General features: G+C 58.6%; 5 protein-coding genes across 5 annotated transcripts in view; 2 read left to right on the top strand and 3 right to left on the bottom strand.

The window, feature by feature from the left end:
• Slit3 (slit guidance ligand 3) overlaps positions 1-832 on the top strand; it is a 218,741-nt gene extending 217,909 nt beyond the window's left edge. The window contains 1 exon segment of the mRNA XM_048334159.1: positions 341-832. Within this exon segment, the coding sequence (XP_048190116.1) occupies positions 341-576 (236 nt within the window). The 3' untranslated portion in view covers positions 577-832.
• A 7,796-nt stretch (positions 833-8,628) lies between these two features.
• Positions 8,629-25,843, top strand: Pank3 (pantothenate kinase 3). Its single transcript, XM_048334024.1, has 7 exons — positions 8,629-8,739; positions 13,070-13,422; positions 16,442-16,695; positions 19,331-19,507; positions 21,678-21,801; positions 23,033-23,158; positions 24,845-25,843. Exons 1-7 carry the CDS (start codon positions 8,712-8,714, stop codon positions 24,893-24,895), a joined length of 1,113 nt encoding a protein of 370 aa, XP_048189981.1. The 5' UTR covers positions 8,629-8,711; the 3' UTR covers positions 24,896-25,843.
• Positions 25,844-27,444: 1,601 nt separating this feature from the next.
• On the bottom strand, positions 27,445-28,284 carry Fbll1 (fibrillarin like 1). Its single transcript, XM_048334158.1, has one exon. The coding sequence runs from the start codon at positions 28,282-28,284 to the stop codon at positions 27,445-27,447; it is 840 nt and encodes a 279-aa protein (XP_048190115.1).
• Positions 28,285-33,779: 5,495 nt separating this feature from the next.
• Rars1 (arginyl-tRNA synthetase 1) lies at positions 33,780-49,914 on the bottom strand. Its single transcript, XM_048334227.1, is given in 18 exon segments — positions 33,780-33,904; positions 33,907-33,924; positions 34,070-34,317; positions 34,602-34,774; positions 35,076-35,181; positions 35,451-35,480; positions 35,482-35,558; positions 36,228-36,406; positions 36,731-36,835; positions 38,978-39,107; positions 40,451-40,571; positions 41,525-41,646; positions 41,896-41,996; positions 43,278-43,386; positions 44,067-44,159; positions 44,161-44,256; positions 47,466-47,600; positions 49,785-49,914. Coding segments are annotated over 18 exon segments (1,977 nt in total). The 5' UTR covers positions 49,830-49,914; the 3' UTR covers positions 33,780-33,815.
• A 10,649-nt stretch (positions 49,915-60,563) lies between these two features.
• LOC125342023 (protein KIBRA-like) lies at positions 60,564-64,878 on the bottom strand. Its single transcript, XM_048334157.1, has 5 exons — positions 64,624-64,878; positions 63,980-64,072; positions 63,511-63,744; positions 61,920-62,041; positions 60,564-60,798 (listed from the first exon to the last, which is right to left on the bottom strand). Exons 1-5 carry the CDS (start codon positions 64,876-64,878, stop codon positions 60,732-60,734), a joined length of 771 nt encoding a protein of 256 aa, XP_048190114.1. The 3' UTR covers positions 60,564-60,731.
• Positions 64,879-68,064: the final 3,186 nt, after the last annotated feature.

The following is a 68,064-nucleotide window of genomic DNA, read 5'->3' as shown; positions in this document are numbered from 1 at the left end:
GGATGGATGGATGGATGGATGGATGGATGGATGGATGGATGGGTGGGTGGGTGGATGGATGGATGGATGGATGGATGTGTGGATGGATGGGTGGGTGGATGGATGGATGGATGGATGGATGGATGTGTGGATGGATGGATGGATGTGTGGATGGATGGGTGTGTGGATGGATGGATGGATGTGTGGATGGATGTGTGGATGGATGCATGCATGGATGGATGGATGGACCCATGGATGGTGGGTCTGACGGAGGATGAACAGGTGAAGGAATACGCACGCATGCTCTGCATCCCCCAGCCCCCCGGCCCCCCAGCCTGACGCCCCCTTCTGACCTCCGCAGAGAGCCCATGTGTGGGCGAGGTGGTCCGCGAGGCGGTGCGCAGGCAGAAGGGCCACGTGTGGTGTACCACGGCCTCCAAGGTGCCGGTGCTGGAGTGCCGGGGGGGCTGTGGGCCCCGGTGCTGCGGGCCGGTGCGCAGCAAGCGGCGCAAGTACGTGTTCCAGTGTCCGGACGGCTCGTCGTTCGTGGAGGAGGTGGAGAGGCACCTGGACTGCGGCTGCCGGCCCTGCTCGTGAGCCCGGCCCCGGCCCCGAGAGCCCCAGACAGGACGCGAGACGAAGAGAGTATTAAGTATATTGTAAAATAAACAAAAAATAGAACTTATTTTTATTATGGAAAGTGACTATTTTCCTCTTTTATTATATAAATCTGTCACACCGTCTGAGTGTATGGACCCTCCAGTGCGTTGTACCCCGGTTTTGTGTTGTGCTGTGTATTTGTTGTGTTTTGATAAAGACAAGACAGACTAATAAAACATGTTGAAAACAAAAGGACACAAATAAAGGAATGACAGCCTCGGTGAGAAGAAACACTTGGGCACAAGAAGAGGGCTCAGGGCCGGGGAGGCCAAACCCTGCTCACTTGGGGAGGGAGAGGAGGAGAAAGAGGAAGGAGTGAGGAGCCAGAGGGGGGAGGAGGAAGGGGAGGAGGAAGAAGGGAAGTGGAAGGGGAGGGGGGGGAAGGAAGCCGAGGCTGGACTCCTGGAGAGCGGGGGCCGAGGGGCGCGGTCCTGGGTGGGGGCATGGGGCTCTCTGGAGGCGGCCTGCCCCCCCACCCTCCCCCCAGTCCCACCCAGCACGGGATCCCGGCAGCCTGCCCTTCCTGGAGCCCTGCCAGGCTCCTGGTGGCCCTCCCTCTACCCCCAAGACCCCCCCGCTCCCTTCTCCCACGGGTGCCCCGGGCGCGTCCCTAAATCCAGCCAAGGGGGCCGAGGGCCGATCTCTGCTCTCCGTGTGATTCTGCGCCAAACACAGGACGGCTAAGAAAGCCACCTCAGCCACGGTGCTCCAGGGGATGGGCTTGAGCCTTGCCTCGGCTTGGACGCCTGCGTTCTAGGACAGCAAGTCCGGGAGAGTTCAATGCGATGTCGTGTGTGTGTGTGTGTGTGTGTGTGTGTGTGTGTGTGCACGCGCGCACACATGCAGGACCACGCCCAGGAAGAAGGGAGGACCCAGAGGCGAGGGTGGGAGAAAGCAGGGACTTCTCCCACCAGAAGCAAAGGGCTGGCGTCGCCTCCCGCAGCGCTTGCCTTGCTCTGTCTCCGGGTGGCCGCCAAGCCCGGGGAAAGGGGAGTCTTGATCTATTTCCTCACCTCCCTTGCACGGATTTCTCAATGGTGGTGCAATCTGCCTTGGCTTCCCTCCTCGGCGCTAAAACAGAGCTGTGTGTTAGGAGACGGGGCGCCGTCTCCTGCGTTCTGCCAGGGGGGAGGATCTGATGAGGCCTGCTTGGTGATTCTCCCAGGATTGCTCTAAGATGAACCCTGGGGCACCCGCGTCTGCCTCTCGGCCTGCTCCTACAGTGCACACGCGCACACACACACACACACACACACACACACACACACGCCTCCCTCACCGCCCTCCCTGGGGCTGCCCCCTCCACATCTGTGACCTGAATCATCTTTTCTCCTTCTTTTTCTTTTCTTTTTTATCCGTGCTGGGGATCAGACCCAGATCTCAGCCCTGCCAGGCAAGCGATCTACCCCCAGCCTGGCGCTTCTTCCAAAGTCACCGGCGTGTGTTCGTGGCCCACGCCGCGTGGCAGGGGGTGGGGGCGCCGTGGCCTTTCCACGCACTTGTACAATGTACCCCAACCGGCCTCCCCCCTCCACCCCTCCCCCCTCCCTTACAACCGCTTCAGCGGGTTGCATTGTTCCTCCGAGTCCCCCGACCCCTCCATGATGACAGTCCCAGCCTGTGACACCACAGGGCAACCCGCCCACAGGGAAGCGCGGCGGCCGCGGGCAGAGAACGGCCGCACGCGCAGGGCTTGCGCACGCGTGCTCCCGCCTGAGGACAGGGACACTTCAGCCCAAACGGGGACAGCTCCGGGAAAGAGCTGGCCTCCTTTACCAGGCGAGTTTCTCAGAGGAGGAAGAACAGCTCGGGGTGTGCTCTTGGCCAGGACGGCGGTCATGGCGGTCATGGCCCAGCTCACCTGGCCACCAGAGCTTGTGGGGGGGGGGGGCAGGGAGAAAGGGGGTGTAGCAAGGCCCTCGGGCCTCCCGACTCACCAGGCCCCTCTGCCATCGGGGTTGAACCGCACTCCCCGCCCCCCCATTTCTCAATCTTTATATAGTGTAAATGAAGCCTGGGATACTTTTATAGCTCTGTGTCACAATCTAAGAGTACAACATCAACTCACAAGCTCCAGGGTATGTCTGTGCAACACACACACACACACACACACGGAACCAGACCATCTCACCCGCCCTCAGGCAGTAGTAGTTCAGCTGAGCGGTGACCCCCAGGCCCTGCTGGGCGGGGCTGGGAGGAATGGACCGCAGGGCTGAGGCTGTCAGATCGCCTGTCAGATCTGACCCAGCCCGGGGCGCGGGGGGTGGAGTGGGGGGGGAGGGCGGGAGCTGCTGCCCCAGTGTCAGCATTACCTGGTCCCCCACTTGCTTCCTCCTGGCTCCCTCGGCCAGCTCTTTGGAGGCCAAGACCGGATAGATCCGGGAGTCCAGGACAGAAGGGGCACTGGAGGGCGAGGCTTCCGGTGATTTGCTCCTCGGGGGAGCAGGGCGTTGTGTCAAAACGGGGGACGTGTTGTTTGGGTTCTGATTTTTAAGAGGCTTTGACTTACTCTTTTCTTTCTTCTGCCGTTTCTGCCAGCGCCGAACTGGCAAATATATATGTATATAATTGTGATTATATATGATTCTATATATATATATAAAATCAATTTGCAGAACTGATGTGTACGTCAAATCATCTGAAGACGGAGGCGTGGAGGCTCCGGGAGGAGGGGCGAGCTGGTGTGAGGTCGGCCTCCATCATCACCCATGACCCCGTCACCCACCTCTCCCCTCAGCAAGTGCTCTGGAAGCTGCCACTACCTCCCGGGCCCTACACGTGGCAGGAGTTGGGGGCAGGAGGAGAGGACTGGCCATCGAGGGACACGCGGGCTGTGCGGGAGGAGGGGGGGATGGGAAGGGAGCCAGGTGGGCTGTTTAGAGAGAAGGCCGCCGAGTCCGGGGACGGGGGGCGTGGCGGGCTCCCTGCTGGCCCCCCGGACCCTTGCACGCCACTGTGGGGGTGAGCACCTGCAGAGGGAGGGCTGTGTGTGTGTGTGGAGGGCCAGGGCAGCGTGAGCAGCGGGGACGTCTGGCCACCGGGCGTCTTTGGGCGTCGGGGTGTGCTGGGATTGAGGGGACAGGTCCGGATGCTGTGTGGATCGGAAAAGCAAAACACCACGCGAGAGCTCCCCGGGTCGTGGGGCCTCGGTTGTGGGGGGTGGAGTGGGGGGGGAGGGGGGCTGGAGCTCGGTCTCCCAGAACCTGCCCCCTTGGAGGAGGAACAAAGCCCCCAGAGGCACTGCCTTCCAGGTTCACCTTGGGGGGCACACTGGGGGGAGGGGGAGGGCTGCCGACCCTGGTGGGGGAGGGGGAGAGGGGCAGGAGGAGGGAGACCGTGGGAAGGGTTTGGGGTTTGTCCCTCCCCCTCCCCCCCCACTTCAGGCTAGCTGGTGTTGGCACTTCCTGAAGGCACTGGGAATCAATCAGTGGGAAGTCCAGGCCCTCCTGGGGGGGGGGAGCCCCCAACCTCCTGGGCCCCCCTCCCTCCTGGGCCGCCCTCCCTCCTCGCCCCCCCCCTCGAGCGAGGGCCACCCCTGTCCTTGGGTTTGGTCCTGAAAGTCAGCTTGCTAGAAGAGTTCACCTCTCCCCCCCCGGCTGGGGTGACACACGGGAAGGGGGGGTGACTTCTGCAGGAATTTTCTTTCGCAACAGGGACAGGCCTCCCTTCTGTCTGCTGACTCCAGACGCCGGGGGTTCCAACCCCCCACGAGGCCGCGCGCTCCCTCCTGTGTGTCAGCTGCTGGCGCCAGCAGCCACTTGCCATCCACCACCCCTCAGAGGGGGGCTCGGGCTCGCAGCCCCCGCCCCGGCCTCTGGATGTCACCTTCCCACTTGCTTCCACTCCAGCTTCTTAATTCTCACTTGAGCTCGGCTCCGGCAGCTCGCCCTTATTCTGGTGCGCTCTCTCTCTCTCTCTCTCTCTCTCTCTCTCTCTCTCTCTCTCTCTCTCCTCTTTCTCCTCTCGCTTTCTCATCTCTGTCTGTCTCTCTCTGTTTCTATTTCTCTCTTTCTCTCTCTCATGCTAGTCCTGGAGCTTGAACTCAGGGCCTGGGTGCTACCTTTGAGCCCTAGCTCCAGTGCTGGGTCTTTTGGGTGGTTAACTGGAGACAAGGTTCCTGCCCCGGCTAGCTTTGAACTGCCATCCTCAGCTCTTCAGCCTCCATAGTAGCCAGGATGACAGGCGCGAGCCCCCGGTGCCTGCTAGCGGCTCCTTTCCACACCTCAAGGCCCTTCCTGCTCAGGGCTGCTTTCACCTGACCCTCTCCCCTTTCCCAATGCCACAGAGAATTTTCTCGAAAGCAAAGTCGGTGTCGTGGTCTCAGGACAGGGCCTTTCCGGTGCCCGGGCAAGGACGCAGCACCCCAGTGGGAATCGGCGGCTGTTTCTTACTCTCCATGACACCGCCCAGCAGGAACTGGGTGCTGCCGCAGGCTGCCCAGCCCGTCCTTCGCCGTCACCTTGTACATCTTGGGGTTACACAGACTGGCTTTGGGTAATCAAGGAGATTGGAGCTCGTGAAGATGGCTTTCTAGTGGATGGGATGTCTTTCCTACAGGATCGTCCGCCACAGCGCTCGGGGCTTTTGGGGGTGACTAATTGGAGATAAGAGTTTCCCAGGCTTTCTTTGCCCCGGCTGGCTTCCCACGTTACCCCTCAGCTCCGGGCGCCCTGAGCGGGGTCACAGCGCAGGTGTCTGCGAGCCCCTGGCGGGCGGCCTGCTGACGGGGTTTCGAGCTCCCAAGACGGTGGGGGCAGCTCAGGACAGAACGGAGAACCAGGACCGTGTCATAATTCCACTTGGGAAATCCGGGCTTTGCCAACTCGCCAGCCAGAATAGCTTTCTGGAGCTGAGAGCGCTGTGAAAATTCCCAACCTGGGGCTCATCCAAGACTAAAAAAAAACCCCAAAACTTGGTTGCGAATCGCCTTCTCAGAATGGGAGCCCGGCGCAGGAGCCCGGGACGGCAGGCAGAAATCACGGCTGCGCCTCGCCGCACAGAAGGGGCAGGAGGGAGCCAGGGCCGTGTCCCAGTGTGGGGTGCAGCTGGCCCCACGCAGGACGAGGGACGGGGTAGATGCTGACGACATTTCTAGGCATGCTGTCCTGTGGGTCTTTCCTTTGTGGCAAGTGCTTTTGGTGCAGGTGGCATGGCCCCGATCGACCTCCCAAGCCGCTGCCCCGAGCCGGCGTTCACGCAGGGGCTCGGGGGCCACCCCGCCTTGGCCCTGTCTGTCACTTCAGTCCCCCAGCCACGCTGAGCCTTGGATCCCAAATGCGGGAGGCGACCATTCTGAGTCTCTGCCTGCCTGCCACCCGCCAGGAGCTGCTTCGTGAGTCACCCTGGCACACAGGGCTGCGGCTTTCGGGGAGCCCGCAGGTAAAGAAGGGCAGTGCTGTGGAAGTTGGTAGGAAGGCAGGGGCTGAGGGTTCATGCCCGGAACCCTGGCTCCCCACGACACCGAGGTCTGCAGTAGTGCACTGGGTCGGAGGCCAGCCCAGGCAGAACAGTCTGCTGGACTCCCAACTCCGATCAGCCAGCAAAAAACGGTGCTGGAGATGCGGTTCAACTAGAGTTCCAGACCAACAAACACAAGGCTCTTGAGTTTAAACCCAACAACCCAAACACACACACCTCTACAAAAGTAACAAAAGAGGAAGTTGGGGAGGGGAGGATATATATGTATATATGTGTGGGTGGGTGTGTATATATATGTATATAGATAGAGAGAGAGAGAATATGTATGTTATGTGTGTTTTTGTTTTTGTGCTAATGCTGGGGCCTGAATATAGGGCCTGGGCACTGCACTGAGCTTTTTCACCCAAGGAAAATACACAGCTCCATGCATGGCTCTTGGTGATTAGTTGGAGATAAGAATCTCTTGGACTTTCCTGCCCAGGCTGGCTTTGAGCTTTGACCTTCAAATCTGAACCTTCTGAGTAGTACCTAGGGTTATAGGTGTGAGCGCCAGTGCCTGGCTGTTTGGTGTGTGTGTGTGAAGCAGACAGATAGTAGGGAAGGCTGTTTTCTTTTCTTGCCGGTCCTGGGGCTTGAACTCAGGGCACTGTCCTTGAGCTTCTTTCTTTTAAGGCTACCGCTCTACCACTTGAGCCACAGCACCACTTCCAGCTTTTTCTATTGGAATGGAACCCAGGGCTTCATGTTAGATGAGCACTCTACTGCTAAGCCACATTCCCAGTCCAAGGAAGGCTGTTTTTAACGAAGTTGACTTGGGAAGTTTGAGGAGCCTGGCAAAAGAACTCAGGGCTGAGTGTTGGGAGCAGAAGGACAAGCAGGTGCATAAGGCCTGAGGCATGTTGGGGAGCAAGCTGGCCAGTGTGGGCCGTGGAATGAGCCAGAGTCAGGAAGGCTGAGATCCAGCCCCCGCAGGGCCTAGCAGAGCACACCCAGGACAACAGTTTGCTTTTATTTTTTTTTTAAAGCAATTCAAAGCAATTAGAGGGTTTGAAGCCAGGTCATAAAGCCTCTTGCAAAACAAGCTAAAGGGTTGGGACTTGGTCCAAAGATTAACAGACATCTTGCAAAGCTTTCAGAGCCGGGAGTGTCAGGCTTGGAACTATATGGGAGAAAGTTTACTCTGGGCATTGTAAAGATAAGAGCCCCGGAGGGGCCTTCTGGTGGGAGAAGTGAAGTGTGCCTTGGGCACAAGAGCTGGGGGGCAGCCCCTGGCCCAAAGTTCACACACACACACACCCTTTGGAACGGTCATGGGGCAGACACGTATGCCTCCCCTCCGGTGCCCCAGGTCGTCTGCCTGTATTATGTTGTATGTCCAGGAATATCCTTGGCTTTTGGCGGGCAAAGGGCGATGGGCCACCGCAGGGGACCCTCCCCTGCAAGGCGCTGGAAGGCACAACAGCAAGCTGGCCCCCCCCCGGCCCCCCTGGCCCCCCGGCCATCTGGTGTCCAAGTCTCTGAATTCCTGGCTTGGGCAGAGTGCCCCAAGTCCCCGGGGGGGGGGGCACCCCTTCCCGTTCTGGGGCGCGCGGAGGGGGGGTCCTCGCTTGGCTGTGGGGCTGGGGCACCTAGCCTGCCTCGGGTTCCCCCTCATCCGGGGACCAGGCTGGCAAGCGCTCCCACGGAACCCGCGGCCCACTGAGCGGCGGCCGGGGCGGGGGCGCAGTGGCTGGCTAGGGCAGGGCACAGCGCGGCGAGCACCGGGCTGCTGTCCGCACGGGCGCTGCCGCGCGGCGCCTTCCTCACCTTCGTCATTGTCATCATCATCTCCATTATTTATTATTATTATTATCATTATCGCCATCACGTCAAGCCCAGCACTGGCGGCGTCTCGGGAACTCACAACCCTGAGCTCCGGGCTCTCGGTGGCGCGAATGCCAGCTTCCCCCGGAAGCCCGGGGCCGCCGAGGGCAGCGGCGGCGGCGACCCGCCCGCCAGCCCCGCGGGCAGCCCGCCCTCCCGGGCCCGCCGCGGCCCCGGGCCGGCCCGCCACGCCCCCGCCACGCCCCCGCCACGCCCCCACCAGCCGCCATTGGCGGCCTGGGCGCTGGCGTGACTAAAGCCCCGCCCACTTCCTTCTGGGACCACTCTGGGGCGATCTCCGGAAGCTGCGGGGGGGTAGGGGGCGGGGACTGAGAGAAGAGGGCCGCGGTGCAACCTGGGCTTTGTAGTCTGTACGCGCAGCTGTAGCCAAAGAGTGGCGTCTCCGGACGAGGTAAACTACAACTCCCAGCAGCCGCCTCGAGGAGCGGGCCTGGAGGGGGCTCGCGTCACGTGAGCGCGCGGCCCGGGCGGGCGACTCCTCAGTGCGGCGGCGGCGGCGGCGGCGGCGGCTCGGGGCACCGGGGCCTTTTGTTCGGAGCAGCTGCGGGGGGGCCCCGGAGCGGCGAGGCCGGCGGCCTTCCCCAGCTCGCTCGGTCCCGGCCGCCCCCCCCCCGGGCCGGGCGTCGCCTCAGGCGCCGCCGCCCCGCCCTGGGCCCGCCCCGCCCGGGCTGAGGGGAGGAACCGGCCGGGCCTCGCCGCGCGGCCCCGTCCGCCTGCAGTCCGCCCGGAGCCCGGCCCCGAGGCAGCCTCCCGCCGCTCCGGCCGCCGCCATGAAGATCAAGGATGCCAAGAAGCCCTGTGAGGACCGGGGCGCGGCGCGGGGCGGCGGGGCGCGGGGCGGGGGGCGGAGGTCGGAGGTCGCGGGGCCCGCGCGCAGGCGCGCTGGGGCTGCGGCGGGGCCGCCGGGACGGGAGGGGGCCGGCCGGGGCGGGCGCCGCGCTCGCGCCGCGGAGTCGGGCCGGGGGCCGGGAGCCGGGGGCGGCCGGGCCCGGGGAGCCCGAGCGGGCCCCGCGGAGACGTCCCGCCGCCGCGGCCGGTTCCGGGACGCGTCCGAAATGGAAGCCGGGCGACGGGCGGCGCCCACCGCGAGGGGCCCGGGGCCGCGGGGCGCGCGGAGCGGATCCCCGCGCCCGTCGTGGGTCGCCGTGCGGGCCGCCCTCCCCGCCCCCGTGCCGAGAGGCCCCGCGGGCCCCCGCACGCCGGGAAGGGCCGCGCTGGAGACGGAGGGCGACCCCGGGGACGCCCGGGCCTGGCGCCCCCCGGCCGGCCGGCCTTATCTGTGAGTGAACAGCCACCGGTGAGTTCCCGGAGTTCAACCCCAGCGGCGGGCGGGGCCGCTCGCCTCGCCCCTCCTCGGCCTCCATCCACACCTGCCGGGTGGAGTGAACTCGAGCCCTGCAACAGCTCCCGCGAGGCACACGGCTTTCTCCCGTTTGCCTGGGGCTCCCACTGGGTGAGAAGTGTTCGCGACGTACCCACGTTCTCGCTCAAGCATGCTGGGAGTTGTTTTTGCTGTCTGCATGGTGGCCTGAATGCTTAGGTTCGGGTAAAATAATAGCCCGATGTGAGCACAGTCTTGAGCGCCTCGAACAAAGGTTGCCATTAAAGCGTGCAGAAGCGCTGGTCAGTTAATGTGACTTTAGAAGACCAAAGGTTCCCAGCTTAAAGGTCTGCTAATTCTCCATTGTAAGAAATACAGATTGTCTCCTCCTGTGTTGGGAAAGGAGATAGTCCGCTCTGGAAATACAACTGGAAAATGTTGCTCGACTTTTTAAAAGTCCATTTGAGTTAGCTAAAGACACACTTCACTCTGGGTTTTTTTTGTTTGTTTTAGGTCTGAGACTGTGGCTGGAACTTGGTACCCGCAGCTTTCACTCATTGGCTAGTGATGTGCCAACTGAGCCACACCACCAGCCCCTTGTGGGTTGTTTTTTTTTTAATGAACTATTTAAAAACACAATCTGTCTTTTTAAAATAGTTGAACAATTGTTTGGCACCTAGTGCCTGTAGGGTCCTTATGTGCACAGCATTCTTCAACTGATCTAGCCAAACTAGAGGTGACTGTAAATCTTTCTGGTTAAGTACTTGCCTTGGGCTTCCAACATTACTCCTAGATACACTGCACGTATTTTACCAGATCATAAAGCACATGTAGATATTAACCGGAAAGTTTCATAGGGAGTTGCTTTGATCATTCAATTTGTATAACCAAAAGCCTAGCCTTCGAAGTATGTGTTAACTCAACCCTTTACCTTGACTGACACAACTTCTTCAGGTTTTCAGCTTGTGTTGTGCTTACCTGCATGACAGTGGAACAGGATTAACAAAGTGATAGTAAAAGATGATGAGATATAGTTACCTGTGATGTAATGCAGGCTTGGTATCTGTGCTTTGGTGAGCCAGGTATTGAGGAACTTAGTTTGTGTTAAGCACTGCTAATTGTATATATAGCATTAATGTATAGTTTGCTTCTATGTAATTTGATCGACTTGTTTGTAAGTTTATCTGTCATGTAAAAGATGATCACCTCTAGTAGATAATTAGGTGCTTTTGGAGGTAATGGTTTCTAACAACTTCCAGTCACAACAAGTGATTTACTAATAAAACTTTACCCAAAACTAAGGAGTGAAGGTAGATATTAGTGTACTTCAAAATGCCACAGTTTTTATTTATTTATAAGGATTATTGAGAACCATGCCCAAGGCCCTGGGTTCATCCCCAATATTGAAGTTTGGAAAATAAAAGTCTTTAGCTTAATGTCACCTTGTAGAAAATTTCCCGTGCCAAGATGTACTTTATGTGGCAAGTGATTTCCACCTACCCCACAAAATCTAGAATAGAGTGTAGGTCAAACAATTCATCTTGGTTAGGAAGTGTCAGAGGATTCATTGGTTTTATATCTCTTGCTCATCAGAAAGTCCCTAATTACATGTATCCTCAATAGACTTGAGACGGTTCTAAAGGAATCTCTTTTAAGTGTGCTTATCCAAGTAAACATTCTTGGTGTCGGTGTCCATTCTCCTCAATGTTGGTGTTGTTTCTTGCTACTAAATGCTATTTGAAGAGAGTGAAGGGTAAGCGCCAGGAAACACATCAGACTCTTACAGCAGAAACTCTAGATTTCATAAATAAACTGAAGAATTCACTCAGGACTCTATCGGTCAATGGTTTTTGTAAGTGATCACCATCACTTTCAGGATGGCTTTCATAGCTAGCCACTCCACAAAACTTGAAAAAAAAATCCGTTTCTTCTGCTTCTTTCTTACCACTGGTCATTTGTAAGGAGGGTCAGCATCCAGGCGTGAAAGTAAAGTCCTCTCCGAAAAAAAATTCAAGTTCTTCAGAAAAACAGTGAGAATTATTCCTCCTGCACATTCAAAATCACAGCTAATTAGTAAACGTGTGCATTCTAAAACATATGTAGGCTCGTTTTTCGTCACGTTTCCTATTTTCTAATGGTATACACATATCAAGTAGTAAAGAAGGAATAAAAATAGAAGTATAGACTGTTCCCCGAAAACATTACTTTCTTCCTTGACAACAAAACTGTTAAGTGTATTTTGTTGCAAGGCATTCTAGAACCCATGTGGCTTAAGTATTATTATTTCAGCAGTACTGGGGTTTGAACTCTGGACCCCACACTTGCTCAGCCAGATGCTCTACCACTTGTGTCACAACAGTGCCCTATTTAAGTATGAAATTATTTCTGAGCCTCTACCTTAGCGGTTAATATAACAGAAGGCGCACTTGTAGAGGTTATTGTTTCTGGAGTAAGGGCCCAGGCATTAGGAAAGCTTTTGTCTTCTGCAGATTGAGGGTGCCACAGCCGTACTTGACATCATGAGCTCCTCTTGTCCTGCAGTCTGCCGCCAAGGCAGCTAGTCTGCAGCTCTCTTGCTGAGAATATTAAAGTATCTGTAAAAGGAATTCCATTCTCTGATTACATCAGCCGTGGGTCTTCACCTTCTGATGTGTTTAGGATTGCTTGCATTCAACAGAGCCTAGATGCAGCACTTATCTGTTGGCCCACACTGCATTCGATCTGTTCTGTCTCCTTGTGCTCTCATGTTTATATTCCCCTGCTGCAGTCAACTCCTTGAGGGAAGGAGCTTTACTCATTTTACGTTTTGGTTCCCTGATGGAGAAGAGATATTCAATAATTATTCCCTGAAGGGAGCTGAAAGTACTATCCAGGGAGCTTAATGGATTCTCCAGAGTCACACACACAGCCCAGCTCACCAAGCGGCAGGTTGCACGCCTAAAGGGCTGTGCAGCCCAAACGTGCTTGTCCAGGACAAGCCACACCTCCGCCATAATTAACCAGAGGTGCCAGAGAAACCAGCACCGAGAGAGCAAAAAGACGTCTTAAGGAGGTACTTCTCCCGTGGGCTACTAGATGGATTGCAGGACAATCTAATCATATTAAAACATAGAAACAGAGGCTGGGGAATATGGCCTAGTGGCAAGAGTGCATGTGTCGTATACATGAAGCCCTGGGTTCAATTCCCCAGCACCACATATACAGAAAACAGCCAGAAGTGGTGCTGTGGCTCAAATGGCAGAGTGCTAGCCTTGAGCAAAAAGGAAGCCAGGGACAGTGCTCAGGTCCTGAGTCCAAGGCCCAAGACTGGCACAAAACAAAACATAGAAACAGATGTTCCAAGCCCCAGGTGATATCTTAGTTGCTGCCTCAAATTCTTCCCATTATAAGTAAAACATATCTATCAGCTGGGAATGTGGCTCAGTGGCAGAATGCTTGCCTAGCATGCATGAAGCCCTGGATTCAATTCCTCAGTACCGTGTAAGCAGAAAAAGCTAGAAGTGATGCTCTGGCTCAAGTGGTAAAGTGCTAGCCTTGAGCAAGAAAACCTCAGGAACAGTGCCTAGGCCCTGAGTTCAAGCCCCAGGACCACCACCAAAAAAAAAACAAGACAAACACATCTAGACCATGAATTGAAAGGCTCTGAGCCATCCCTGTGTGTCCTGTTTTTTAGAAAATGCACAAAGCTGAAGGAAAACCCAAGTTACACATGGAAGGTGTGCTTTACCTAATAACTGTTGGTGACTGAATGCCTAGTTCAGGGTGGCTAATTAGTTTCTAATATGCACGTGTTTCTCACATTTGCAGCTTTCCCATGGTTTGGCATGGACATCGGGGGGACTCTAGTGAAGCTCTCGTATTTTGAACCCGTTGACATCACTGCAGAGGAAGAGCAAGAGGAGGTAGAGAGCTTGAAAAGTATTCGGAAATACCTGACCTCTAACGTGGCCTATGGGTCCACTGGCGTCCGGGATGTGCACCTTGAACTGAAGGACTTGACTCTGTTTGGGCGAAGGGGGAACTTGCACTTTATCCGATTTCCAACCCAGGACCTGCCTACCTTTATCCAAATGGGAAGAGATAAAAACTTCTCCACGTTACACACGGTGCTATGTGCTACCGGAGGTGGTGCTTACAAGTTTGAAAAAGATTTTCGCACAGTAGGTATCTGTGACTTGGAAACTAACCCTTGAGGCTTGCTGTGTTTAGTTTTGAACTGGGAGCCTGGGTCCCATGAAGGAAGTGTGGGTGTATGACTAGGTTTGGGTGTGGTGGTGTCCATGGTATGTGGTAAAACCTGGTGAGTTTGGGAGGTGCTGAAGCTGCGGAGGGAGCTGCAGCGGCCATGCCTGGTGTAAGTGGCCCTGCACACACATGCAGGTTCTGCTCCCACAGCCAGCCCTCCCGGGCCATCTTCCCAAACCCACTTGCCTAGTACAAAAAAGCTCCTGTCTTGGGGTGATCTGACAAAACAGCGGTCGAGTGCTCATAGGTGTTTTAGGAGCAAAGCTGCCGTTCTCTTTCCAGAATAAGTTCAGAATTGGCATTTGGGACAACTAAAATTTGTTTGTTTGCCAGTCCTGGACCTTGGACTCAGGGCCTGAGCACTGTCCCTGGCTTCTTTTTGCTCAAGGCTAGCACTCTGCCACATGAGCCATAGCGCCACCTCTGGCCATTTTCTGTATATGTGGTGCTGGGGAATCGAACCCAGGGCTTCATGTATATGAGACAAGTGCTCTTGCCACTAGGCCATATTCCCAGCCCCGACAACTAAAATTTGGTTTTACTTTTTTTGTTGTTTTTTTTGCCAGTCCTGGGGCTTGGACTCAGGCCTGCACTGTCCCTGGCTTTTTTTTTTTTCCTCAAGGCTAGCACTCTACCACTTTAGCCACAGTGCCATTTCTGGCTTTTTCTATGTATGTGGTGCTGAGGAATGGAACCCAGGCTTCATGTATACAAGGTGAGCACTTTACCACTAGGCCATATTCCCAGCCATGGTTTTACTTTTTTGTTTTTGTTTTTTATAATGGTGGGCTTTACTGGTAAGATTGACAGGTGAAGACATCCCCGAACCCAACAAGTCATTTAGTTGAGGATTTCTTTTTTAGGAAACAGTACGGCTACTACCACAAAAGTGTTAAAAAAAATGTAAAGAATAGTGTCTAGGAACTGACTGGCAATGTCATTGTTCAAGAAAATAACTAAATGAGTTTTGAGGTATTTTATAGTATGGGTTGAGCATTTACAGAAGAAGTAAAACTACACATACATTCAAGTAATGGCTCAATCTTTTCTACTTGATACTCAGACGCAGCTAACTGGCATCTACAGTTTTTTGTTTTTTGCCAGTCCTAGGGCTTGAACTTGGTGCCTGGGCACTGTCCGTGAGCTTCTTTTTGCTCAAGGCTAGTACTCTACAACTTGAGCCACAGTGCCACTTCTAGCTTTTTCTGTTTATGTTGACACTTGAAGAATCGAACCCAGGGTTTCATGCATGTGGGCAAGCGATATTTCCAGCTCAGTTTGTTTTTCTTTTGGTGGAAAATAATTGATTTGATTTCAGTTGGTGTCATTTGAACATGCATTACACAAATTGGCAACTGGGGCATTTTAAATATATTTTTATTTGCTTTGTTTTTTAACTTAGGATAGTGGGGCTCAGCATACTTGTTTAGCAAGTACTCTGTCACTTGAGCCACACCCCAGCTTTTGTGTGTGAGCATGTGTATGCACACATGCCAATCCTGGGGCCTGAGTGCTTTCCCTGAGTTTTTTGTTGTTGTTGTTTTGTTTTTTGTTTTTTGCTCAAGACTAGTACTCTGGGGCTGGGAATATGGCCTAGAGGCAAGAGTACTTCCCTTGTATACATGAAGCCCTGGGTTCGATTCCTCAGCGCCACATATATAGAAAAGACCAGAAGTGGCTCTGTGGCTCAAGTGGTAGAGTGCTAGCCTTGAGCAAAAAGAAGCCAGGGACAGTGCTCAGGCCCCAAGTCCAAGCCCCAGGACTGGCAACAAACACAAAAACACCATCTAGTACTCTGTCAATTGAATGACAGCTCCACTTCTGGCTTTTTGGTGATTAACTGGTGATAAGAAGGGCAGATTTACCTGCTTGGGCTGGCTTTGAACCATAGCCCTCAGATCTCAGCTTCTTGAGTAGCTAAGGATAAGAGTATGATAATTTAAAGCCCATAGTACTAGGTAAAAGTAAAATATGTTTTAATATGCTCTTTCCTAACCTAAAATGAATTTATAGTTTGATACAGGTACCCAAACTGCAATGCAAAGGCATTGTTCATAGGTGCTTTTGTGTAGTTAAAATACAAGACATGGAATTAGCCAAATGCTTGCACGTATATGTGAGCATCTAGCTTGGTATTAATTTATCACTGGTATTCAAGATTAATCTTGAGGAATTTTGGATGCCAAAGCTATAAATGCCAGGTTATTTGATGAGAGAATCAGTGATATGATTTTTCTACTATGCTGAACAGGACTTGGTAAAACTCCACAAACAGCTAAAGCCTGTCGTCTGAGCTACTCAGAAAGTAGAGATCATGAGGAACAAGGTTCAAGACCAACCTAAGAAGACCCCATCTAAACAAGCCACACCTGTAATCTGAATTGTGCAGAAGTATAGGAATGTGGTCTGGGCCTGGCCAGACTCGAGGAAAACCAGCTAGTGACATAGCTCGAGGGGTAGAGACACTTGTGTAGAGTTCAAATCCTGGTAGTAATACCCAAACCTCTCTGAACCAAGGGCACAGTGTTTCCACTGAGGAGGTAAGTTCTACCAAGTCCACTATATATGCTAAAGCCGTTGCGGAATGCCTGATGTTCCTGCATGTGTTGGCAGGTAAATTCATGCTTAGTTACGCCCAGATAACGCTTCTTTCCTACTGCCCCTGCAGCAGTGTCTCACAGGGCAGCCGTGGCACAGAGGTGCTGTCCCACTTGGGCAGGTGAGTGGCATCCAGCTTCTTGCCACAGGATGTCAGTGGGGCCCCTGCCTGGGTGAAAACCACACTTCCCAGCCTCGAGGCTGGCAAGCTCTGAGAAATCAGGCACTAACCAGGAAAATGCAACCTGTCACCGATGATACTGAAATTTTGTCAGGTGCCTGGAAGTTGAGGCAAGATTGAATGGATCACAGTTTTATTCTTTGATTGTCTTACAGATTGGAAACCTCCATCTACACAAACTGGATGAACTTGACTGCCTTGTAAAGGGCCTGCTGTACATAGATTCTGTCAGTTTCAATGGGCAAGCAGAGTGCTATTATTTTGCCAATGCCTCTGAACCTGAGCGATGCCAAAAGATGCCTTTTAACCTGGATGACCCTTACCCCCTGCTGGTGGTGAACATTGGCTCAGGAGTCAGTATTCTTGCGGTCCATTCCAAAGACAACTACAAGCGTGTGACAGGGACCAGGTCAGTAGTCACCCCTTGGTTTTGTTGCAGCTTTTATGATGTAGGTAGGCAGAATTTGTGAGATGGTATGTTTGTGTGTGCACGTGTCCATGCCTGCCTGCTCCAGGCAGGCAGTACAGGGATCCAAACCAAGGCCCTCAGCCATGCTTCACGAACCAGTACTGTACACTGAACTGTGCCCCGAGCTGAGGAACATGTGTATTGACCAGAAAATGACAGGTATTGGTGCAGCAACAAAAATGTAAAGATAAGTTAAGACATTACAGGTAGTATTGAACCTGAGCTTGAACTCAGGGCCGGGCACTGTCTCTGAGTTGCTTTTGCTCAAGGTTAGTGCTGTACCACTTGAACCACGGTGCCACTTCTGGCTTTTTTTTTTTTCTTTTTTCTTTTTTTTGCCAGTCCTGGGGCTTGGACTCAGGGCCTGAGCACTGTCCCTGGCTTCTTTTTGCTCAAGGCTAGCACTCTGCCACTTGAGCCACAGCACCACTTCTGGCGGTTTTCTATATATGTGGTGCTGGGGAATTAACCGAGGGCTTCATATATACGACACAAGCACTCTTGCCACTAGGCCATATCCCCAGCCCACTTCTGGCGTTTTTTTTTGTTTGTAAACGACTAAGGAATTGAACCCAGGGCTTCATGCTTCGTGCATGCTAGGCAAGCACTACCACTAAACCACATTCCCAGCCCTGTACTTTTTAAATATACTGTATGAACACGTAAAACCAAAATGCCTAAATGTTTGTTATTGGTCAGCATTAAAATTTCCATATTGAGAAGTATATTTTTGTCTAGAATGAGTATAGTCATGGTTTTTAGCAGAAGAGCATCCATAGACCATCAGTCTTCTGTTGGTTTCAAAAGTATAAATCTGTTTATATTTTGTTCCTTTTGTTTCCCAAAGCATTTTTTTCTTTGACTTCTCTTAAAAAGGCTTTCCATGTGCTCAGCATATTCCCATTTAAATTAGAGTATGGGATGGTGTTGTAGTTAATTTCTTATGGTATGTATTGAGTGTGAACTTCCTTGAAGGGTAAAATTAATATTTGCAAACAGGCCATACCTGCCTAGAATATGCACAGGAAAAGACCCTCTTCAGGGGTATTCTTAGGAGAGGATCGCAAAGTCTCAACAGCTTTGTGCGTATGATCATATAAGATGATATTTATTGAATGAACACCCTCAAAATGGAAATGAGGTCTTTTGTTATTCTACTTTTTTCCATTACTCATTTTGTTTCCTGTACTTTCTGTCCTGTGTGTTAAGTTTGGGGTTTTTGAGTGGGGTGGTAAGAGGGGAGTCCAGATGTGGGACAAAGGGTGAACAAATACAGCAGTGAAACTAAAGACACTGTGTTGAAAATGAACGGTGCTACTTGTGGGGAAGGGGGTTCTGGAGAGAAAAACTGGGGGAACGTGAGGGAAGGGGTGACACTGTTCAAAAAGAAAGGTATTCATTACCTGACATATAACTATAACCCCTCTGTACACCTTTACAAGAACAGTATAAAAAGAGAGCCCTACTGAGTCTCTGATAAGGGGTAGTTTCATCAGTTTTTAAGAAGTGGAGTTTCCTGTGTTGTTAAGGAAGAAAGATTTTGAGATGTGTCAGATGAGATTGATTTTTCGATTTCAAATTAGTACTCTTGCTGAGTGACACTTCAGTGTAGTATTTTATTATTACTGTAGTGGTTAAAAGTCTTCCTCCACTGTAACGTTATACCAAAGAATTCCACAGAAGTATGGCTTTACTAAAAGATAGGAACTCAGTCTATTAACTAAATTCAACATTGTTTAGGGGGACCAGGTATCAAAGATTTTTGAGGTTAGAGATTGGAGAGGCATTATTTTGTGTTGTGAATATTACTTTTCAAAACTTTAGTCAAAAGTAAATTTCTGTTCACCCTGTGGCCCGCTCACTGTGTTTCCTCCTACCCTGGGCTGGGTCAAGTTCAGTAGTAGCTTGTCACATCACATGGATTTCATCACAAGGATGCTAGAAAGGAAACAAGCCTTTCACAAAGTCGTTTGTTTCTTGTAAGCCATTTGAAATAACAGATTTCCTTCTGTTGATGGATGGTATGAAATTTTTAGCATTCCCACCCCAGTGTTTTGAGTAACAGGGCTCAGTATGTAACACAGGCCAGGGACTTGTTCTCTTGCCTGAGCCTCCCACAGTGATGGGATTATAGGCATGTGCCGCCACGCCCTTCCTGTTAGCAATCCTTTCCAATGCACACACCAGAATGTAAGGTGGTAGAGCCTGCTGCCCCCAGCCTACTTCATTCTTCTTCTTTTTTTTTTTTCTTTTTGCCAGTCATTGTGCTTGAACTCAGGGCCTGGTCATTATCCCTAAGCTGCTTTTGCTCAAGGCTAGCATTCTACCACTTGAGCCACAGCGCCACTTGCAGCTTTTTCTGTTTATGTGGCTAAGCCACAAGCCCAGCCCCTTCCTCGTTCATTCTTGATGTAACACGCTTGGTTTCACTCCACAGTTACTCTTGCCTCTTTCACGATGTTGGTATTTTCACGTTATGTATTGTTTTTTCGGTAAATGAAGGATGCGCCTTTCACCCTGGAGAAAGACTGTTGTGTATAAGTGCAACCTAGCAAGTCTTCCTCACTTTCTCTAGCCTCGGCGGGGGCACCTTTCTGGGCCTGTGCAGTTTACTGACCGGCTGTGAAAGTTTTGAAGAGGCTCTGGAAATGGCATCCAAAGGTGACAGCACCCAGGCCGACAAGTTGGTCCGGGACATTTACGGAGGAGATTATGAAAGATTCGGTCTGCCGGGATGGGCTGTAGCATCTAGGTAAGTGTAACCTTTGTGCGATTGCTCACTTTGCTTATTCTGTTCTTGTCAGGGATTGTACAGGTGATATTTTTTCTGTATGGTTTTGAGTTTGAGACATTGAAATAGTGTAAAAATTAACTGTACGTTAACAAGTTTATCACAAGTGTGCCCTCTTGGAAGTGATACTGTGGCTCAAGTGATAGAGCACTAGCCATGAACTGAAGAGCTCAGGGACAGCACCCAGGCCCAAAGTTCAAACCCCACGAGTGGCCACAACAAAAAAAAACCAAGTGTGCCTGTTTAAGAAACTAATATTATTCTGAAATCTTCCAGCTTTTCTGTATGCAAATATAGATAGATAGATAGATAGATAGATAGATAGATAGATAGATAGATAGATAGATAGGGTAGATATCCTTACTATTTTTTCTAAACAAAATGTTGTTACTGGCATACTTTTACATTTTGTGCTTCTATACTGCACGCGGTGCGTGCTCCAAAGTGGCCGTGTAGCTTAAGCCGCTTCCCATGTGGCAGTCACACTCGCTGTGTTCCTACAGTGTCCCCAGTAGGGGTCTCACTACTGTGGGGGGTGAAGGAGCTGAGGGCGGACCTCCCTGCTAATCCGATGGAGAGGCGGCATAGCTAATGAGACTCGAACTTAACATTTCTACTAGCACTGAGGCCAAGAACAAATGTGGGCTTTGCGTGAGTGATTGCTTATTTTCTGTTTTTCTGTTGGATTGTCGCACAGTTGAATTTATCAGTCTTTTCCTTTATGGCTTCAGGATAATGACGCATAGTAAGTAAGTCTTCCACATTCCAAATACGTAGAGGAGTAAAGCCTTGAATTCTCCTAGTGCTTCAATGTCTTCTTTTAATTTCTATCTTTGATTTGGCATAACTCTTTCATTTATCTTGCAACTTTATCTAGCTTGAGATTTCCAGGTTTTTTTTTCCTTTGATGGGCGCCCTACACCTTGTAGTGCTTTGTTTATTCTAGTGAAGGCGGATGACTTTCCTTCTTGCCAGATCCTGGCAGCTTTCATGCTACCTTGCTGGTACACAAATATCTGGCTCTTAGGTTATAGACGTGTAAAAGTTCGCTTCATATTAGAACAGCCAGTTTCCTGGTGCTAATGTGCTTTTTCCATATGAAATTTACAATACTCTTTCCTACTGTAAATGAAAAGGCTTATATTTTTAGTAATTAAGCTTACATGCTTAGGGTGTTTTATCTTCCTTTTGTAAAACATCATTTATATCCTTGTTTAAGGCTTCCTTTGTGCCTTGCCAACACTTTGAAAATGTTTGTCACATACGTTTATACACTGCTTTGTTCTTGAGTGTTCTTCTGCTTTGCTGTACTGTTGTCAGTCCTGTCTCCGTTGTACTGTTGACTGGTGGTGGTGGTGGTGGTGTGCTCCCAGCTCCTGGGCAGTGAACTCGCGCTCCCCACGGGGGCTGGCCCTGCACTTGAACCCTGTGCTGTCACTTGTAATGTCGTGTGCCCTGTGCTCTGGCATTTTGTTTCTGCCCAGGATTCTCTTCCCTTATTTCCTGTGTAACATTCCTGTTCATTTTGCTCTGGGAGAGTTCCTTTGGTGCCTTCCCAACGCCCTCCTTTTCCAGCGTGTCTTCTCCCCTCTGAAGCTAACGTAGCTTGTTCTTGCTTGGTGTGTTTTTCCTGTTCTGGTTAGCACTTGTTGTTCACTCTCAACGTGACTAGTGGAAAGTAGGAAATTCACGTCACTATGTTGAGCCTTGTGCAGTGCTTGTGTAAATGTTACACGTGTGGTGATTAAGTGACAAGTTGACATTGAAGCTTAGGTAGTCTTCGAAAACATTTTGACTTTTTACAAATAAGTCAAAATGGGTTTCACTGTTTTTCTCCATTTCTTAAATAATAAGTAGCCTTCTAATTTTCTCGTCTTGTATCATGTTTAAACATACATGTTTTCGTCATCTTTGCTTCTTTGTAGCAACCCACTGTGTGCGTTTCTGTGAGACTGAACTTAACCTGAGTTCTTTGCAAGGTATTCCTTAACAACTTTTGCTTATTCCTGGAATAGATCTGTGGTTTTGTGCCTCGCCCCTGACCTGCTCACACTACCCAGATTGTGGATGTCATGGGTGAAGCGTTGCTGCTGTTGTGGGTTTGACACGGTTTTGTCTCATTCCTCTGCAGTTTTGGGAATATGATTTACAAGGAGAAGCGAGAGGCCGTTAGTAAGGAGGACCTGGCAAGAGCCACCTTAGTTACCATCACCAATAACATCGGCTCTGTGGCGCGCATGTGTGCGGTTAACGAGGTAAAGAGAAATGCTTCACTGTTGGAAACTCTAGGCTAGGGCTTTTTCCTTGGAGGCCTGCAGGGTTGAGAGCCAGCCATTAATTGTGACTGTACACCAGGCAGCAGCCGATTCCGAATCAAGTAGCCAGTGACATGCGTGGAGAGGCCTCTGAGCCACCGGCTCCACCTCCTGGTGCTTTGTAAACCTTGGCCATGGGGCGGGCGCGGAGGGAGGACGTGCTCGGAAGGTTCTCTCTGCCCTCGGCTTCTCTACAGTGCTGCCTTGTTGCATGTGGATCAAGCAGCATTGTACAGGGCTATGAGGGCAGCGAGACTGCGTCTCCACATGCCGTGGGAGGGGCGTCTGCTGCTTGCTCTAGAGAAGCATGCGGATAAAACCAACGAGGGGCTTTGCTTCTTGGAGAACGATTGCATTTGTTCATTCGCTCATTGACTGAATATCAAGAATGCCCCAAGCCCGCCCGGCGTTCTGGCCGCTTCCCACTGCTGTGTTAGCAGTCCCCCAGGCCTCCCCGCACCCGGCTCTGGCGTGGGCACTATTCTGGTGATAAGCATGATAAGTGCTGATCTTAAAAGAGTTAGACGGGATAAGGAGAGGATGGACAGGATAGCGGGAGAGGAGAGAATGACGGTGGTGCACTGTGGAGTGGCTAGTGGGAAGGGAAGACCTTGTGTGCGGAAGGCCTCGTCTGTGTAATTACACGCAGTAGTTGAAGTGCTGAGACGTGTGGTCGGAGGAGTCCTCAGTGGTTCATGGAGATTTTAAAGCATCCACAAAAGCGGGGGGCGGGGAGAGCGAGTGCAGTCCTCAGGCAGAGACGTGATGTGGCTGAGAGGACGGGGCAGCGGACGGTCGGGGGAGGGCTGTGGCACCGGAGCAATGAGCTCCGGGAGGGGAGGGTTTGGCAAGTGTGGAATCTAGGCAGGAACAGCATGGGCACTGCTGCTCTCCACTAGCAGGCTCCTCACAGAAAAGCCAGCGCTGGTCTCCCCCCCTCCTCCCCCCCCTCCGTCCACACGCACACAGCCTCCCCATCCAGTTCCCACTCGGCACACCTGCCATTGCCACTGCCGTGGCCACCCTCAGCCCTGCCACCCATAGGCCTCTCCTGGCCCGAGTGTGCGAACAGAACTGCAGGGCTCTGCCCCAGGGATGGAGCGGGCATAGCCGGTGCCCATGCTGTGGGACTGGGTGATTCCTCTACAGGTCACTTTCTCTGTTCCCTTAGAAAATCAACAGAGTTGTCTTTGTGGGAAACTTCTTACGCGTCAACACTCTCTCCATGAAGCTCTTGGCCTATGCACTGGATTATTGGTCGAAAGGTCAATTGAAAGCATTGTTTTTAGAGCACGAGGTATGACAGACACGTTTCATTCATTGCTTAACAACTTATTTTTAAGTGTACATGTTACATATTGCTTCATGCCTGTGTTAGAAAGGTAAAAGTACATTTTACCTATGTTTCCTTGAGACATGTTGTAGCCCTGGTTGTTCTTGCATCTATCCTTCTGCCCGAATGTTCCAGGTAGTGGGATTACAGGCTTTGCCTCCATTGCCACAGATAATTTACTTCAGTAGGATATCTGTTTCCTTCTCCTTGGTTTCATTTGGGAGAGGCAGTTAGTCTAACCTAGTACACCATTCAGTTTAGAATTTCAGGCTGGGTTCAGTAGCTCATGCCTGTGATCCCAGTTACTCAGGAGGCAGAGATTAGGATTACAGTTCAGGGTCATACCAGGCAAAGGGCAAGGGCGGAAAGCTGTCTCTCTCTCTGTGTGTGCAGTGAACAGCCCCTCCCCCACGCCCCGGTGGTGTACCCCGGTGTCGTCATGTGGGGTTTTGTTTGGTATAAATGGTAAGACTGATTTCTAGGCCAGCCCTGGCAAGAACTTAGGACCCTACCTGAAAAAGAACTCAGAAGGAGCTTAGGAGTGTGGCTCAAGTAGTTGAGAGCTTACCAAGCCAGCACAAAGCTCCCTGGGTTCAAACCCCAGTCATGCCAAAAAAAGACCTATTCAGTAAGAATTTCCTGGCTCTGGTGAGCAATATGAGGCCTTTCGGCTCTTTAGGTACGCAGGACTGCAGCAGACTTGGTGATATTCTGTTTTGTTAAATTATTTAATGGTAAATGTGGCTGATTACAAAAATACGTCATTTAGCAATGGAACACTTTTATGACGACCTGACTTCTACCACCACAAGTACCCACCGTTAACATTTGGAATTTGTGAACTTCTGGTGTTTATCACATCCACTTTCTATTGTGAACAATTAATAGTCTTGGCATGCTCTGGGTTAAGTGAACTTGAGTCATTTTTTTAATCATCAAAATGAGTAGGCGGAAGTTCACATCCAGAGTCTGATTTGCTCTTGCAAGCCTGTGCTCTGGGCTCCTGCCGCCAGCCAGCATGCACAGCCCAGAGGTTGCTTGGTTTATGATCCAGAGATGCTCACTCAGCTCAGCTGCTTCGTGGTCTCGGAAGCTTTGTATACTAAGAGGATGTGTATCATTCTGAATGAGCCCACATTTTTATTTATTTTGTTCATCATGGGTCTTGAACTCAGGGCCTCGCACTGTCCCTGAGTTCTTTTTGCTCAAGGCTAGCACTCTACCACAGTATCCGACATACACTGTTGATTGCTATTAGAAAAAATATATTGCCAGGTGCTATGGCACATGCCTGTAATCCTAACTACTCAGAAGGCTGAGGTCTGGGATCACGGTTCAAAGCCAGCTTGGGTAGGAAAGTCTATGAGACTCTTATCTCCAATTAACTGCCCAGAAACTGGAAGTGGCGCTGTGGCTCAAAGTGGTAGAACACTAGCCTTGAGCAAAAAAGAACTCAGCGGCAGTGACCAGACCACAGGTTCAAGCCCCACGACCAACACACAATAAATAAAATACCAATAGTGTGTCCACTTTCCAAGTATTACCGATCAAATAACAGGTGACACATAAATCCGTGCTTAATGAAAAGTGGCCAACATTGTCCTAATTTAAATGCTGCCCTGCTCTTAACAGTTGCTCAAAATCATACAGGGTTACTTTGGAGCTGTTGGTGCGCTTCTTGGACTGCCAAACTTCAGCTAACGTGTCAGACGTCTTGCCCTCAAGATGCCATCCAAGGAGCTGAACTGCGGGCAGGCACTCGGGCACCGCCGCCACTGGGAACCAAAGGATAAAAGAGCAGCCGTGCTCCTGTTGATTTCTAGATGTCAGGATGGTCGGCCCGGGAGTGTTGCTGCTGTGGAGGAGTTGTGTGTCCTTCCCCGTGTCCTGCCTCTGAATGCAACACAGAAAGATCTTCTATTTATTTTATGTAGCTAACATTGTAATACCACACACTCCAGCACAAATCTTCAAATCTCAGAGCTGTTTTATGTATGAGAAGTAACTGGTTGTAATTGTTCGGATCTGTTTCGTGTGTGCTCTGGTTACGCTGTGTTAAATTCACTGTATCGGCAAGAATCTAGGCAATCGATTCCTGAGGCTTTGGGAATGCAAAGGAGTGCTGAGCACTGGTGATGGTAGTTTCTGTAACATACTCTGTGTAACAAAGCATGTTGGGGTGATCCGTCCCCGGAGATGTGATTCTTCTCAAATGCCATGATGATTTACTTGAAATACTCTTGGTAGACCTTGGCCTGAGTCTCAGGATGAGTCCTGGGAAGTGACTATTTACTTTGATTTTTGAGTTAAATCAACATGTTAACATGTTTAATATGTTCAGATTGGAAGCTTACTTGTTTTGGAGTCTAACGGGGTCCCTGGCCTGCTCAGACAGTGTGCTTGGGGCGAGTTCATACTTCTGTGCCCTTTTGTGGCCATGTGTATCTCAGGCCGAAGTAGACACGTTTCTTCTCATTAGATCTGAACCACGAAAGCTAAAGATTTTATTCTATTCTGAAAAACTGCAACAGAATCACACTTACTCTTGGGTGTTGTGGAACTGGGAATCTGAGGCAGTATTGCAGAATTATAAGAAAGATCAGTGTTTGATACATTCTGGTAATAAAAGCATTATAGTTCCAAATTTGTCATTGTTTTCTGCCTTCAAGTTGGTTCCGTTGTGCATTCACTTGCCATCTAGTGATGGTGGTTTGGGGGAGTGCTCATGCCAGGGCCGGGGTCTGGGGAGCACTGGCTGAGGGAGCTCATCTCTCTCTCTAAGGCGTCTGGATGTGCTCGGAAGAGCCTGTATATACCTGAGATCAAGTGCCGCTGGGGTCGCATTTGTCTAGGAAGGGCCTGGGGCGTGGACTCGGGGCTCTGCTCCCCACGCAGGCTGGCGCCGGGCCATGCTCCTCGCCTGTTGCTTGAGCTGTGTTTTCAGTGAGTCTCCTCCAGCCTTGCGCTTCCGGCCACACCATGCCCGCGTGCTCTTCTCACATGGAGTCTTCATCACCTTTTTTGCCCAGAACTGCCCTTGCCCTTGGGCCTCCTGACCGGGGCACAGGCGCGCGCACGTTGAGTACTTGCCACATCCCGCGCTCAAGCGTTTGAAGTTCAGTTGTCCTTCGCTGAAATGCAAGCGTTGGGGAGGGAGCGCATGAGGGCAGCGCTTGGTCTCGCGTGTATGTGCTGGTATTGGGGCTTGAACTCAGGGCCCGGGGCGGGAGATGTCAACGGGTGAGTGGGACCCAAGGGGCTGACGCTGGCTTCTGGACTCCCCAGGCCCTGAACTGGGTGCTTAAGGGCCGCTTAGTATTTCGGGGTAACCTCCCCCCTGCGTCCTCTGAGGTGTCACACCGCCTTCGTTTCTGCACACTGAGGGCGAGCCGGAAACCATGACTGACGCTGGAGGTGCGGGCCTAGGAACCCCGAGAGCCGGATAAAGACGGCCTGTGGCCCCTCCGGAGACGGGGTCGCTTGTGGCACCGCCCTGCGACTGGTGCAGGCCTGGAGGCCCCTTGGGGTGGAGAGGAATGGCCAACCAGAGTAAGAGCGAGAAGGCGGCTTGGGAGGAGACCCACCAGTGCCCGTTGCCCGGGTGGCCAGGCCCGGGGTGGCCGTGAGTGGCAGGTGCGCGGCAGGGGGTGGGGGCCCCTCCTGGCCAGGCCCACAGCCTCCGGTCTCCGTTCCCCCAGGCCGGGCGTCCACGCGTCCATCCTCGCACCGGGCGGAAAGGAACCTGCGCCCCCCCCCCCCCCCCCCCCGCGCTGAGTGCGCCTGACCCGGGGTCCCACACATGGCTCCTCCACCGACCGCACCCCTAGCGCTCCTGGGGAACCGCCAGGCCCTCACCCCACCCCGGGTCTGTGCGCCCCCCCCCCCCTCACTGTCCCTCACCCCGCACGCACTCCTGCCAGGTCCCCGCCCCGTGCCCGCAGGCCCCGCACCGCACCCCCGCAGGCCCCGCCACTCGCTTCCGGCTAGGCCGGTGCCGCTTTTCCCACCGGGAAGCGTGCAGGGGGGGAGGGGGGGAAATCTGTGGACCCGGAGGGGACCACGGCCACGCGCGGGGCTGGGTGCCGACCCCTCCCGTCCCCCTCCTGCCCACACTCAGGGCTGCGGCGTGGGGAGACTCCGTGACCCGGGGCGGGGAACGGCAGACCAGCTGCCCCAGGCGCAAGACCAGGCCTTGTCCTCCGGAAGGATGGAAGGAACCTCCTTTAATAGAGCCGCGGGGCGCCCCCCCCCTACTTGTCCCTGGGCGGGGGCCGGTAGACGCCCACCACCACGGCGTGCTCGCGCTCGTAGGGCTCCAGCGTCAGCTGCTCCTGCGGCCGCAGGTTCTCCTGCTGCAGCCGGCGCAGCTCGGCGGCCAGGGCGGCCTGGGCCGCGCCCGCGCCCGCGCGCGGCGCCCGCACCGACACGAGGAAGTGGCCGCCGACGCGCAGGAAGGCGTGCGCGTTGAGCGCGGCGATGCGCGCCTGGTCGGGCTGCGCCACGTCGGCCACCAGCACGTCCACCATGCCCACCAGCATGCGGTAGCGCAGCGGGTGGCGCGCGTCCTCCAGCACCGGCACGATGTTGGTGCGCTTCTTGGCCACGTTGAGCAGGTCGCGGCCGGCGCGGGGCGAGAACTCCACGGCGTAGACCAGGCCGTCGGGCCCGACGATGTCCGACACGTGCGACACCGTGGCGCCCGAGGCGGCGCCCAGGTACAGCACGCGGGAGCGCGGCCGGATGTGGAGCTGCTCCACGCCGCCCAGGATGGCGGCCGCCAGCTTGGAGCGGAACGGGTTCCAGGTGCGGTACTCGAGCCGCGCGCCGCCCTCGCCCACCGTGACGCGCCGCTCGCCGTACACCGACAGCCCGGGCACCAGGTTGCGCGTGGCCAGCGCGTCCTCCGCCCCGCGGTACACGAACACGCCCTCGTGCCGGTGCGGCTCCACCGACACGGCCGCCACCGCCCGGCGCCGCCGGCCCCGGCCGCGCCCCGCGCCCCGGCCCCGCCCGCCGCGCCCCCGGGCCCCGCCGCCGCCCCGGGGCCGCCCCCAGCCGCCGCCGCCGCCGCGCGCGCCCGCCGGCCTCATGCTCCCGGGGCGCCCGCGGGGGGCGCGGCCGTCAGCGCGGCGGGGATGCGCGCGGCGGGCGCGGGGCCGCTCGTGGCCGGCAGTCGCCGGCGGGGCGGGGGGCCGGGCGGGGGGCGGGGCGCCTCCGGCGGGTCTTCGTGCTCGGGGGGCGCCGCCGAGCCCGGCGTGTCCGCGGGCGGCTGCGGGCGGCGCGCTCGGGAGGCCCCGGGAGGCGCGGTCGGGCCCGGCTCTACCGCAGCCGCCGCGTCCCCGGCCGCGCTTTGACGCAGGGCCGGCGTGATTGCATCACTCGGGCTCGGCGACCCCGCAGCCCCGGGGCCCCCTCGGCTGTGCGCAGACGCGGCCCGCCCGGCGTCTCCGCGCCTTCCGCCTCCGCCGTCGCCCCCTCGGGGGCCCCGGGCTGCCGCGGGCGGGGCGGGGCGGGGCGGGCGGAGCTGCGCCCCCTCCCCCGCGCCCTGGGCGGCCCTCGGCCTGGGGGGGGGGGGGGAGGCGCGGCTTTGCACGGTTCCCTCGGCCGTTCCGACCCCGGTGCCGTAACCACAACCGCACGGCGCGCGCCGGGGGCTCGCGGGGCGGGAGGGGCCGCGGTATCCTGACCGGGCCGGGTGGGGGGTTGGGTGACCCCCGTGACCCCGCAGGAGCCCTGGTAAGCCAACGGCCACACCCGCCGCACCCGTCCTGGGCGGCGGGGAACGGGGCGGGGGCGGGGCGGGGGCCGCCGGACTTGGTCCTCACTGGGTGCGGGCAGTCATCGCACCCCCATTGCTGAGGGCTGTTACAGTGTCGCGCTGGGCCCCCGCGGGTGGGCGGGAGCCCCGGTGGTGGGCGGGAGCCCCGGTGGTGGGTGCGCTGGAGCCCCGCGGGTAGGCAGGAGCCCCGGCTAGCGGCCGCCCCGTCCCGCCCGCGGGTCTCGGCGGCCAGCCGCGCCGGGCAGCACCAAGGACAGCGCCCGCGGCGAGTGGCGGAGGAGGCCGCACGCGCCGGGAAGCCCAGCGACTGCGGGTGGGAGGCGGGACCCCGGCTAAGGAGAAACTAGCAAGACGACGGAAAGGAAAAGTGGGGCCGCGGGGCCGAGGCCCTGGGACGGGGCACCGCAGGCGGGAGGGGCGGGGGCGGGGGCGGGGGCGGGCAGACGGCCCGAGGGTAGGATTCTGTGGGCGGGGCCACGAGGTGGGCGGGGTCTGCGGTCCTAACCACCGGCAGCCCTGTGGTGAGGATTGGGTGAGCCAGGCGGTGGGCGGGGCCTGTCAGGCAGCCCTGTGGTGAGGATTGGGTGAGCCAGGCGGTGGGCGTGGCCTGTCTGGCAGCCCTGTGGTTGGGTTTGGGTGAGCAGGGCCCGCGGTGGGGCGACTCTGCAGGGGTCGGTTAGGATTGGGTGGGCGGGGCCATGAGGTGGGCAGGGCCCTGCATACTCCTTGGGTTAGGATTGGGTGGGCGGGGCCATGAGGTGGGCAGGGCCCTGCATACTCCTTGGGTTAGGATTGGGTGGGCGGGGCCGGCGGTGGGCGGGGCCCTGCAGAGTCCTTGGGTTAGGATCGGGAGGGCGGGGCCGGCGGTGGGCGGGGCCCTGCAGAGTCCTTGGGTTAGGATCGGGAGGGCGGGGCCGGCGGTGGGCGGGGCCCTGCAGAGTCCTTGGGTTAGGATCGGGAGGGCGGGGCCGGCGGTGGGCGGGGCCCTGCAGAGTCCTTGGGTTAGGATCGGGAGGGCGGGGCCGGCGGTGGGCGGGGCCCTGCAGAGTCCTTGGGTTAGGATCGGGAGGGCGGGGCCGGCGGTGGGCGGGGCCCTGCAGAGTCCTTGGGTTAGGGTCGGGAGGGCGGGGCCGGCGGTGGGCGGGGCCCTGCAGAGTCCTTGGGTTAGGATTGGGTGGGCGGGGCCGGCGGTGGGCGGGGCCCTGCAGAGTCCTTGGGTTAGGATCGGGAGGGCGGGGCCCGGGCTCGGGTGGGAGCCGGGGAGGGTGGTGGGGGGTAGAGGGCCGGTAGCTTGGGGTCGCGGGGCTCCCTGCTGGTGGCTGGAGTACCGGGGCCGTCTGCAGGGACAGGCCGGGCCGCCGGGGAGCCACTCCCTTCTCTTCAGTGCCGGCGCTGCCCCGTGCTGCCCCCCCCCCCCGCGGTTGGGGGATCCGCTTGCTGCTCAGCACCCCCCCTCCGCCATGACGCGCGTGTGCATGTGTGTGCGTGCGCGTGTGTGCGTACACAGGCCTGGAACTCAAGCCGGGCCCTGTCGAGCCTTTCTGCTCACGGTTCCCCTCGTCCCCCCCTCCCACCCACCCTCCCCCGCAGCCCGGCTTCTGGCTTTCGGGTGGTGACTTGGGGCGCAGGCCCCCGGCGTGGTTGGGAGTGACCTGTGTGTGCGGCTGTGTGGTCACTCGGGCACCCCCTCCTCCCCGACGCCCCGTCCTATGCCAGTCACTGAGCAGTACTTTACATGCTGGTTCCCGGTGGTTCTCCTGTGGTTTGATTCCCGCCATTCCAGGGGCTCAAACTCGGGGCCTTGCCCTTTCTAGGCACGCGCCCTCGGCTGTGGCCACCCCTTCCGCCCTGGAACTGATTTCTGCCGTTTGGTATTGTGGGCCCTCCGGCCGTGTGCTCCTTCCTCAATCTTCTGTCTAGTGGGCCACTGACATTGTGTGTGCGTTTCAGGAACACTTCATGAAGCCTTAGAAGGAAGTCAGCTTTTGCATTTTTCTTCGCCAGTCCTGGTGGACTCAGGGCCTGAGCACTGCCCCTGGCTTCTTTGTGCTCACTCTAGCACTCTGCCACTAGAGCCACAGCGCCACTTCCGGCTTTATTCTGTGTATGTGGTGCTGAGGAATCAAACCCAGGGCTTCATGTATGCTAGGCCAGCGCTCCACCGCTGAGCCACGTTCCCAGCCCCACCCCCTTTTCTGTCAGTCCTGGGGATTGAACTCTGAGACAGCTCCACTTGCAGTTTCCTGATGGTTAAACGGTGATCAGAACCTCAATTGTTCCTGCCCAGGCTGGCTTGGAACTGTGATCCTCAAGACTTCAGCCCCAGTAGCTGGGATTACAGGTGTGAGCCACTGGCCCTCAGTTTCCCTCCTTCCTTCCTTTCCTAATCTTCGGGGCAGCTGCTCTGGGCCGGGCTGTACAGGGTGCAGGAGGCTGGCTTCGCACCTCTGGCACAGGTTAACTGAAATTTAAGCTGACAAACGCTTAATTTTGACCCATGCACAAAGGTTACACTTTTATTCCTTCTCCTGTTGCTGTTTGTTTTCAGTGTTGTACATCTTTTCTGTGTGTGTGTGTGTGTGTTACTTAGCAAGTAATCGAGACTTCAAGCTGTTTGGTGGTACTGAGACTTGAACTCAGGGCCTGGCAATGCCAAGCCCTCTACCAGGAGCCCATGACCCCAGTCCTTTGGTTTTTAGGTTAAGAGCCGGCCTCCAGTTCTGATCCTTCCTCGGGTCACTGGGATTACAGGCCGGCACCACTACGCCTGCCTCGTTAGCTGCTTTTAGTGGACTTTGACTTTCATATAGAGATGATTTACCCACCAGTGTCACATACTTGGTGTACTTTATTTTCTTTCTTGTCCTGATGTTTTGATGGCCGTGCAGGAAGTTGAACACAGGCGGGGTGCTCCACTGAGCTGCACCTCCAGTCCCTGAGTTTTTTTTTTTTGCTAGTCCTGGGGCTTGAACTCAGGGCCTGAGCACTGTCCCTGAATGGCTTTTGCTCAAGGCTAGCACTCTACCACTTGAGCTGCAGCGCCACTTCTGGCTTTTTTCTGTGTATGTGGTGCTGAGGAATCGAACCCTGGGCTTCACGAACACGAGGCAAACGCTCTACCACCAGGCCACATTCCCAGCCCTCCCTGACATTTTTTTTGTGCCAGGCCTGGGGCTTGAACTCAGAATCTGTGTATTGTTCCTGAGGTTTTGCACTCAAGGCTGGTGCTCTACCACCCGAAGGCCAGTTGCACGTCTGGCTTTTTCTGGTGATTCACAGGAGATAAGAATCTCATGCACTTCCCTTCTCAGGCTGGCTTGGAGCCGCAGTCCTCAGGTCTCTTTTTGGGTGGATGCTCTGCTCCGTGGATGGCCAGCCACTCGGGGTCTCGAGCGCGGTGGGGCGGCCTTTCTGGCGCCGCAGCTGTCACTGGACTGTTTGGGCCTCGGCCTCCTGCACAGGGGTTGGTGCTGTTTGGCGTCCTAGTCTCGGGGCGAAGCTGCCCCTCATCACGGCCCAGATGAACCCAAGGAGAAAGCAAAACGCCCTCTGCCTGGTCCGCTCTAGGCAAGTGCTGTCTTGTTCTGGAGGGTTCTAATCCTGGGGCTTTGGCTCAGGGCCCGCGGGCTGTCCTGGAGCTTTGGCGCTCTATGCGAGGCGCGGCCCCAGTCTGGCTCGTGGGGCAGCGGGAGGTAGGAGGCTCGTGGCTTTCTTGCCCTGGGCTGGCTCTCAGCTGCACCCCTCAGGTCTCTAGGACTCAGGCTGAACCCTGACCCCCAGCTCGCAACACCAATACTGCCTTTCGCATTTCTGTGTGCAGTCGTTCTTTCTTACTCGGTGAGGAAGAAACGCTGGGCCGGGTGGCCGCCCTCGTGCGGGCGTTCCGGGTGCGAGCGGAGTCACGGCCCGGGCCCCCTCACCGTCAGCCTCCCGGAGCGGTTACTTAGCGGGGACACTGCTTTTGGAGGCGAGGCGCTGCTTGCCGTGCGGCCGCCTCGGGCCCGACCCCCGGGCGCGGGGATCACAGCGCAGCCGTCCTGGATGGGGACTCGCAGGACGAGCGTCGGGGCCGAGCCGCTCTCCCCTCGGGCGCCGGCTCCGGCTGCAGGTTCTCGGGGAGCCTCTGTCTCGGCGGCGGCCTGGGCCTGGGCCGAGTGCTGGGGACCTGGGGCGCGGCGAGGGCGGACCCGGGCGAGGGAGCCGAGCGGGCAGCGTGGCGGCCCTCGAGAGGGGTGGGCGAGGCGGGGGCGGGGCTCGCCGGCGGGGGACGGGGCCGTACGAGGGCGGGGCCGTACGAGGGCGGGGCTCGCTGGCGGGGGCAGGGCTCGTCGGCGGGGCGGGGCCCGCTGGCGGGGGCGGGGCTCGCCGGCGGGGGCGGGGCCGTACGAGGGCGGGGCTCGCCGGCGGGGGCGGGGCCGTACGGGGGCGGGGTACGCCGGCGGGGGCGGGGCTCGCCGGCGGGGGCGGGGCCGTACGGGGGCGGGGTACGCCGGCGGGGGCGGGGCTCGCCGACAGGGACGGGGGCGGGGCTCGCCGGCGGGGGCGGGGCCGTACGAGGGCGGGGCCCGCTGGCGGGGGCGGGGCTCGCCGGCGGGGGCGGGGCCGTACGGGGGCGGGGTACGCCGGCGGGGGCGGGGCTCGCCGACAGGGGACGGGGGTGGGGCTCGCCGGCGGGGGCGGGGCCGTACGAGGGCGGGGCTCGCCGGCGGGGGCCGCGCGCGTGCGCCACAGCGAATGGACGTGTTACTGTGAAAGCGGTTTTTTATTTCTACAAAGAGAGCTGCGGAGACGCGGGTTGGCTTGGCGGGGGGGTGGGGGGGGGGCGCAGGCCGCTCCGCGCGCTCACATCTTCTGCACGGGCTCGATGCCCAGGATGCTGAAGCCCTTGGCCATGACGGCCGCCGTGGCCTCGCACAGCAGCAGCCGCCACTGTTCACCTTGAGCACGGCGCCTGGGGACGGGGACGCGGGGGTCAGCGACCGCGGCCCCCCCCTCCCGGGATGCGCCCTCCCCCCCCTGCATGGCGCCTGGGGACTCGGGGGGTCAGCGACCGTGGCCCCCCCTCCCGGGGTGCGCCCCCCCCCCCGGCGGCTCACCCGTCTGCCGGTCCTTCTCCACGCAGTAGCAGCTGTCGTAGAAGTCGGTGAAGGCCGTGGCCAGCTCGTAGATGTAGTCGCAGAGCGAGTGCAGCAGCAGGTCGTCCAGCGTCTTGTGCAGGACCTCGGGGAAGCGCAGGATGCAGCGGCCCAGCCGCCACTCCTTCTCGTGCTCCAGGCGGATCCGCGTCTCCCGGGCCGCCTGCGCCAGCGCGCGCTCGTCCACGCTGGCCAGACGCGCGATGGACCTGCGGCCGCCGCCACCCACGGTCAGCCCCGCCGCCCGTGGGGGCGCCGCCCCGACAGGCTGGGGGGCAGGGAGAGGGGGGGAGCCCCGCCATTGTCTACAGGACTCCCACCCCACGTCCTGACCCTGTGCTGCCTGGGGGGGTGTCTGGATTGCGTAACTCATACCCACCCCACGGCCTGGCACCGGGGAATGGGGCGGTGCGCCTGCTCAGCGTGACCCCCCGTACTCCCCACGGGGTGTGCCGTCCTCCCGGTGCACCCCCCGCCCCCGGGCGGCCCCCACCTGATGCGCGTGAAGGCGTAGAGCAGGTAGGCGGCCGTGTTGCCGCGGTCGTCCAGCATCTTGACGAAGGAGAAGACGTAGTCGTTGAGGCGGTTGTGGGACAGGTCCGCGTACTTGATGCAGCCGTACGCCACCGACCTCTGCGCGGCACGCAGCTCCTCGGCGCTCAGGACCTGGGGGGTGGAGGGGGTCACGGGGACGCCCGCACCCCCGTGGAACCTCCCCGTCCAGTACACGGACTGCACACACTCAGGGTGCAGCATGGGGCCCCGAACCCCAAACCAGGGAGGAGCCGGGAGCCACAGGTCCCCCGCTGAGCCCCAGAGGGAGCGCGCCGAGGCCGGGCCGAGGCGCTAGGGGAGCAGAGGCCAGAGGCGGCGGCCGCGCTCGGGTCTCCCGTGGGCTGGAGTGCTCACGGTGACCGCGCACGGTCGCTCCAGGATGTGTGAGCGCGAGGGCGAGGCGCAGCCCTACCTTGTCGCGCTCCTTCTCCTTGAGCTTGTCCATGGAGCGCCGCAGCCCCTCCTCCAGGAGGTCCACGAGCCGCACCGTCTCCCCGGAGCGGGTCTTGAACTTCTTCCTGAACACACAGAAACCCATCAGGCGACAGCCGGGCGCGCGGGGCCTGACCTGACCGAGGGTCTCGTCCCGGGACTGCGCTCCCCGCCCCCCCCCCCCCCCCCACCGTCCTCAAGGACGCAGCGCGTCGTGGCTGGCCTGCCCTCCCGGAACCCAGAGCCGGCCGAGACCGGGTGCACGCCCCCCGCCCCCCCCCCCCATGTGGAGGAGGCTCCTGCAGGCGGGCAGGCCGCGCGCCGTCGGGCCCTGCGGGGGGAGCCGGGCACTCACTTGTCCTCGCCCAGCACCACGCCGAAGCCGCGTGGTCACGCGGGTCACCTGCGGGTCGTACCAGCCGATCATCTGGGCGGCAGCGAACACGGCCTGGAAGTGCACGGCCTGGGGGGGGGACAGGGCGGGGGGGGGGCGGAGGTGAGGGCCCGTCCTTCCACACGGCGGCTCCCACCGGCTGCACCCGCGCCAGCAAGGCCCGGGCCCCGCCCCGCCCCGCCCCGCCCCCGGGGGGGACACGCGCACGCATGAAGGAATGAGGACGGGCCGGGCTCCCGCCGGAAAGGCCGTCCACCGACGCGGGGCGTCGGCCAGGCGGAAGGACTCGGCGTGCAGAGAGAGACCCCAGCTCCGCAGTGGCCGCCCCTCAGGTGCCCGGGGGAGGAGAGCCGCGGATCCCGGGCCCCCCCCGCACGGTGGCGGGGAGCCTGGAAAGGCCTGCGGGCCGGGCCACGTCACCAGCCGGCACTGCCCCCGCCCACCACGCACCTGCCCCGCCCACCACGCACCTGCCCCCGCTCACCATGCACCTGCCCCGCCCACCACGCACCTGCCCCCGCCTGCCTCTGTCCACCACGCACCTGCCCCGCCCACCACGCACCTGCCCCCGCCCACCACGCACCTGCCCCGCCCACCACGCACCTGCCCCGCCCACCACGCACCTGCCCCCGCCTGCCTCCGTCCACCACGCACCTGCCCCGCCCACCACGCACCCGACCCCGCCCACCACGCACCTGCCCCCCGTCCACCACGCACCTGCCCCCGCCCACCACGCACCTGCCCGCTGTCCACCACGTAGATGACCATGTCTGCCTTCTCCTCCAGCAGCCGCTGCTTGATGGCCGCCAGGTCCGACGTGTCGTAGGTGTAGCCTCCATCTGACTTCACCACGGTCAGGGGGACCGAGCAGCCAGGGACAAACACGATCTTCCTGCCCTCGTCCACCTGCACAAAGCCTGGCGCGGACAGCAGACCCGTCCGTCACGCGGGAGGCCCGCGGCCCCCCCCCCCCCCCCGCCCTCTCCCCGCGTGCCCGTGTGTGGAGGTGGGATGAGGAGCAGCGCCGGGCGTGGAGACAGGAGGGCGAGGGGCTTCCCGGGACGACGGGGGCACACAGACAGACCCGAGCAGCACCGGGCGTGGAGACAGGAGGGCGAGGGGCTTCCCGGGACGACGGGGGCACACAGACAGACCCGAGCAGCACCGGGCGTGGAGACAGGAGGGCGAGGGGCTTCCCGGGACGACGGGGGCACACAGACAGACCCGAGCGAGGTGCCCACCTTTATCCTCGAACTCCTTGACAACAGCCGGCATCCTGTCTTGATAAAAGGACTCTCCCCTCTCTATTAAGGAGATGTCCAGTGCATCGTAGATTTTATTAAATTCTAAGGAAAAAAACAGTCCCACATACAATTACGAACACCTTAAATAAGGAAATGTAATCTTCCGCGTAAACAACTTAGGACATTGAGTAAGGCAGCATGGCAGGGGTGGTGCGGTCACACACGCACACAGGTGCTGCCGCTCTGGGATGGGGGCTGCGGAGCCCCCCGCAGAGCTCAGGGGCAGAACCAAGACCCGGGGCCACCAGCCGGCGGCAGAGGGAGGGGCGCCCGAGCCCTGGACGTGGAGCCCTGGCCACGAGCGCAAGGGGTGTGGAGGGGAACCGCCTGGCTGTGCGGGGAGGAGCCACACCGTCACCTTCTCCAGTGCACAGAAAGACGGTGAGGGTCAGGGCAGAAACGAGCCCACTGGGGACAGTCTCTCCAAGGAAACGCCCGGGAGCAGAGCGGCCGCTGAACCCGCGAAGCTTTCCAAGCACAGCCACGCCAGTGCTCCCCGCTGCCAGCCGCGACGCTCAGTCCAGGAAGCGAGTGGAGGGATGCCGCTGCCAAGAAACTCGCTGAAACCCTTGCGAGCTGAATTCAACACCACATTCAAAAGATAATAGACCACAACCAAGGCGGTTCACCGCAGAAATGCAGAGATTATATACACACACTATGTATGTATTAGTGTACCACATTGCAACCGTCTATGTTAAGATCTCTGAAGAAACTAGGGATAAATAGAATGTACCCGAAGTTAACTAAGGCTATACATAATAAACCTATAGCCAATTCCCCACTAAATGGAGAAAAAAATGAAGCTGGTCTCCCTGAAGTCAGCTATAGGAGCAGTAAAATAGAAAGAAAAGGAACTTAAAAGTTGTCAAGAAGTCAAATGATCCCCTAAGCGCGGATGGCCTGACTCTATACTTAAGACCCCACACAGACCCCCACCCACCCCCCCAGAAAGCCAAGAACCAATGCACAGCTTTGGAAAGGTGTCGTTTCTCTGTAAAAATAATGAATAGCTTTGGAGAAGGGTGGGTTGCTTTTCTATACCAATAGCAAACAAGCCAGGAAAGACTATAACAACTCCATTCACAACAGACTCAAACCCCATAAACAGCAAGTTCTTAACCCAGGAAGTGAAAGACAATGAAACCTGTAAAACCTTGAAGGAGCCAGGCCAGAGTGTGGTCTACCTACTCATATCCTAGCTACTCAGAATACTGAGGTCTGAGGATCATGGTTCAAATTCATCCTAGGCAGAAAAAAATAATCCATGGGACTCTCACCTCCAATTAACCCCCAAAAAAGCTACAAGTGAAGCTGTTGCTCAAGTGCCAGAACACTAGCCTTTAGCAAAAATACCGATCAGGGACAGCACCCAAGCCCTAGGAGAGACAGAACAAAACCCCGAAGGAAAGCCGGGGAGAGAGAGCGGCTCCTACCTGTGATCCCAGCTACTCAGGAGGACCTGGCATCTGAGAATCGCAGTTTGAAGCCCACCAGGCCGAAAGCCCACAAGCGGAACTGTGGCTCCACTGGGAGTGTACCAGCCTTGAGCAAAACGCTCGCTAAAGGACAGCACGCTGAGGACCTGAGTTCAAGACCCGGTAGAGGCACAGAAAAATGAACCTTGAAGGAAGAAAAGACACCAGAAGATGGAAAGATGAAATAGCCACAGCGTCAAAGCCATCTGTAGATTCCACTCAGTGTGTTCATCAAAATCCCTGCACGATTCACCACAGAATTGGAAAATCCAGCCCCAGCATGCGGAGGTGTGGAGCATCCCAGGTAGGAGAGAGGCCTCCTCGAGGCTGCTGGGGGGCCGCTGCGGGGAGAGGCCTGGCGAGGGCGGAGGAGACGCACACGCACACGCACACTACTTGCATGTGTGCAGACGCGACGCCGCGCGAGGGGGACTGGCTGGGTACAGGGGACACGTCTGTGGACAGGCAATAGTGAAACCCCCAGGCGTGACAGACGTGTGCCACACTTGACCTTGCTGAGCTGCCCATCTCCAAACACTGAAACAAAAATCTTCCTGCTCACACTCGAGTTAGGGACAGGGCCGTGGCCCCATCGTCAACTGTGTGCACGGCGTTGAGGTTTGATCGTCGGCACCGTGACAGAGAAGAACAAAGCCTCAGGAAAATGACTTGCAGTTTGGCTGACTTGAATGTTCTGGAGACTCACCCTGACGGGACACGTCACAGATGAGCTGCCAGGCTTTGAGGATGTCCGGGTCTTTACTCTGCAGCAGAACCACGCACTGGTACGCTCGCTTCTTGAAGTCCTCCTCGCCGTCAAACCTCTTCTTGGACTCCTGTGTGGTGAAGCAGCAGCGAGGCTGTGAGGCCCAGTCCCAGACGTCCACGCGTGCCGGGGCGCGTCCCCCACCCGAGGCCCGGGGGGCTCGGGCTGAAACAGGTGCATCGCCAGCTCACACGGGAGCCCACGCAGAGAGCTGAGGTCTGAGGACTGCGATGCCAAGGCAGGACGCCCACTGGACTCTTCCCTCCAATTAACTACCTGGAGCTGGGGCTCAGGGGGTCGAGGGACAGCTTGGAGGAGAAACGACAAGAAACAAGGCAGGGACTGTGCGCAGGCCTCCGAGACAAAAGCTCTGCGGACGGCCGGGGCGAGAGCTCAGGGGCGAGCGCCTCCGCCTAGCGCGTGCGAGGCCCTGGCGGAAGGTGCGGTGGAGGGTCTCGGCCCGCAGCCCGTCCGTCCACACAGAGGGCCCCGCTCCGCCTCGCGGCGCCTCCACAGGAGGGACGCAGGATGGCGAGGCACGCAGCTCGCGGAGCGGGGGAGGCGGTGGAGCGGCTCTGTCTCCATCCATGTGACACGGCTGCTCTAGTTACGCCGAGCTCGGCACATGCGCGTGAAAACGTTCCTGTTTTTTGAAGTTCAAGAACGCACATCTGGGCTGGGAATGTGGCGTGGTGACAGTGTTGCCTAGCATGCACCAAGCCCAGGGTTCCATTCCTCTGTGTACACGTACACAGGAAAAGCCAGACGTGGCGCTGTGGCTCAAGTGGTAGGGTGCTAGCCTTGAGCAGAGAGGCTCAGGGACAGTGCCCAGGCCCTGAGTTCAAGCCCCAGGACAGGCCAAAGGAAAAAAATAAAAGCACACACCTGCTGAGCACGGGTGGCTCAAGCCTGTAATCCTAGCTATTTGGGGCCGAGATCCTAAGATCGGGGTTCAAAGGCCAGCAGAGGCAACAAAGTCCACAAACATCACCTCCAGTGAGCCACCAAAAAGCTAGAAGTGGTGCTGTGGCTCAAGTGGCACAGTGCTAGTCTTGAGCACCAAAGCTCAGGGACAGCACCCAAACCCCAAGTTCTAGCCACAGGACTAGCATAAAAAGAAAAAAAAAAAAAGCAAGCACGCAAGCACATCTGTGTGCAGCAGACCCCAAACTCAACTAGACCGCAGACATTATTCCTAACACCCTAAGGGGACACAGAATGCTTTTCTTTCCTTGTAGGTTGTGGGCGTACCACTGCGAACCACAGCACCGCTTCCGGTTTTCTGGAGGCTGACTGGAGGTCAAGACTGTCCGGGCCGACTGCCAACCCTATCTCGGCCTCCTAAGTAGCTAGGGTGGGTTAAAGGTGAGAGAGAGGGGCAGACGCAGGACTTGAACGCTACAGGCAGCAAACCTTGTAGAAGGCCTGAAGATCTCCAATGGGAGGCGAAACCGTCAGATAGTCCGGGAACTTATCTTGCAGGTGGGCTATGAGCATGCCAAACTGGGTCCCCCAGTCTCCCACGTGGTTCAACCTGGCACCCGCGGGAGGGGGACACGATTAAAGACTGTGGGGGAAGTACAGGTGAGATAAAGGGTCTCCGGGGTGCCCCTTGCCCAGGCTGGCTTTCCACTGTGATCCGCAGGCACCAGCCCCCCGAGGGGCTACAGTTATAGCTGGGGGTGAGGAGGGGAGCCCGGCGGGCCCCTTGGCTGGGCTCCTTTCAGATGGCGTCTCAAGCTCTTTGCTAGGTCACCCCCCGCTCCTATCCCTCCCGTTCCTCCAGAAGAGCCGGAACAGCGCGGAGTCAGCACGCCCGACTGTGCTTGGAGGTGGGGCCTCCCCGGCTTTGATTTGCACTGGCTTCCGATGGCAGCTGTCCCGTCTTCGCTTCCCGAGTAAGCGGGCATCGCCGGCGTGAGCCGCAGGGTGCCGAGCTTCACGCATGGACACGAGGCGCGTCACCGGCTCCTCACGGGGAGGGCGACCCGGTGCCGGCCCCGTGGCCTCATCGCTCGCTGGCTCTGCGCCGCGGCCCCGTCCTCTCTCCCTGCCTCGCGCCGCTCCGCGGGCCGGACTAAAGCCCCACTTCCCAAGGGGCCGCCGGCTCCCGGCCCAGGCCCGGCCGCGGGAGGCGCAGACCCCAGGAGTCGGAGGCACCGAGGAGAGCTTGGCCGGGGGAGCGGTGGACGCCGGCCCTCCTTCCACCGCGGCCCCCGCGCAGCGAGGGGGAGGCGATTAGGGGAGGGGAGTGGTGGACGCCGGCCCTCCTTCCACTGCGGCCCCCGCGCAGCGAGGGGGAGGCGATTCGGGGGGGGGAGTGGTGGACACCGGCCCTCCTTCCACTGCGGCCCCCGCGCAGCGAGGGGGAGGCGATTGGGGGGGGGCGGTGGACGCCGGCCCTCCTTCCACTGCGGCCCCCGCGCAGCGAGGGGGAGATGATTCGCGGGGGGGGGGGGGGGCGGCCGGGCCGCGGGGCGCGCCCACCTCAGCACGTCGTAGCCCGCAAACTCGAAGAGGCGGCACACGCTCTCGCCGATGATGGTGGACCGCAGGTGGCCCACGTGCATCTCCTTGGCTATGTTGGGAGAGGAGAAGTCCACCACGACCTGCGCGGAAAGGGGGCGGCGGGCGACCTCAGCGTGGCTCCGCCGCGCCACTCGGCGTTCCCCACGCACCCACCTGTCCGTGGCCAGCGGCCCAGTCACGCTCCCTTCTGGGAACACCTGCGCACTATCCTGTCTGCCTCCACTGGCACAGTGAAGGGGGCCACAGGCTGCCGCTCAGCACCGTCTCCACGGGGAAGGTGAAAGCCATTTCCCCCGCCCCCCCCCCTTCCGAGACACGCGTACACGCACCTTTTTGTTCTTCCCCAGGGGCGGCAGGTGAACCCCGTTCACCAGCAGCTCTGTCAGCCGCTCCGACACAAAGTCCCTCCTCAGGTGGATGTTAATGAAACCTGACGGCCGGAGGGAGAGACGGACGTGAGGGCCTCGCGCTCTCCCCCAGACGCCGCTCCCAGGCTCCTCGCCCCCGGAGCCTGACTCCCCGCAGGCACAGCGACCCTCCCTGACCTCTGCCCTCCCCCGTGCTTCTCCGCTCTCTGCTGCAAGCTGCCTGCCTAGTGCAGGGCCCCCGCCCTCAGCTCCACAGAACGACTGTCAACACGGTCCGGCCGTCGCCCGTCTGCCTTTGCTGAAGAAAACCTGAAAGGCAGCCAAAGCAACCCACCCAGATGGCAGAGCCAAGTCTGGGGGACAACCTTCACCTCTTTGCTTACAGTCCTGGAGGTTTTCTCTACAACGGTGTGCGTGCGTGTGTGCGTGCGTGCGTGCGTGTGTGTGTGCGTTAAAGCACTGAGGGTTAAGACGAAGGCCTCACAGAAGAGAGTAGACAGATAGTTCCTGAACTATATTATTACCCCCAGACGGTTCATAATTTTTACATAGGATGTCACTAGGTTGCCTAGGCTGGCCGTGAACTTGGAATCTTTCTGCCCCAGTCCAAGTAGCTGGATTACATGCGCCTGCTATCACACCTGGTAATTTTTTGGGGGGTAGAGGACACATGGTAGGCAAGCATTTTATCACTGAGTTGCGTGTTACACCCCGAGCCCTAGGACAAGAATGTTCTTTTCTTGTCAGTCAGTCATGGTGCTTGAACTCAGGTCCTGCGTGCCGTTCCTGCTTTTTCTCTCAAGGCTAGTGCTCTGCCACTCTGAGCCACAGCATCACTTCTAGTTTTCCGGTCACTAATTGGAAGTAACAGTCTCGGGGACCTCCTTGCCTGGGCTTGGCTCTGAACCATGATCCTCAGATCTCAGCCTCCTGAGAAGCTGGGATTACAGGGGTGAGCCACCAGTGCCCGGCCAGTGCTCCTTTCCCTTTTTAATTTCATACAGTGCTTATCACCAACACAACTATTTAAAAAGCTATGTTAAGTAGAGCAGGGAATGCATTTAAAAAGGGGAGTGGGTGGAAAGAAAGATATGCCAGACATTGCTGGCTCACTCCTGTAATCCTAGCCGCTCGAGAAGCTGTAGACCTGAGGTTCAAAGCCAGCCTGGGCAGACACAGCTGAGCATCTCTTTACCTTCAATTAACCAGAAAGAAAAAAAAAATGGAACCAGAGGCCCCAGAGGTAGAGGACTGAAAAATCCCAGTGAGAGGAGATGAGCTCATCGTTGCAGTTGTAGTGCTAGTAGGAAACCAGAAACAAAAACCACCACCGTGTAGCATACCAGGACCAGCGATCTCGACGTTCTCAATGCACTCATCTTCTGGCAGGTGCTTGGTAATGTTCTGGGCAATTTCTCTTGGATTTACTTTCTGTTCCTTGGCTTTGAGCATCTGTAACACCATGTTAAAAAAAAAAAAAGACTGATTACACAACAGGCTTGATCGAGTTACCTGGGATTGGGAAGGCCGGAGAGAAGACACATTCCTCAACCACCTGGCGAGGAGACGCACAGAGCCACCTGCAGGCCAGGAGGAATGGAAAAGCGCAAACAAGCGCAGGTCTGGATCCATTTCAAAACGCGTGGCGCGCCCACGCACACCGGGAAACGGAGCAACGTCTGTGCCGATGCAGCCCGATCCCAGCAGTTTGCATTTCTAATTTTCAAGTACTAGAAGGGTCCGTGAGACTGATAGGTCAGGCACAACACGGGGCCCTCGCAGGGAACCGGAGGGGCGCAGAGGAGCTGAGCGGAACAGCAAGCTTGGCTGTGACAGAAAGCACCAGAGCAGAACTACCAGAAATATCACCCGAGGGCTTAACAGGAAACTCCTGTCGGGGGATAAAGCATGACTGGAACGCGGTGTAAACGCAGTGGAATTCTAACACCGAGCACCTCCCCCGCCCCCCGCCTAGTCACAGAAGCCAGTAAAAATCCCCGGAACCCTCCTGCCAGGCTTCCACGCCGCCCGCGGGAGAGGACCTCGGGAGGAGGGCCACACCGCCTGCCTGGTGCCCGGTGCTACGTATGCACAGTAGCGTGACCCAGAAGAGGACGGGACCTGCACACCACCTGGGAGATGCCCATGGCGCTGTTGCACTGGTAGTCTCCAAACTTGGGCTGCTGGCTGGGCGTCACGATGAGAGGGGGGTTGTCCAGGTCTGGGGTACGCGGCCCTGATGGCGCATCTGAAGACGTCCTGCAGGCGGCTGTTGATGTTGATCATGCTCTTAGTGGGCCGGCTCCTTTCTGCCTGAAGGCTCTGCGGGAAGAAGGAGACCACACCTAGGAAGCCATAGGCCGCACACAGTCACAGAATGTCCCAAGCACTCTGACCCATCTGGAGAAAGGCCAGAGGGGGACAGACACCCAGCGCGCACTTCTGTGCTACTGCCGGCCGGCTGAGCCATGCAACAGGGCACCTGAGGCGTCCACTCAGACGGTTCTTTCTTTGTTCTGAGTGCCAGTACTGAGGCTTGAACTTAAGGCCTGGCTCGGTCCTTGAGCACAAGCTCTGTGCTCAAGGCGAGCACTCTACCACTTGAGCCACAGCGCCACTTCCGGCCTTTTCTGTGTATGTGGTGCTGAGGAACGGAACCAGGGCTTCGTGCATGCTAGGCGAGCGCTCCACCACTGAGCCACCTTCCCAGCCGCTCCCACTCAGATTTTTAAGATGGCGTTCCACCACTGGAGCCACACCTCAACTTCTGGCTTTTTGCTGGTTAACTGAAGGATGAGTTTCACGGATTCATCTGCACGGGCTAGCTTTGAACCTGAGCCCTCAGCCCGCTGGATAACTTGGATTATAGGTGTGAGGCACTGGCCAGTCCCAGGTCTTCCTTCTCCATGTCCTTTATCAGAACCAAAACACCAAGAGGAGGATGTAGGAAAGTGAGACAGGATCTTCTCATCAGCCTTCTCAAGCAGCCCCTCCGGCTGCACCACCAAGACAGGACTCAAAAGTCAAGGCTAGCCCAGGCTACTTAGCCAGATCCTGTCTCACAATGCAGCACACCTCAAAGAAGGGTAAATGAGGTGACCAGACAGGCGAGACTCTGATGAGTCTTCAGGAGAGGAATCGTGAATTCAGGAAGGGCAAGGAGCCACTTCAAGGACAGCAGATCACCCACTAGATAACCGATTTCCTGGGAGAGGAGCAGACAGACCTAAGCAGTTAAGTAGGGTTGGGGTAGGAGGAGCTGCTACACCAGAGAACCATTATGGGAATGAGATCATACGCTGGATGTGTCATCAGCAAACCAGAAAGGCAAGCAAAAAGCTGGATGCAAGCTCATTTCTATTTCATAAACCTTCATTATAAAGCCCAGTGCCATGGCCCATGCCTGGAATCCTAGCTACTCAGGGGGTTCAAAGACAGCCCAGAAGGAAAGTCTGCTAAGACATCTCTAATTAAGCACCCAAAAAGCCAGAAGTGGAGCTGTGGCACAAGTGGTAGAGGGCTAGCCTGGTTCAAGCCCCAGGATAGGCAGAAAAAACAAAAATACAAAAAATAAAACCTACATTATGATGCCCTTAAATGAATAAAACACCAGATTCATGGGGGAAAAGCAGTGAAATGTGGATGGAAATACCTACAAAACGATGCTGCAAAACAAAAAAGAAAAGCACCCCATTCAGGGCAGAGAGCACACGGGCCCATTTTAAAGCACTTCCCTTTCCGAGATATTGGCAATGCTGTAACCCTACCTACTCTGAAAGCTGAGATCCTAAGGCCAAGGTTCGAAACCAGCCCAGGCAGACATGCCTGTGAGACTCACCTCCAACCAGCCAGTATAAAGCTGGAGGAGGTGTAGCTCCAAGGGTGGGGCGCCTTCCCAGAGCTAGCTCCAGGCCTGCACTGGTCGGTACCCACCCCCCCCCCCCGCCCCACCAAGAAGAAAGGTACAGGCAACGGTTTAAGAACGAGCAAAAAAACCGCTTACAAAGCCCGGCTTCATCTCTAGCCAATGTGGATCAGAAGTATTTTTGAAATAACAGTTCTTGGCTGGGCGCTGGTGGCTTACGCTTGTAATCCTAGCTCCTCAGGAGGCTGAGATCTGAGGACCGTGAATCTCATCTCTGAGGAGAAAAGGGGGAAGTGGCACTGTGGCTCCAGGGGTAGAGAACTTAGCCTTGAGCAAAAGAAGCTCAAGGACAGCACCCAGCTTAAGTGGTAGATTGTTAGCATTGGGCAACAAAGTTCAGGAACAGCACACAGGCCCTAAGTTCAAGCCTCGGGACAGCAAAAAAAAAAAAAAAAGATAATGAGCAGAGAGGTGAGTGAGAGTCTGGGAGGAAAAGTCCTTTTCCTCACCTCTGTCTCTTGTGGGGAGAGGAAAGAAGGGAGTAGTTCCTTGGGGCCCCTTGAAGCACAAAATAACAAAAACAGTTCAGCTCACCCATCCAGGCCAAAAACGTAAGGCCTGATGGTCTAAAATAACTTATAACCCAACACACCCTTTGCCTTTGGCGTAGGGCTGGTTCCTTTTAACCCCGGCTCAAGGGGATGAGGGAAGTTTTGCATCTTTCACTTACTCAGGCCAGCAGACTACCTCGGAGATCAAAAGGAAATTGGTTAAAACTCTCCACCCGGAGCGGGAGACAATTCCAGCCCAAAGCGGATCAAGAATATTTCGGAAACAACAGATCTTTGACAAATGCTCTCAGCTACTGGAAAGGGCCTTATAGGTCAGATGTAAAGGATAGACCGCCATCCCAGGCCGGGGGCTCGGCCTCTGGGCTGGCCCCATTTAATCCAGCCTAAAATGGATCAAGAACCTTGGATCATGGACTGACCCACGCAGGCCCACAGACCCGGGCCTAGAAAAGTGAACTCCACCTTTGTGCTGGCTCTGGACCTGAGGCTCTAAGCCCTTCCGACTTCAATTATACTACTTTCCTACCACTTTCACTGTAAAATATGAAAATATAAAAAGAGAGAGAGAGAGAGAGGAGGAGAGAAAAGAAGAGGAAGAAGAGGAGGAGGAATGAGGGGAGAGGAGGAAGGAGGAGCAGCAGCAGCTCAAGTTGCCAAGCACTGCGGTACACCTCAAGTCCCAGGAATTACAAGGTGGAGGGAGGAAAAATGGCATTTTATTCCGGCCTGGACCACCTGTCTCAAAACAAGCACAACAAGACCAGGAAGGGGGGCTGGGAACGTGGCCTAGTGGTAGAGCGCTGACCTAGCATGCAGGAAGCCCTGGGTTCGATTCCTCAGCACCACATACACAGAAAAAGCCAGAAGTGGCTCTGTGGCTCAAGTGGTAGAGTGCTATAGTAAAAAGAAGCCAGGGACAGTGCCCATGCGCTGAGTTCAAGCCCAAGGACTGGCAGAAAAACAACAAAGACTAGGAAAGCAGTGCCAGCTAGCTCTCTCACTCACCCCTAGCTGGGTAAAGCAGGGAGACAGGCACGGTTTCTACCAGCTTTGCCTACATTCCACAGGGCACAGGTTAGGGACACAGTACTCACCTTTTGAAGTATATTCAGCCGATACTTTAATTTTAAATTTTCTTCTTGCAATTTCTCCAAATTTACAGATGTCTCTAAACAGTCACCGTTTTTCAACCGGTCGATCTCAGCAGTCAAAGACTTAATTTCTTTTTCCTGTAAAAAGCAGTTGAACAACTGTGACCGGGTGTAAACGAGACTTATGACCCCAAGGAACTACTTCCTTCTTTCCTCTCCCCACAAGAGACAGAGGTGAATGACTTTTCCTCCCAGACTCTCACTCACCTCTCAGCTCATTATCTTTTTTTTTTTTGCTGTCCCGAGGCTTGAACTTTGGGCCTGTGTGCTGTTCCTGAACTTTGTGGCTCCAGGCTAACAATCTACCACTTAAGCCACACACCTAATATGTCTAGCTTTTTGCGGGTACAGTTTCCGGAATCCTCCTGCTAGGGCTAGCTTTGAACTGGGATCCTCAGATCTCAGTTATGATTAGAGATGTGAGCCACTGGTACATGGCATCAGCTTTTTCTTTCAGGTAAATTGAGGCTAAGTGAGGGTGGGTGGGTGGCGGGTCAGAAGCCAGGCCAGGGTCAAAGAGGTACGCAAACCAGTTTTATGGAATAGGGAAAAAGGGAAGAGTGAGGGCAAGGAGAAACAGGAATTTTAAAAATACGATGGGGTGCGGCTGGGGAACATGGCCTAGTGGTAGAATGCTCGCCTCCCATACATGAAGCCCTGGGTTCTATTCCCCAGCACCACATATGTAGAAAAAGCTGGTAGTGGCGCTGTGGCTCAAGAGGTAGAGTGCTAGCCTTGAGCAAAAAGAAGCCAGGGACAGTGCTCAGGCCCTGAGTCCAAGCCCCAGGACTGGCAATACACACATATGAGTCAAAAAAGAGAGGTGCACGAAGACTGATGGCCCAAGGCTTCTCCTTGCTACTTTCTATCCCGGCTCAACGACCCACGGTACTCCGGGAGCAGGGCGAGGGTCCCAAAGAACCGGTTGGCAGGGCAGGGGCCGGGGCGCCCGGTGGCAGGGAAGGGGCCGGGGCCAGGGCGCCCAGTGGGCAGGGAAGGGGCCGGGGCGCCCGGGGCAGGGAGGGGGCCGGGGCCAGGGCGCCCGGTTGTCAGGGAAGGGACTGGGGCGCCCGGGTGGCAGGGAGGGGGCCGGGGCCGGGGCGCCCGGGTGGCAGGGAGGGGGCCGGGGCGCCCGGGTGGCAGGGAGGGGGCCGGGGCCGGGGCGCCGGGGTGGCAGGGAGGGGGCCGGGGCCGGTGCACTCGGGTGGCAGGGAGGGGGCCGGGGCCGGGGCGCCCGGTGGCAGGGAGGGGGCCGGGGCCGGGGCGCCCGGGTGGCAGGGAGGGGGCCGGGGCCGGGGCGCCCGGGTGGCAGGGAGGGGGCCGGGGCGCCGGGGTGGCAGGGAGGGGGCCGGGGCCGGTGCACTCGGGTGGCAGGGAGGGGGCCGGGGCCGGGGCGCCCGGTGGCAGGGAGGGGGCCGGGGCCGGGGCGCCCGGGTGGCAGGGAGGGGGCCGGGGCCGGGGCGCCCGGTGGCAGGGAGGGGGCCGGGGCCGGGGCGCCCGGGTGGCAGGGAGGGGGCCGGGGCCGGGGCGCCCGGGTGGCAGGGAGGGGGCCGGGGCCGGGGCGCCCGGGTGGCAGGGAGGGGGCCGGGGCCGGTGCACTCGGGTGGCAGGGAGGGGGCCGGGGCGCCGGGGTGGCAGGGAGGGGGCCGGGGCCGGTGCACTCGGGTGGCAGGGAGGGGGCCGGGGCCGGTGCACTCGGGTGGCAGGGAGGGGGCCGGGGCCGGGGCGCCCGGTGGCAGGGAGGGGGCCGGGGCCGGGGCGCCCGGGTGGCAGGGAGGGGGCCGGGGCCGGGGCGCCCGGGTGGCAGGGAGGGGGCCGGGGCCGGTGCACTCGGGTGGCAGGGAGGGGGCCGGGGCGCCCGGGTGGCAGGGAGGGGGCCGGGGCCGGGGCGCCCGGGTGGCAGGGAGGGGGCCGGGGCCGGGGCGCCCGGGTGGCAGGGAGGGGGCCGGGGCCGGGGCGCCCGGGTGGCAGGGAGGGGGCCGGGGCGCCCGGGTGGCAGGGAGGGGGCCGGGGCCGGTGCACTCGGGTGGCAGGGAGGGGGCCGGGGCGCCCGGGGAACGCGGGCCTCGGCCCCAGCTGGGCACTCGAGGCTGCACCCGAGCCGCACGCACCCGGGCTCCCTCCAGTCGCCCCCTCCCGGCCGGTGCGCGCCCGGACCGACGCCGTCCCCACCCCCGGCGTCCCGGGCCGGGCCCGCGGCCCCGGGAGACCGACCGGGGGGCCCCGCCGCCCGCCCCGCCGCCCGCCGGCCGAGACACGAACCTGCTGCTGCAGCCGCGCCGAGCACCGAGCAACTAACGCGTCCATGCTCCCGACGGCGCGCCCAGCGTCCACGGCCGGAAGCGGAAACCCCGCCCGCCGCGCCGGAAGCGGAAACCCCGCCCGCCGAGCGCGGGCCGTGCCGCCGGCCTTCCGGCGCCGCGCTCTCTGCCGCGCTCTCGTGGGATCCGGGCGGGCGCGAGCGGGGCGGGCGCGAGCGGGGCGGGCGGGAGCGGGGCGGGCGCGAGCGGGGCGGGCGGGAGCGGGGCGGGCGCGAGCGGGGCGGGCGCGAGCGGGGCGGGCGGGAGCGGGGCGGGCGCGAGCGGGGCGGGCGCGAGCGGGGCGGGCGGGAGCGGGGCGGGCGCGAGCGGGGCGGGCGGGAGCGGGGCGGGGCGAGCGGGGCGGGGCGGGGCGGGGCGGGCGCGAGCGGGGCGGGGCGGGGCGGGCGCGAGCGGGGCGGGCGCGAGCGGGGCGGGCGGGAGCGGGGCGGGCGGGAGCGGGGCGGGGCGGGCGGGGCGGGCGCGAGCGGGGCGGGCGCGGGGCGGGCGCGAGGGGGGGGGAGCGGGCGGGCGCGGGGCGGGCGGGCGCGAGCGGGGCGGGCGCGAGCGGGGGGGGGGGAGCGGGGCGGGCGCGGGGCGGGCGCGAGCGGGGCGGGCGCGAGCGGGGCGGGCGCGAGCGGGGCGGGGCGGGCGCGGGGCGGGCGGGGTGGGGCGGGCGGGCGCGAGCGGGGCGGGGCGGGCGCGAGCGGGGCGGGGCGGGCGCGAGCGGGGCGGGGCGGGCGCGAGCGGGGCGGGGCGGGCGCGAGCGGGGCGGGGCGGGCGCGGGGCGGGCGGGGCGGGGCGGGGCGGGCGCGAGCGGGGCGGGGCGGGCGCGAGCGGGGCGGGCGCGAGCGGGGCGGGCGGGGCGGGGCGGGCGCGAGCGGGGCGGGGCGGGCGCGAGCGGGGCGGGCGGGGCGGGGCGGGCGCGAGCGGGGCGGGGCGGGGCGGGCGCGAGCGGGGCGGGGCGGGCGCGAGCCGGGCGGGGCGGGCGCGAGCGGGGCGGGGCGGGCGAGCGGGGCGGGGCGGGGCGGGCGAGCGGGGCGGGGCGGGGCGGGCGCGAGCGGGGCGGGGCGGGCGAGCGGGGCGGGGCGGGGCGGGCGAGCGGGGCGGGGCGGGCGGGCGCGAGCGGGGCGGGCGGGAGCGGGGCGGGAGCGGGGCGGGCGGGAGCGGGGCGGGGCGGGCGCGAGCGGGGCGGGGCGGGCGAGCGGGGCGGGGCGGGCGGGCGCGAGCGGGGCGGGCGCGAGCGGGGCGGGCCGGCCTCAGTTTCCCCTCCCCCTCGAGCCCGGGCGCCAGGTGGGCTTTTCGGTCCCGCACGGCTCCCTGCCCGGGCCGGCTTCGAACCGCGACCCCGAGCCCTCAGCCTCCCGGGGCTTTAGCGTCGTCCGCGCGGGGCGCGCGCAGGCGCAGGGAGGACGCGGCGATCCCGCGCACGGCTGTGATCCCTGGCGGCGGGGGGCGGGGAGGGGACGGGGCGCGTCCCGCACACACCGGGCTCCGGCTCTGTGCGAAGGTGGAGGGTGCGGGTAACCCAGCCAGGCCCCCGACTACCGGGCGCGCAGACCCCATCCCAACCCCCCAGCCGGGCCTCCGATCCCGGGCGCGCAGACCCCATCCCAACCCCCCAGCCGGGGCTGCTGGCCAGGCCCCCGATCCCGGCCACGCGGACCCCACCCCAACCCCCCAGCCGGGCCTCCAATCCGGACCCCATCCCAACCCCCCAGCCGGGCCTCCAATCCCGGACCCCATCCCAACCCCCCAGCCGGGCCTCCAATCCCGGACCCTATCCCAACCCCCCAGCCGGGCCTCCGGTCCCGGCCACGAGGACCCCATCCCAACCCCCCAGCCGGGCCTCCGATCCCGGCCACGAGGACCCCATCCCAACCCCCCAGCCGGGCCTCCGATCCTGGCCACGCGGACCCCATCCCAACCCCCCAGCCGGGCCTCCGATCCCGGCCACGCAGGAGGTCTTAGTATGAGGTTGTGGACTGGGGCTGCTACGTTGCCTGGGCTGGACTTGAACTCCTGGCCTCGAGCAGCGTTCTGGCCTCCAGTCCCTGAGACGGTGGGTGGGAAACACCAGGCGCAGCACCTTGTGTAGTGCCAAGTCGCGAAACCACCACCAAGAAGACCAGCGAGACTCAGACATTTCCGAAATGCAAAAGCAAGGCAAGGCTTTATTTAAGCGAGCTGCAACTCGGGCCTTGTCCTACCCACCAACACAGCAGAGGTTAGGAGGGAGCCCCGAGCTGTGATTACACAGGGCTTATAAAGGCAAAGAACAAGGTTACAACAATCAGGTGTTCAAGCAAGCAAGATTAGGACACAGGTACAAATCTGATTGGCTCAGGGTTCGATTCTAGGGGTGGTCAGAGTTAAGCGACCGACTGGGCCCTAATGGGCTTGTCCTGGGTCTGCTCACAGGGCCTGCTTATCTCAGGTTAGCGTGGTAAAGTGGGGTTCGCGTGGTAAAGTGGGGCCTGACTTCAAAGTCTGGTACTTCATTTCTCCCTTTTTCTTTTTCGTACCTTGGGAGCCAATCATGGCTCCATTCTGTCCATTTCAATGGCTTGCATGTCTAGGGGATGATATAGAGATAAGGCATGGGCCAATAGGGCCCAAAGTAGTAACCAAAGGGCTTGTCACAATTTCTTACAAGTACAGTCTCTGTACCTCTGTTTTGCATGCCTCTAGTTTATCCTGCCTCATCTTCCCAAAAACAACTCTGGTCCCTCGGTTTTAAAGGGGGGCAGATGGGTGAAGATCATCCATCTTCTGTAACTTCTTCAGGCTGACTCAGGGGCGCTGACCTTACCTAGCCAGGAACCTATAACCTTAGTCTACTTTACCAAGGGACTGCAGGATTACTGCACACTGAAAATTAACTTTCAGCTATACAGACTTACCATTAGCTGTATAGTGTTTAGTATCCAAATGTAAGCAACAAAATAATACATAAACTTCTCAGCTGTGCTCTAAGGGTCGGGTGGCTATACCCGTATTCCTGAACAAGCCCAAAACTACCTAAAACAAGGGGGTCACCTCACTTTGGAGTGAGCTGCCAAAATAACAGCAACACTAGCCAGGGTAGTAAGGAAAGAAGGCAAAAAGAAAATTATAACAATATTCAGTCTAACTTTCTTTTCTTGAGGCGAAGGCGAAGCAGCTGAGTCGGGTGCTTGGAGACCTCCCATGTTCCACCACGGTAGTCTTCGTCCAGGGCAAAAGGGTCAGCTGGCCTGGCGTGGGAGCAATGGACCCAAATGGCAATGCCATCTAGGGTCCCTTCCACCGTGGTTCTAAGGATTTGGGGTTATGCCTTCGGACGAACACCCAGTCCCCTGGTCTGAACAAATGGGGGGTAGGAACAGAAGCAGAATCATATAATGCCTTAAGTTGGGGTCACATATTCTTGTGCACGAACTGCAATCGAGTTTACACAAAAATTCAGCATCATCCAAATCAGCAAGCAATTAAAGCCAAGCTGATAGGGAGAATTTCTTACTCTTAAGCAGAGCAAAAGGAAGGAGTGACACCCAGTCTGCGCCAGTCTAAGGCCTATTTAGTTAAGGTCTCTTTTAGAGTCCGATTCATTCTCTCTACCTGTCCTGAACTCTGGGGTCTATAAGCACAATGCAATTTCCAATCCGTCCCCAGTGCAGCAGCTATTCCCTGACTTACTTTTGAGATGAAAGCCGGTCCGTTGTCTGACCCAATGGTGGATGGGAAGCCATACCTGGGTAGGATTTCTTCCAGGATCTTCTTAGCCACTACATTCGCAGTCTCATGCTTTGTTGGATAGGCTTCAACCCATCCTGAAAAGGTGTCTACAAAAACTAGCAAATATTTGTAATTTCTGTGAAATCTACTTCCCAATACACGCCTGGCCTATTCCCATAGGGGGAGCTCCTTTAGTAATCTGTTGATTGGGGGCATTGGCAAGCGGACAGGCCTTGCAATTTTTTTTTTTTTTTTTTTTTTTTTTTTGCCAGTCCTGGGCCTTGGACTCAGGGCCTGAGCACTGGCTTCCTTTTGCTCAAGGCTAGCACTCTGCCACTTGAGCCACAGCGCCACTTCTGGCTATTTTCTGTATATGTGGTGCTGGGGAATCGAACCCAGGGCTTCATGTATACGAGGTGAGCACTCTTGCCACTAGGCCATATCCCCAGCCCAGACCTTGCAATTTTTAACAATATCTTCAATAAGTTGATCTCCTTGTCTAATTTTCACTTTGGAGTGTTGGAGCAAGTCCTGCATTTTTCGGGTTCCCATGTGAGAAGCTCAGTGGATTCTCTTAAGGATCCCCTTACCCAGCCCCTGTGGCAGAATAAGTTTCTCTTCACAAGTTTTCCACCAGTCATTGTTTCCTTCTCTGTCCAGGGGTTTTGTGGGCCATGGGAATTTTCTTTATCCACTCCAAGCCTTCTTGGGAATACTGGGGCACAGGAGGCAAAGCTCATAGCCCTGGGTCTACTAAAGTCTGTTCCCAGGAACTCTGACTTGTCTGGCTGATTTAGGCACAGGGATTTTCAGCACAGTCTACGTGTATCTGACAGCCAACGCTTGCTCTCTTTTAATATGAAGCCCAGATGGGTGACTTCAGGTTTACAAATTTGTGCCTTTTAACATTCTAGTTTGTAAAAGCATTTTCCTGACTGGCTGGGGAACTGATCTCTGATGACCTAAAAAGTTACCGTTGCAGGCCTTTAACAGATCTCAATAAGGACACAATCTCAGGTCTACGAGCTTTCTTTCCTGAACAGATGTATCAGCTTAAAATTCTCACTGCCAGTCAGACCTTTGAGTAGATGCGGGGGGTTGAGATTTTAATCTATCCTCTCATTTGACAAACTTCCCCTTACTAACCACTATCACAGATGACTGGCAAGTTCCTGCCCAGTAGACAGACATGGGCATTGGAAAGGCATGCTTATGAACTATTCTTCTAGGACTTCCCGGCTTTGATTAACTTTTGAAAGGCCAAACAGGAGTGACTCTAGGATCTGACACCATCTCTGCCATCCAAGCAGTGGCTTACTGCCTCTGGATGCTCCATCACTTTTGTCCCAGGAGGAGTGACTTTCCACTGGACTTGGACTCAGGGCCTGAGCGCTGTCCCTCAGCTCTCCAGCTCAAGGCTAGCACCCTACCACTTTGAGCTCCACACAACTCCGTTCCCAGCACTCTGCTGGCTGCTTAGAGACAAGTCTCTCACAGGGACCTTTCTCTGCCCGGGCTGGCTTCGAACTGCAGATTTCAGATCAGTGAGTCTTACAAGAGGCCACTTTACTCCAATTAGAAGCAACAAGGTGGTCCACACAGAAGTAGTTTTTAACCATTCTCTCTTAACTGGAACTTATTAAGGGCCAGTATTAGATCTTGACAAACTTGTAGGAATCACCTGTGCTTCTCTGTGGGCCTGCTGGAAACTGTTACAAAAAACCTACAAAGAAGCTGGAATGGCAATTAAACATTTTGGTAGCCATAATTCTCCTTTTCTCACTTTGCAATAATTATTTAGGACAATTTTACTTCCAAACTTCTTATCTAGAAATGTATTCTTGATTTCCAAAGCCTTTTTAACACTAACACAACACTTTAGCTTTTATCTGCATCAGAAAAACTGAAGCTCACAGGCATTCTGAAACCAGGTGCCGCCCTTTGCCTATGGGCTGCTTGTTTCAAAAGAGCCTCTTTTTTTTTTTTCTTCAGTCCCAGTTACTGAATGGTATGAAGACCTTTGAATTTTTCCCTAATGCAAGAATTACAATTAGAAATACTTATCCATTCAGCTTTCCAATATATTAGTGAGAAACATTGGCTCATTTTGCCATTCCATCCTACATACATACAGTTAATGAGAGTTTACTTCTATCCCCATTAGTTTAATATATATATATATCCTTTTAAATCCAAATTTCTGACACTTAGCTCTAATTTTTTTTAATTTTAATTAAAAAACCCTGAGAAATCCTTTTTTAACTCTAGTTCCTCTTTAAAACAATGCAATAATACCTTTAAAGCATTTGGTAATGCCCAAACTTGATGACCATTTGAATTTAAACTTAAACTTAGTTTTGCATCATACTGCAGTCTTGAACATGTTCACACTCACACATGCACACACACACATACATTTTCAAACGATCTTAAAGCGCGCTGAATAAGCATCGGCCATACATTTTAAGACAAAAACCTTTAACAAATGATTTTAGCATTCTCCAGCCTCATTTTCCAGGGCTTGATAGTTTTAGTAAAACATTTTTAGTCTTAGTAAAACATTTTAGCACACCAAACAATTTCCTGCTTAAGAAGGCTGGGTGGGGGTCCCCCTAGAGTTCTTTTTTGCGGACACTCTCACTGATTGGCTGATTGTGGGCTGTCACCTGTACATCTTTCCAGTGAGCTAAAGTCAAGTCCAGGGGAGTGGAAGGAACGTTCCCCATCATCCGTTTGTCAGTCAGGCACAGCACAAGAAAGAAACACACAAAAATAATCACAGGCACAAAGACCAAACAACACTTACAGACAGACTTAGGGAGCCGCGGCTTACAGGTTTGACTGTGTCTCTCCTGCCCCTGTGAGGGGGCAGACCACACAGTCTTGAGGCTCTCTCCCTCCCGTTCCTGTGTAGGAGCGGACCAGACAACCCCAAATATAGAGTGGACTGGACGTGCGCCCATTAGAAGGGCCTCCCGGTCCAGTCCTTCAGGTTCAGGGTGGTAGTGGGAAGCCTGAGCCCCCTGTGGAGTCCTCCAGGACTGTCCATACGAGTGTGTCCACTCCAGTTGGTCCTTCACTAGCTACAGGTTCAGATTCAGGCGGCTGGCCAAAACAGAAAACAAAACTACACATCACACAGACACAGACACACAGAATGAACAGCGCTATTTTCTTACCTTCGGAGTCTGGGGTCTCGGGGGTCTCTGGGGTCATCCTGAATGAGCCCCATATGTTATGCCAAGTCGCGAAACCACCACCAAGAAGACCAGCGAGACTCAGACATTCCGAAATGCAAAAGCAAGGCAAGGCTTTATTTAAGCGAGCTGCAACTCGGGCCTCGTCCTACCCACCGACACAGCGGAGGTTAGGAGGGAGCCCCGAGCTGTGATTACACAGGCTTATAAAGGCAAAGAACAAAGTTACAACAATCAAGTGTTCTAGCAAGCAAGATTAGGACACAGGTACAAATCTGATTGGCTCAGGGTTCGAGGCATTCTAGGGGTGGTCAGAGTTAAGCATTCCCAGCGGTTAGAGTTCTAGACCAACTGGGCCCTAATGGGCTTGTCCTGGGTCTTCTCACAGGGCCTGCTTATCTCAGGTTTGCGTGGTAAAGTGGGGTTTGCATGGTAAAATGGGGTTCACGTGGTAAAATGGGGCCTGTCTTCAAAGTCTGGCACTTCACTTGGAGGATCTGTCAGCTAGGTTGAGAGACAGGAAAGAGGCGACTCTGCCCTTGGCAAACGTGGAGACAGAGGCCGCTCCTGGCCTGGGACAGGCCGCCCCGGCCCCCTCCCTGCCCTTCCCCTTCCCTCCCCAGAGAAACCCCGGGCCCCCACAGCTTTGTGCCCAGCAGACGTGGTCCTGGCCTAGAAACCACAGAGGAGAGAAGGAGCCTCGGCCTCTGAGACAGGATTCACGGGGGTGGGGTGGGGGGCTCTGTGTGTGTGAGACTGAGAGCTGGGGCTGTTCCTCTCACATTTCTGGGCCGGCTTCCAGAAGATTCCAGAGGGACACCTGCGTGACTCCCAGGGGACATTCCTAATTGAGTCTCCCGTGTCTCCCACGACAACTGCACCACTGGCGGTTCATCAGTGACTTGTTTCCACGGAGACACTCGCACCCCGCCATCCCTGGCTGCGGTCCGGAAGCCACACTGGCTGGAGCTGGGGCTGGGGCTGGGGCTGGGCTGAGGCTGGGGCTGGGCTGGGTTGGGCTGGGCTGGGGCTGGGCTGGGGCTGGGGCTGGGTTGGGGCTGGGCTGGGGCTGGGGCTGGGTTGGGGCTGGGCTGGGGCTGGGTTGGGCTGGGGCTGGGTTGGGGCTGGACTGGGGCTGGGGCTGGGCTGGGTTGGGCTGGGGCTGGGTTGGGGCTAGGGCTGGGGCGGGGTTGGGCTGGGCTGGGTCTGGGTCTGGGCTGGCCTGGGTCTGGGTCTGGGTTGGGGTTGGGCTGGGCTGGGTCTGGGTCTGGGTTGGGGCTGGGCTGGGTTGGGGCTGGGTTGGGGCTGGGGCTGGGTTGGGGCTTGGGCTGGGTTGGGGCTGGGCTGGGCTGGGTTGGGGCTGGGGCTGGGGCTGGGTTGGGGCTGGGTTGGTGCTGGGGCTGGGTTGGTGCTGGGGCTGGGCTGGGGCTGGGTTGGGCTGGGGCTGGGCTTGGGGCTGGACTGGGGCTGGGCTGGGTTGGGCTGGGGCTGGGGCTGGGGCTGGGTTGGGGTTGGGCTGGGCTGGGTTGGGTCTGGGCTGGCCTGGGTCTGGGTCTGGGTTGGGGTTGGGCTGGGCTGGGTTGGGTCTGGGCTGGCCTGGGTCTGGGTCTGGGTTGGGGTTGGGCTGGGCTGGGGCTGGGTCTGGGCTGGCCTGGGTCTGGGTCTGGGTTGGGGTTGGGCTGGGGCTGGGCTTGGGGCTGGACTGGGGCTGGGTCTGGGCTGGTTTGGGCTGGGGCTGGGTTGGGGTTGGGCTGGGCTGGGTCTGGGTCTGGGCTGGCCCGGGGCTGGGGCTGGGTTGGGGTTGGGCTGGGCTGGGTTGGGGCTGGGGCTGGGTTGGGGCTTGGGCTGGGTTGGGGCTGGGTTGGGGCTGGGCTGGGCTGGGTTGGGGCTGGGGCTGGGTTGGGGTTGGGCTGGGGCTGGCTTGGGGCTTGGGCTGGGGCTGGGTTGGGGCTAGGCTGGGGCTGGGGCTGGGTTGGGGCTGGGTTGGGGCTTGGGCTGGGGCTGGGGTTGGGGCTGGGCTGGGGCTGGGTTGGGGCTGGGGCTGGGGTTGGGGCTGGGCTGGGTTGGGGTTTGGGCTGGGCTGGGTTGGGGCTGGGTTGGGTCTTGGCTGGGTTGGTGCTGGGTTGGGGCTGGGTTGGTGCTGGGCTGGGGCTGGGTTGGGGCTGGGCTGGGTTGGGGCTAGGCTGGGCTGGGTTGGGGTTGGGCTGGGCTGGGTTGGGGCTGGGTTGGGGCTGGGTTGGGTCTTGGCTGGGTTGGTGCTGGGTTGGGTCTTGGCTGGGTTGGGTCTTGGCTGGGTTGGGGCTGGGCTGGGTTGGGGCTGGGGCTGGGCCGGCCTGGGTCTGGGTCTGGGTTGGGGCTAGGCTGGGTTGGGGCTGTGCTGGGGCTGGGGCTGTGCTGGGGCTGGGGCTGTGCTGGAGCTGGGCTAGGGGCTGCACCAAGCCTCCCTGAGCCCATCTGCTTCACCACCACCCAGGTGTCCCTCCGGCCTGTGTTCCAGCTCAGCAAAGGGACCCCAGGCAGGCACGGAGCTGCTGCCGGCTGGAAGGTCCGAGGCCCCGGGCCACCCCGCACCGCCCGGCCTCCGGCCCCGGCCTCTCTGCAGGCTGGCTTTTCTTTTCTTGTGTTTTGTGTGCTTCAACTCAGGGTGTTGTGCTGACATGGCTTTTCTGCTCAAGGCTGGCGCTCTACCACCGGAGCCACAGCCCCACTTCTGGCTTCTGGCGGCGCCATGGGAGATAAGAACCTCACAGTTTTCTGCCTAGCCTGGCTCTGAACCACGATCCTCAGACTCCCGAGTAATGAGGATTATAGGCATGGGCCACAGACACCCCCTGGAGTTCCTTTCCTAATCCTATCGGCCCCCATGGAGACGGACCACAGCTAGAGACAGACTGGAAACAAGGCAGTGCCAGGCAGGGGATGCGCGAGACCCCAGAGGAAAGAGGCGGCCCCGGGTCAGGGGTCTGAAACCACGCAGGACGCGAATTCTTCAGGAGGCCCGGTTGTTAGCCGCTCCCTTCCCCCTGGCCATAACGATGGCTTAGGGCCGACATCTTGACACAGAGAAGAGTTTTTATTTAGTTCTGGAAGATGACAGTGGCTAACACCTGGCCAACATCCTAGCTACTCAGGAGGCTGAGATCTGAGGATCCTGGTTCAAAGCCAGCCGCGGCAGGAAAGTCTGTGAGACCCCCTACCTCCAGTGAATCACCAAAAAAAGCCAGAAGTGGAGCTGCGTCTCGAGTGGCAGAGCACCAGCCTTGAGCAAAAAAAAAAAAAAAAGCCAAAGGTGACAACATTGTATGTTCCAGGCCCGGCACAATAAAACAAAACAAAACAATAACAAAAACCAACAATCTGGGAACCCCAGCAGCAAAGAGAGGGAGCGGGAGAGACGGAGAGGCGCGTCTTTCAGAAAGGCCACTTTATTGATGGACAGAAAAGCAGACGGTGTGCTCCACAGCCCTCCCTCACCGGTCAGTGGCTTCACTGGGCGGCCGAGACCCGCGTGGCCGGCCCGCCTCGGGAGACCCGCGGGCTGGGAAAGGTGGGGTGCGCTGCGGCGTGTGCGGGCCCGGAGGTCCGTGGAGGACTCACGCGCCCAAACCTGACTTCTTATTGCAAGGCCACAGCCCCCGAGACAGGCGAGGCTGACAGCTCATTTACATTCTCTCCCAAAAACACACTCCTAAACATACAAACTACACAGTCCCATCATTTTAATGCTGGTTGTGGTGGTGGTGGTGGTTTGGTTTTTGTCTTTTTTGTATTTTAGGGAGTTTTTTCCCCCCTCATTTGTTTAGTTTCCTGTGTGGGTTTTAATCATCATCAGACCCAAACTAGGAAAAAACACACAAAAAAAAACCCTGTTCATCTCAAACCAACCGGAGTGCTGGCGGACTTGCAACTTGGTTCCTTCATATAAAACACATAAATACGGGCGTCACGGGGGTGCCCCCGCCGGCCTGCTGGGGGTGCAGGGAATACTTTTCGGGCCGTCAGACGTCATCTGCCGACAGGGCGGGGATGTGCGGTCGAGGCCGGGTGAAGAACGCCATCTTCTCCCTGGAAAGGGGAGCCGGGTTCCAGTCTCGCTCCGAAGGCCTTTGCGGCGGGGTGGTCGTTCAGAGTGGGTGCTGGGAGGGGCCCCAAGGCCTCGTCTACCACGGAGCGAACCCTCAGCCCCTCTGCGTGGGAGCTTCCCCCAGTGCTGTGGCACAGACCCGCGGTCCCCGATACTGGGGAGGCTGGGCCACAGGGTGAGACTCCCCGCCCCCCATCTCCCCCGTGGAGATGGAGGGCAGGGTCTTCCTTGATTGAGAGCCACTGCTCAGGGGACCCCTTCCCCCGGCCGGCTGCCTCCGCCCCAAGCAGGGGCCCTGGGCCACTTCCATTGGTTTTACTGTGTGTTTTAGTTTCTTCATCCGAGAATGACTTACTGGGATTAGGAAGATTGCAGTTCCAGGCTGGCCAGGCCCCATCGCCAAACAACCAGAGCAAAACAGGGTCGGGCCATGGCTTGGGGGGTGGGTGGGGTGTCTGCCTGTCTCCTAACCAAAATGAGCTCCAGATCCAACCCCCAGGACTGCCCAAGATATCCACAGTGAGACAACGTCCCAACGGAGATGCACTCTTCAGCGTAACCCCAGAAGCCCGTGCCCCGCAAGAGGGTCTTCTGTGCCATCTGTTCTGTATCGTCTGGTTTACGTTTTTGTTTTTTGAGTCGGGGTCTTGCTGCGGAGCTCAGGCGAGCTTAGGACCTGCTGTCGCCCCGAGTGCTGAGATTACAGGTGCGCAGCGCCACGCCCGGCTTCAGGGGGCTCCTTTAGAGCGCGTGCGCGCGCACACACACGAATGCACGCCTCCTCTTTGGAAGCCAGCACAGATCTCCAGGCCTGGCCGTTAGTGGGGGAGGGAGGCCCCCCCTTGCGCAAGCGGCAGCTCCCGGGAGCCCTGGGTGGCCGCAGGCATCTGCTCCCGGGCTGCTCTGTCACTCAGCCTGCCCGTCAGTCGCAGGGCTGGGCAGGTGGCTCATTCATTACGCGGGGGGACCCCCCAATTAGCCCGCCACAGGCGGGAGAGCCGGCACGGCAGATGGCAGGCCCGGGCTGCGGCTCTGCCGGCGCCAGGTGCTCAACGGCCCAGAGCGCCGGCGAGCGCGGGGTGGGGGGCGGGGGGGCACCCACCTGAAGGACTGCACTTCAGGGGGCTCCTTGCAGCTCTGGCCCCGGAGCCCGTGCACCTCCTTGGCCGCCGCCCTCATCAGCCTCTCGGTCTGCAGCTCGTCCTTCTGCTCCGTGCCGTCCACCTGCAGAGCCAAGCCAGCCAGGCCCTGAGATGCCAGGGGCCCGGGCCTTCCACGGCCAGCCGGGGAAAACCAGCCTTCCGACATCCGGAGCCCGTACTCCGGGACTCCAGGCACCCCGACGCCAGCCCGGGCAGCAGGCGTTGCGAGCCCCCCATGTCAGCCCAGGGGTCACGAAGCGGCACGCATCCCAAGCTACGGGGGACGCAGGGGAGAAAGTGAAATAGTGTGTGTGTGTGGGGGGGGGGGGGAACCCAGGCTAGAGCATGCCTCCACTGCGGCAAGCACGGACGTGCTCACCCGGGCCCCAGAGCAGCAGCCCCTAGACCGCCCCCCACCCCAGCCAAGGCAGGGCACCCCGGCTTTGGAAGGGGGTCCTGCTGGAAGGACTTCCGGTCACCTGACCTGTCTAATCAGATAGGCCGGGGCTCTGTGGTTGTTAGGCTCCTCCATGATCAAGACACCAATCCCACTCTCACTGTAGCAGAGTGTGTGTGTGTGTGTGTGCGCGCGTGTGACATCGGTGAGCACACGGCCCGGCACCATCGGGCCTCTCCTTAAAGCCCGGGGTCTCTGCAGGCTGCCCGGGCAGCCATGGGCTGGGGTCCCTGCAATCCCGTTACAGTGCGCATCTCGGTGTGGGATAAAGGACATCACCATGGGGGGGGGCTCACCCCTGTCATCCCAGCCACTCAGGAGGCTGAGATCTGGGGATCACGGTTCGGAGCCAGTCTGGGGCAGGAGTACCCTTGAGGCTTTTTATCTCCCACTGACCACTCAAAAGCCACAAGCGGAGCCGTGGCTCAAGCGGTAGGGCCAGGGACGGGGCCGGGGACAGGTGTCGCGGGGCGTGGCCTGGCAGGGGCAGGGCGGGCCCGGGGGCGGGGAGGAGAGGTGCGGGTGGGCCGGGGGTGGGGCAAGGGGCGGGGCCTGGCGGCGCGGGGCGAGGCTGGGGCGGGGCCTGGCAGGGGCAGGGCGGGGCCGGGGTTGGGGGCAGGGCTGGGGGCGGGGCCTGGCGCGGCCGGGGGCGTGGCCGGGCGGCGCGGGGCGTGGCCGAGGGTGTGGCATGGCAGGGGCAGCGCGGGCCCGGGGAGGAGAGGCGAGGGGGGCGGGGCAAGGGGCGGGGCCTGGCGGCGCGGGGCGAGGCTGGGGCGGGGCCTGGCAGGGGCAGGGCGGGGCCGGGGTTGGGGGCAGGGCTGGGGGCGGGGCCTGGCGCGGCCGGGGGCGTGGCCGGGCGGCGCGGGGCGTGGCCGAGGGCGTGGCATGGCAGGGGCAGGGCGGGCCCGGGGAGGAGAGGCGAGGGGGGCGGGGCAAGGGGCGGGGCCTGGCGGCGCGGGGCGAGGCTGGGGCGGGGCCTGGCAGGGGCAGGGCGGGGCCGGGGTTGGGGGCAGGGCCGGGGGCGGGGCCTGGCGCGCGGCCGGGGGCGGGGCCGGGGGCGGGGCCGGGCGTCGCGGGGCGGCGCGCTCGCTCACCCTCCTCTCCAGCAGCCGCAGCGGCCGGCGGAAGCGCTCGTCCTGGCGCAGCCGCGGGGGCAGCTCCCGCTCGCCCCGGCTGCGGGCCTGCTCCAGGTGCCCCTTGAGCTCCTTCAGCACCGAGATCTCCTGGGTCAGCTGGCTGTGCCGGGCCCGGGAGGCCTGCAGGTCCAGCTCCAGGTCCAGCGAGGTCGGGCCCGGGCGCTCGGGGCGCAGGGACTTGACGGATGAGGGCTGCGGGGGTCGGCGCGGCTTCGTCCCCGGGGGTCGGCAGGGCGGCACCCTATCCTCCGTCCCCCATCCCACGCACACCACCCGCCCAAGGCTGGAGGGGGGGCGCAGGAGGGCTGCGCAGCTCGGCCCGGGACCCGCCCCCCCATCAGCCGGCGAAGCCCAGGGGACGGCCCTCACCCCGGGCCGGGCCGGAGGGGAGGGGGTGCGGCGAGGGCAGGGCGGGGGGGGGCCTTACCCTCTTCATGCGGACGCTGCGCCTCTCCAGCGAGTTCCGGACGAACGGGGGCTTCTTGGACAGCGTGGAGCTGTCACTGTCGCTCCGGTTCAGCTGGAAGACACAATCCAGGGATGGCCGCGTGGTAAGAAGACGTTCTAGAAGGTTCTCTGGAGTCACCCGGCCGGATCCTCCCTCCTGCGGTGCACACGGCCCCCAGGACCCACTCATCCGTGGAGCCCCGGGGCAGACGGGGCGCCTCACCGCCTCCTCCCGGCAACCCAGGGGTGTCGCCTCTCCCCCCCACGCCCCCCGAATCTGGTAACGCTCTTTTGGTCTGGTTTTTTTTTTTTCCAGTCCTGGAAAACAGCCACGTAATGAACCCACTCAACCCTCGGCGATTTTACATAAACTCTGAGAAAATCCGAGCCCGTGGTTGGAGACACTCGTGCTCCTGTGGCTGCAGGCTGCTTTTGCTTCCTGTCTGTGCGGGTCCTGGGGTGACACGCAGGGCCTGGCCCGCTCCCACTCGAGCCACAGCTCCGCCTCCAGCTTTCTGCTGCTGGTTGGTGAGACTGGCCTGCCTGTGCTGGCTTCCAACCGTGATCCTGGGAGGGAGGGAGGGAGGGAGGGAGGGAGGGAAGGTGGGCGGCGAGCTCACTTACCCGGCACACGTACTGGCTCTGGGGTCCGGGGGAGAAGGTCTTGGAGCGGATGATGGTGTTCCCCGGAAAGAACGGCCCTGGGGCGGCGGGGAGGCCCGCCCGGTCCTTGGGCCGCACCACCGTGGGGGAGGGTGCCGCCGTCTCCGTGTTGGTCTCTTTGTCTACCTGGGGGTGGGGGTGGGGGTGGAAGTCACAGCCTTGAGGCCACCGGTGCCCGCGACGTCCGCCGGCCACCCACAACACCCTCACATTCATTACACGAGTTTACCCCCAAGTGTGGTCAGAAAAAAAGCGCGAAGCCATTTCTAGACTAAAGCCTGCAAATTCCCACACGGGCACCGCACAGCCGGGCGGATATGGAGACAAGCTCCGTCAGTTCTGGGTTCTCATCAGTTGTGGTGTGTGTGTGCACACGCGCGTGTTTGAGCTGGGGCTGGGGCTTGAACTCTGGGCCTTGTGCTTTTCAATGTTTGTGAAGCCTTCTCTCATTCCTGGGTCCCAGGGTTTCCCTCCGCGTCAGCGTTTAAACACAAAGCCGGGGGCTGGGGATATGGCCTAGTGGCAAGAGCGCTTGCCTCCCATACATGAAGCCCTGGGTTCGATTCCCCAGCACCACGTATACAGAAAACGGCCAGAAGTGGCGCTGTGGCTCAAGTGGCAGAGTGCTGGCCTCGAGCAAAAAGAAGCCAGGGACAGTGCTCAGGCCCTGAGTCCAAGCCCCAGGACTGGCAAAAAAATAAATAAACACAAAGCCTCTTGATCGGCGTCGCTGTCCCCCAGGCCGGCCGGCGTCTGTGCTCCAGGCTGGCACTCTACCCCTGCAGCTACAGCGCCACATCTGCTGATTTGCTGGTTCGCTGGGGGACCTAAGAGTCTCCCGGACTCCCCTGCCCGGGCTGGCTTTGAACTGCGGTCGCAGAACTCAGCCTCCCGAGGAGCCAGCAGCACCCGGCTGGTCGAGCAGCTTTTCGGGAGGAAGGGTGGGAAGGGAGGGGGCACAGCAGGGCGGGGCTCGGCGGTCAGGCCGTGCCGCTTCAGCTGAAGCTCACTTGGGCCCACGGACACGCAGCCTGGGTAAATCTGCCCAACGCTAACGTCAGTCCTGAGCTCCGTGCCCACCAAGCCGGTCATTTTCCTCGGTGGTGGTCTCCTGGGAACCACAGGCCCACAGACCCCGAGGGGCTCCATATGGCATTTAGAGATTTAGGGGAAACTGAGGCTCCAGGGATAAAACCGCTGTCCTAAGATGGCAGCCAGAACGCTGGCACGGGTGGTCACCCCTCCCCTCGGTCCCCGATGCCTGGAAGACCCGGTCTCCGCGCCCAGGCTCAGCACTTAACCTTCAGAGCTGGCGGCTCATCATGCAGAGCGGCTTTCCCAGCGAAAACGTCCTCCTCTCCCTCTCCCTCCTCCTCCTCCTCCTCCTCCTCCTCCTCCTCCTCCTCGGCCACAGCCTGGCTCTCGCTGGTCTCCGTCCTCCTGTGACACAGAACGTCCGGATCACCACCCAGAACCCGCGGTGCCCTGCCCCCTGCCGCCACAGCCCACTTCTGGCTCTCTCTATCTATGTGGTGCTGAGCAATCGAACCCAGGGATCCATGTATGTGACAAGCACTCTACCACGAGGCCATGGTCCCAGCTCATTCTTTTTCTTTTCTTGTGAGATCTGAGGATCAAAGTTCAAAGCCAGCCTGGGCAAGAAAGTCCATGAAACTCTAATCTCTATTTAACCACCAATAAACCGAAAGACGAGCTGTGGCCCAAGTGGTAGGGTACTAGCCTTGGGCAAAAAAGCTTGAGGACAGAACCCAGGCCCTGAGTTCAAACTCCAGGACAGATCTATCTATCTATCCATCCATCCATCCATCCATCATCTCTCTCTCTCTCCCCACACACATTCAAGCACACACACACGTAACTGGATACTACTGTGCTGTGTCTACTAAGTGTAAAACACACAAGCCCTGGGCCAGCAGTGGCAGTTGTGTCTTATGTCCCGGACAGACAGACACCAAATCCCCAGGGGAGGCGGCAGGAATATTCTAGTGTGGTTTATGATGACTTCCTCCTGTGCCTATTATTCTGAGCTTTCTTACGTTTGTGTAGATCTTCCAAAAAAAAAAAAAATCACCAGCAGCAGTAGCACCAGCAACCCCCCAAATCCTGTTTTCTGGTCACCTGCTCTGGAGGAGAGGTGCCCTGGGCTGGGGGGGGGGGGTGTGGGGGGGAGAGGGGGCGGGCCGGTCAGAGGGGAGGCGGAGTCCGGAGATCTCAGGGGCAGGTCAGCCAGCTAGGGGACCGGCCAGGCCCCAGAGCAGGGGCGGAGCGTCCGCAGGGGGGCGGAGCCCATCCGGCTGCTCTGCCGCCTCCCTAAGTCCAGGCGGGGAAGTCTGAGCGGCAGGGGGTGGGGAGCTGGGGGCCGCAGGGGCGAGAACAGAAGGTGGTTGCTAGGAGACAGCTTGAAAAGTCTTCACAGGAGCTGGGAATCTAGCGCAAACCTACTGATCTGGTGCCAGGTTCACAGAGACAGGACCTGGGCCTATTTCTGGCATCGGAGCTTCGCCTGGGTAAACTAGAATACACGCAGTCCAGGAGGGCCAGCGCGGAGGAGGGGGCGCCGGAACACGCGGAAACCCCAGGCATCTTGCAGGGCCGTGGCCGCGTGGAAACTCAAAACCCCGCGGCCCATGGGGCTGGGGATATAGCCTAGTGGCAAGAGTGCCTGCCTCGGATACACGAGGCCCTAGGTTCGATTCCCCAGCACCACATATACAGAAAAACGGCCAGAAGCGGTGCTGTGGCTCAAGTGGCAGAGTGCTAGCCTTGAGCGGGAAGAAGCCAGGGACAGTGCTCAGGCCCCTGAGTCCAAGGCCCAGGCCAAAAAAAATAAAAATAAAAAAAACCCCGCGGCCCCGGCTCCAATGCCGCTGGCCGCCACCCAAGCCGTGAGAAGCACACCTCAGTGTCCACAGAGGAGGTGTGTGCGGCACACAGGTGTGGCTGTTCATGCAATGAGTGTGTGAGTGTGTGTGTGTGTGTTGTATGTGTAGGGCCGGAGCAGTTAGACAGAAGCAGGCTTGAGCGGGCTGTCCTCTCTGCTTTATAAGCAGGGGCTTGTTCTTTCTATGTGCTATTTGCCCTCTGGTTCCAGCTGCTAGATGTAATTGTCACCAAAGCCTGGGGTCCAGGAATCTCACCCCATGTCCGGGCTCAAGCCCACCCCCCCCCCCCGGGGCTCAGGAACCCACCCTCTCTTACCAGCCGTCCATCCCCATCGGAGAGCCGCCCCTCTCCTCCTGCCTTTTCCTCAGCTCCGCCACGGTCTGTTCCAGCAGGGCGGACACGGTGTCCTGCAGAGGCAGAGACCGTCTGGTCACCTCGAAGCCAGAACGACAGGCCCTTGGGCTGCGAAGGTGGCTGCGTGGTAGAGCGCTTGCCCAG

This window comes from Perognathus longimembris, chromosome 25 (genome assembly GCF_023159225.1).
Source record: "Perognathus longimembris pacificus isolate PPM17 chromosome 25, ASM2315922v1, whole genome shotgun sequence".
Lineage (NCBI taxonomy): Eukaryota > Metazoa > Chordata > Mammalia > Rodentia > Heteromyidae > Perognathus > Perognathus longimembris.
Note: the sequence above shows the minus strand (reverse complement) of the source record. Positions and strands in the feature narration are given on the sequence as shown.

What these genes read in the sequence shown, in the direction of transcription:
- Pank3 (XM_048334024.1), top strand. Translation starts at nt 8,712, where the DNA reads ATGAAGATCAAGGATGCCAAGAAGCCCT. An exon ending in GGATGGGCTGTAGCATCTAG is followed by an intron (nt 19,508 to 21,677) that starts GTAAGTGTAACC and finishes ATTCCTCTGCAG; the next exon opens with TTTTGGGAATATGATTTACA. An exon ending in CATTGTTTTTAGAGCACGAG is followed by an intron (nt 23,159 to 24,844) that starts GTATGACAGACA and finishes AAAATCATACAG; the next exon opens with GGTTACTTTGGAGCTGTTGG.
- Fbll1 (XM_048334158.1), bottom strand. Translation starts at nt 28,284, where the DNA reads ATGAGGCCGGCGGGCGCGCGCGGCGGCGGCGGCGGCTGGGGGCGGCCC.
- LOC125342023 (XM_048334157.1), bottom strand. Translation starts at nt 64,878, where the DNA reads ATGAATGTGAGGGTGTTGTGGGTGGCCGGCGGACGTCGCGGGCACCGG. An exon ending in TGCGGCTGCTGGAGAGGAGG is followed by an intron (nt 62,042 to 63,510) that starts GTGAGCGAGCGC and finishes TTGGCTCTGCAG; the next exon opens with GTGGACGGCACGGAGCAGAA. An exon ending in CCTGAAGTGCAGTCCTTCAG is followed by an intron (nt 60,799 to 61,919) that starts GTGGGTGCCCCC and finishes TCCCCTTTCCAG; the next exon opens with GGAGAAGATGGCGTTCTTCA.